This window comes from Papaver somniferum, chromosome 1 (assembly GCF_003573695.1).
Source record: "Papaver somniferum cultivar HN1 chromosome 1, ASM357369v1, whole genome shotgun sequence".
Taxonomy (NCBI): Eukaryota; Viridiplantae; Streptophyta; class Magnoliopsida; order Ranunculales; family Papaveraceae; genus Papaver; species Papaver somniferum.
In genome coordinates, this window is record NC_039358.1 from 190880682 (window position 1) to 190952770 (window position 72089).

The window sequence follows — 72089 nt, forward strand, 5'->3', positions numbered from 1 at the left end:
TGCTGCTTTTAAGACGCTCAATCCGTGACTGATTCGATCGAGCTCAAAAACAGTGATACTTCAACACATCGATTACTTTCAGCTGCTTATTCGAAAGCGATGCTTTACGTACATCGATTATAAGCAATGCTTTATAAATATCGGTTTCACAAATAATTTATTATTATTTAACCTGAAAGCACTATGTGCTGATTTTAGCGGCAAGTCACATGACTTGACCCATTCATTCGAGACATCAAACATGTCACAAACTGGGGGATAGTCACTGGGGTATTGGTCTGGCGGTTTACAGCGTGCGGCGTGCAACGCGCTCATTATGAGAAAGTGTCAGGAAAGACGGACAATTAATGAGAGTAGTGGGTGAACGTGTGATCAGTCTTCCCTCATAACGGAAACACGATGATCACTACTTTCCGCACAAATCCACTTCTCCACTACTTAACTTCCTCCACTTCCTAAGAGATCAGGGTGCGCACAATGACTTGTATAAATAGGTTTTCAATCTATTTCGAAGACAGAACACAAGTGTTATCAACACAAGTATCCAGAAACCATTTTCTGATACACAAGTCATAAACAACCACACCTTCATAATTCAACATTATGATCTCAAACACCTTCTTCGCTTCCCTCCCTAAGATCAACCCTTCTCCTTCACTTTGTGACTGAATTGAATCTGGAACGATCATTTCTTGGTTTAGGCTAGAGTCTTACAGATTGATCTCTTGAACCTAAAAGTACTCCCGTGCAGTGCATTTTTTTAGGCTTTGAATTCGTGTCTCATCAACACACCCAAATTTACCAAAAACAACAGAATCAGTTTTTACCCCAAAACAACTGGCGACCACAGTGGGAGATTAATCTCTCGGTTGCAAGATCAATTTTCATTTTCATTACAATTTTCTCAAATTCAAGATGGTTGGTCTTAGGATCGATTAAACTCCGAACTCCGAGCGAGATCTTTCGAATGGTAATGCTCTTCCTTTCAACGCTCTATTTGATCGCACATCCACTAGAGAAATTCCGACCCTGATAGAATTGGCTCGAGTACAGGAAATACACACGAAGAACATGGACGTGATGAAGAGACGATAAAGAACATACTCAACTTCCTCGTCAATCTCACATCATATTTAAGCGGCTTTCCCGCTCCGGAGATCCCAACTATGAGGATTAGATCTTCAACCGATGACCGTCCTCAAATCAATAGCTTCACCAACAACCAACGACTAGTGGACCAAGAGGTGGCTTCTCTAGTGGAAAATTTGTGTGAGCTTCTACATCTCTCAAAGGATCAACGAGCGGAAATGTTTGTTGCAATCAATCAGATATCTCTAGACGCACGTTTGGCCCCTTTGCGCAATCAAGCCTTGAAAACATCAGAGGTGTTCAAAATAATGTCACGTTTACTGAAGATGACATGATGGCGGAGGAAGGTCACAACATATCCTTGCATGTTACTGCACGCATCAAGGGTTCGGAATTCAAAAGGGCTCTTATTAACACGGGAGCATCCTCGAATGTCATTACTCTTAAAACTCTCAGGACAGCCAGGGTTCGACCAGACAAAGTCATACGTCAGCCTACCACGATGATGGACTTCGAAGGAAACCAAACCAATACATACGGGTATGTTAATTTGAATATATCAGTATGACCTGTCCGATCGAAAGTAAAATTCGAAGTGATAGAGAAGGAGCTAGACTACTATATGATACTAGGGAGACCATGGCTTCATGATAATAAGATCGTCCCCTCGACGTATCACCAATGCCTGAAAACCATGCTGAATGAAGAAGTTGTTCGCATACTTGTGTCATTGTCTCCTTATGCAGAGAATCCACAAGGATCATCAAGCAAGGTTTACTGCACTCCACTCCCCATGTGGACGTCGATCGAGGAGGAATACCGTCTCACATCACTGAACAGGGAGACTAAGTCTTGCGGCACGCCTCCGCCAAAAAACACACTAACTCTTCTTCATCTAGAGAAGGCTCAGCTCATCTCCATACTAAGAGGGAACGGACCTTTATGGAAAGTCGGGACCAGAAAGGGAAAACTATATATCGTCGTCGATGTTAGCAATTAGCAGGGGAGGCTATCACTCAGTCTCTCCGCCCAATAGAATGCAACCACAGAGACAGGGTGCAAGAAGAAATATTGGATGCTCCGCGACAGCTACAGGACGGCACCGACTCCACAACCGATGAACTCGAAGTCATCAACATCGTGGATGAAGGATCTCCAAGACCTATCTCTATCAGTTCGACTCTATGTGCGGACGAACACACTAAGCTCGTGAATCTTCTCAAGGAGTATCAAGAAATATTTGCATGCACGTATGAGGAAATGCCCGGCTTAGATGAAAAAATGGTCACTCATCATCTACATATAATACCTGGATCCAAACCGATCAAACAATTTTCCAGGCAGTTCAGGCACGATGTGGAGGAACAGATCAAGACAGAGATTCAGAAGCTGCTAACTGCTGGCTTCATCAAGCCCATTCAGCATCCTACCTTGTTAGCCAACGTAGTTCCAGTAAAGAAGAAAAGCGTCCAAATTAGATGTTGTGTTGTTTTCAGAGATCTGAACAAATTCTTCCCTAAAGACGATTTTCCCCTTCCCAACATCGACATGCTAGTAGACGTTACCATCGGACATGGCGTGTTCTCTTTCATGGATGGGTACAGTGGATACAACCAGATAAAGATGTACGAACACGACACAAGTAAGACAGTTTTTTGAACTCCCCTCGGAAACTTTTACTATATTGTGATGCCTTTCGTTTTAAAGAATGCTGGTGCTACCTATCAACGCGCCATGACTGCAATTTTTCATGATATGATGCACAAGCAAGTCGAAGATTACGTAGATGATATAGTGGTCAAATCAAAGACTCGAGCAGCCCATACAGACGTCCAACGGCAAGTGTTTGAAAGGTGTCGCGAGTACTAATTGAAGATGAACCCTCTAAAATGCGCTTTCGGAGTCTCTTCCGGCAAATTTTTGGGATTCCAAGTCACCTCTGAAGGAATCAAGGTTGATCCAACCAAAACCCAAGCTATTCTCACGATGCCTCCTCCACAAACCGTGAAAGAACTCCAGAGCTTCATGAGCAAGGTAAACTATATCCGACGTTTTATACCTGGTTTGGCCCAGCTTGTCGCTTCATTCACTCCCCTGCTGAAGAAGGTAGCAAGTTTCATTTGGAGCACCAAGAAATAAGAGGAATTTCGAAAGATCCATCGAATATTGTCATCACCCGCTGTTATGAAATCTCCCATGCAAGGAAGACCGATATGCCTCTACACTTCCTCTAGTAACGCTGTTGTCGGGGCCCTCCTTGCCCAGGAAGATGATGAGGGGATTGAACACCCTATATACTACTTCAGTCGTACTTTGAGGGATGCTGAACTCTGATACCCCAAAGCAGAAATTCAGACATTATTTACTGTCGAACAAAGTGGTGTTAATATCCAGAGCTGACCCTATCAAGTTCTTACTTTCAAAACCGGCCTTGATAGGCAGACCGGCCAAATGGCTGCTCCAAACGTCAGAGTTTGATATAACGTGCACTCCTCCAAAAGCTATCAAAGGGCAAGCGGTGGAAGATCTGCTAGCAGCATTCCCGGGAGAAGGAACTACCGCACTGCATGAAGACCTTCCTGGGGAATTTCCATAAATCTCTTTTATCAAAGAGGAAGCGTGGCTATTATATTTCGACGGTTCTGCTACTCCTAGTAATAATACTAGAAGAGCGGGTATAGTTCTAGTGTCTCCAATGGGCGAAACTTTTCACATTCTTTCAAGTTGGACTTTCAGTGCATCAACAATTCGGCAGAATAGAAGCTTTCCTCATAGGATTGTCACTAGCCAAACAAGAAGGAGCCACACACCTAGAAGTAAGAGGCGACTCTAAGTTGCTGGTCAATCAGATGAATGGGGTTTACTCACTCAAGGAAGTAACACTAGCCCCCTATAGATCCGAGACGCAAAATCTATTGAACTACTTTGCTGATGCGACCATAACCCATATTGGACGCAATAACAACAAACACGCCGATTGCCTAGCCACATTGGTCTCAAAGCTGCAATTCAAAGGCTCGGAAGAACCTTTAACCGTAAGGAGGCGGACTGTGGAATCGACATGGCTCTCACAATCTAAAGATGCTGAAACCGATGACTGGAGAACTCCAATTGTTAGAGAGATAAACAGTTCGATCTCTCAAGGAAAGGTCAGTCTCAAAACCCTGCAAAGCTTTTTCATGCTTCATGGAGTGTTATACCATTGGAATCCAGATGGGTCTTTGTCAAGGTGTCTTGGAGACGAAGAAGCACAACTGCAACTTAACCGTTTTCACAGTGAGATATGCGTACAAACGTTGGTAGTAACACTTTACCGGCGTCTTCAACGCCTTGGCTACTACTGGCCAGACATGGAGACCCAATCCCGATTGCTCCAAGGTTCTTGCTCTAGTTGTCAGTCGCCACCACGTCAATTGGAGGTTTTTAATGTCGGCTATGCTGGGGACTGGCGAGAACCATACATCAACTATATTCGCGATGGTGTGTTGCCTGCCAACAAAAGGGATGCAGCCAAGTTGAAACAAAAATCCAAAAGATTCGTGTTTCATGAAGAAATCCTATACCGCAAAAGTTTTGGAGGCAATCTACTACGATGTTTGGAAAAATACGAAATCCCAATTGTATTAAAGGAAACGCACGAAGGCGAACACCAAGGAAAGAAGAAGATGTTCCTCCAAGTACATGAAAGGTATTACTGGCCAACTATGGAGGATGATGCGGCGGCGTTTGTCCAGAGATGCCGTGAATGCCAGACTCAAGGGAACCTTATACACGTGCCTTGCACCCCGCTTCACTCAATGAGTAGTACATGGCCTTTCTACAGCTGGAGACTTGTTATTATTGGGAAAATCAATCCAGCATCTTCAAAGCAGCATGAGTATATCATAACTGCAACAGAATACTTTACCAAATGGGTTGAAGTCATTCCTCTTCAAGGAACTATTGGAGCGACAATTGCAGTATTTATTAAGGAATACATCATTTGTCGGTTTGGCGTACCTAAGCACATCATTACTGATAATGGTACCCCCTTCGCCAACAAGCAAGTACAAGAGCTGCTCGAAGAATATGGAGTTAAACAGATTTTCTCTACTCCTTACTACCCTCAAGGGAATGGACAATCCGAAAGCACTAACAAGACTCTGATCTGAATCCTCAGTCGAACGGTGTAGGATAATCCTACGACATGGCACGAAAAACTGCCAATGGCGCTATGGGCGTATCAAGCGGCGCCTAGGAGATCTACAGACGTCTCTCCTTATTCACTAGTCTATGGCGCGGACGCCATCCTCCCAGCAGATATCAAAATCCCGTCAGCTAGAATTGCATAAGCAAGTGGAGTTCAATGGAATGAGGTCGGAGCATCGAGATACAGAATTGCGTAATTGGATACTTTGGACTCCAGGAAAGTTAAAGCAGAAGAACATGCTTGAGAATACATGAGCAGGATCTCGAGAGCCTACGATAAAGCTGTAAAGCCACGAGTTTTTAAGGTAGGAGATCTGGTGTTGAAGACTGCTAAACCCATTCAGCAAGATATGTCCGCACCAAAGTTTTCTCCAAAATGGGAAGGTCCCTACGTGATCACCAAGGCTTATAACAGTGGTTACTACAAGATTGTCAAAGAGGATGGATATAAATTAGAAGCAGTCATCAACGGAAAATGTCTCAAGGCATACTATGCCTGATCATCGTTCCGCCTCACGACGCAACAATCAGGCATTTTCATTTTTCTCACGTCTCAGTTATTAAATTCTCCATTAGTAAAAACATGTTAATGTAAACTCCACTCACTTAACAAAATCCAATGCAATTCATTTTCCAAAGCAAGGTTCAAAACCCAAAAAAAAAGGGGAGAAACGATCAAAACGTCATAGTGCCTACTTAAAACAATAAATACGGCTCAGAAAAGGCCATCCAACAAGTTGTAGTTCCTTGAAAGCATCATTTTCAATCTCTCCTGATACCTTTCAGTCCTACTCTTCAAATTTTGGATCGCCTGTTCCACCTTCTCAGATGCCGCATCCAGGGCCTTCTCCTCTTCCAAGATAGCTTTTGCACCAGGAACGACATTGCCGATGATACCAGCTCGATCAACTTTGATAATATTAAGGCGCTGCCGCAACCATTCCACGTTGAACTCCATGGATTCACAGGTAGATATCATATCTTCTCATTTTTCAGTAGTTGATTCAGCAACATCACGGATGGATGTGCCTTCCATCTCGAAAATCATGGGTAGGAGTTCACCGTGGTAACTAAAGCAGACGAGCAGTGCCGCACCACGTTCCTAGTTGTAATATGGTTGTACCTTCTCCATATTTTTGCATACAGAGGCATGAACTCCTTCCTCACTAGAAAACCGCCAACAGCCCGGTAACTAGAAGATAAGCATCTCATGTGAATATCGAAGCACAAGCCCGCATTGGGGTAGTCGAAGGAGGAGATACCCAAATCAGCGTCTTCCAGGTCAGCAACAGGTGAGTTTGAGCCTGAAGGGGGAGGAGTGGCTAAGTCATCGTCAACAACTGTTGCACATGTTCCAGAAGGGTACCTCTGCAAAAAAAAAAAAAAAAAAAAAAAAAAAAAAAAAAAAAAAGGAGAAGATCTCGTCACCTACCGACCATGACAGACAAATACATATTCACCAGTGAAAAATATACCGGTATGATCTTCTTGACTCGAAGGATTCAGACAGGAGAATCATCACAAGGCTCAGGGATCCGGCCACTCTAAAAGAAAAAGATGATTGAACGTCAAAGAAAAAGAAGAATTAACACTTCAAAATCAGAAAATATTTAGAATCATACTCTGGATACAAGCCGCTTGCGCTTAGCAGAAGAATCTGGGTGAGTCGAAGAAGATGATTCACTTCTATCTGACATGATGAAAGCAGAGAATTTCAGCAAGAGAATCTTTATCTCAGCACGATAAGGGTGTCACTGTATATATATGTACACGACAGAAAGCCTAAAAGGAGACTGAAAAGTTGTTACATGATTCATCCGATAAACGAGGATTCAACGCCAAACAAGTCATGCTTCTTGTTGAAACCCTAATTAAGAACCAGGAAGGGACCGTTGGATGGTCAAAGAAAGAATGCGTTCAAACCAACTCCGAGTCCTAGTCAGCATATCTGGGGATGCGAGGTCGTTGTTTCAAATTCAAACCAGCGGCCACTTCCATGCTACAATAATGGGGGAGATCAACACAGAATACCAACTGTCGCAAGCAAATACACGGGCGGACGAGCGAATAATAAAGAGGAAGGACGACCCCCTTTTATATGCACGGCGTTTTTGGAGTTCTAGTGTAAAAGGGTTTTCTTTTGTACCATGCACGAAGGAGGGCATCTACCCGTGAGCTCCAATGCTCCATGGCTGGACTAACAGTGCATCACTGCTTGTACTTATTACAAGAGTCGATCGAGTGTTTCCTGGTAATCCTTCCATGCCTTGTCTTTTCAATTTGTTCTTGTCTGTCACCATCTATTGCTTACCCCGCAACAATGTCACTGTTACGTACTAAGCAGAGGACTTAATGTTGATGGTGGTTTTTAGTTCAGGGTCAAAATTGTAAAACCCTGTATTTAATGCGCTGTCATCTTGCAAAGGAACAAAAGCCATTTGAAAGTGATGAGTATTCAAACCTCTTTACTTATATATGTATTGAGCAATTCGACATATTTATGAAATTTATCAGAATTGTGCATCAATCCCATATATTCTATAAATTTCAACCTATCGCATTAGTTACTAATGAATTGACCTGCCTGATATTTTTTTATGCTATGTTCCCAGCCGAACTCCCAATATTGACATGACATGAAGATTAGAGTAGTGTGAATCTCCCAAAGTGTCAGTATTGAGAAGCTGCATGAAAATACTTACACGGGCTGCAACACTCTCTGACAAAGAGAATATGGTATCGACGCACTTTAAGGAAAATCTAGACTGCAAATATCAGTCTCAGAAACAATCACCTCCACACAATTTGGCCGCACGATCCAACAAGCATAGCCTACTCCTAGCAAAACTAGGCAATCACTATAGTGACCACCGACGATCCCACTAGTGCCCTAGTCGATCGATTAGTCTTCTGCTCATTCACAAGCGCTTCAAACGCCGACCCAAACGTGAGTGTTCGCGCTCTTTAAAGAGAAAGCTCAAGCGAGCTAGACCGACCATGACGGTCTTAAAATCATCACATCCGTCTAACTTAGACGGCCAAGTTGTACGGCTTAGATCGAGTTTTGGGCAATCAAAAAGGCGCCGACGTGATCACCGGCCACCCAACTCAATCCCTGGTCGATCGACCTGTCCACGACACGCCAAGAGCGCATGGAATCGCTCACTCAAAAAAGGGTGATCGCGCTCTAGAAGGAGAAGTTCAACGAACTAAGACTAACCGTAACAGTCTCAAAACGCATCGCATCCATCCAACTTAGCCGGCCTAGTTGGACGGCGTAGATCGCATCTCGAACGAGCGGAAAAGTACCAAAGTGTTCATTGGCGGCCCAACTCCTCCCTTGGTCGATCGACCTACCCGCGACAAGTCCTTAATGCATCAAGTCGTTCGATCGAACTAGGGTGGACGTGGCCTTTTTGAAACCCTAATTGGTGTTTGCGGCAATATGTTATCGCCGCAAATCGATCAGAGCATCCATCTTCGCCATCCAAATTGAGTGGCTTAGATCTTATTTTAGGTGGCCCAAGAGATGACAACATGCTCACCGGCAACCCACCTTTGTACATGGTCGATCGACCTGGTCGAACGAACATTCAATGCTTCGAATTGCTCACCCAAAAGGGGATGGTCGCACAGCCCCTAAACCCTAAGTTGTGTCAGCAGCAATTTGAAACTGCCGCAAATCGATCACGACCATCCAACTTCGCCAGCCTAGTTGGATGGTGTAGATTTATTTTTAGAAAACTAGCAAAGCAGCATTGTGAACACCGGCCATCTCTCCTCCACATGGAGCGATCGACCGAGTGACAACTCGACCGTAAGGTGGACCGAGTGACAGCTCGACCGTAAGGTCCTCGAACGATTACCCAAAGGTGGCCGGTAGTGCTGCTTTTAAGACGGTCAATCCGTGACTGATTCGATCGAGATCAAAAACAGCGATGCATCTAACACATCGATTACTTTCAGCTGCTTATTCGGAAGCGATGCTTTACGTACATCGATTATAAGCAGTGCTTTATAAATATCGGTTTCACAAACAATTTATTATTATTTAACCTGAAATCACTATGTGCTGATTTTAGTGGCAAGTCACATGACTTGACCCATTCATTCGAGACATCAAACATGTCACAAACTGGGGGATACTCACTGGGGTACTGATCTGGCGGTTTACAGCGTGCGGCGTGCAACGCGACCATTATGAGAAAGTGTTAGGAAAGACAGACAGTTAATGAGAGTAGTGGGTGAACGTGTGATCAGTCTTCCCTCATAACGGAAACACGATGATCACTACTTTCCGCACAAATCCACTTCTCCACTACTTAACTTCCTCCACTTCCTAAGAGATCAGGGTGCGCTCAATGACTTGTATAAATAGATTTTCAATCTATTTCGAAGACAGAACACAAGTGTTGTCAACACAAGTAACCAGAAACCATTTCCTGATACACAAGTCATAAACAACCACACCTTCATAATTCAACATTCTGATCTCAAACACCTTCTTCGCTCCCCTCCTTAAGATCAACCCTTCTTCTTCACTTTGTGACAAAATTGAATCTGGAATGGCCATTTCTTGGTTTAGGCCAGAGTCTTACAGATTGATCTCTCGAGCCTAAAAGTACTCCCGCGCAGTGCATTTGTTTAGGTTTTGAATTCGTTTCTCATCAACACACCCAAATTTACCAAAAACAGCAGAATCAGTTTTTACCCCAAAACACTAACGGTTTAAGTGTTTTGTCAAATTGTTTTGCCAAAACATTTTGTTACAGGATCATGACCCTCTAAAAAGAAAACCAAAACCCTACACCTAGCCGTCACTATCTTTTCTCTTTCCTTCTTTTTGCTTTTAGCACAAAATCCAAAACCTAGCCGTCACTTTCAATTCATCCTCTCTTTGTTTTCTACTTTTGCTTCACAAACAACAAAAGTGAAAAGAACACAAATTCAATTCATTCTCTCTTTGTTTTCTACTTTTCCTTCACAAACAACAAAAGAGAAAAAAACACAAAAGTTAGCCATCACTTTCACCTCTTTCTCCTTCTCTTTCTCTTTTAATTTTTCTTTTTAAATAACAAAAAAAAACTAAACCTCATTTTACCCATCACTTTCAGTACCTTCTTCTCATAGTTTAATCTACACAGGAAAATAAAATAAAAGTATAAGATTTATTATTTTTGGAAAAAGGTATTCTACTTGCATCAAGATTTTTGGAAAGCTATTTGAGGTAGGGGGTTTCTACCTAATATCAAAACCAAAACCTATTTTAGCATTAAAATCACATTGATTTATTTTAAACTAATAATCATGATTTTTTTTTTCAATTTATTATGTTGTTTTTGTGTGAATTGATTTATTTATGAAATATTATATATTAATTACTAATTATTATTCGTTTATTTACTATTTTAGATTTTTATTTTAACATTTGATGTAGGTAGTATTTTGTTTCTCTATTATTATAAAAGTATATTAATGCATAATTATTGAGTTGTATTTTGTGAAAGTCACTTTGGTGCATTATATTAGTGAATGAAATTGATTTTAGGTTTGTGAAAGTGAGTAATGTATTAGTGAATGGATGTTACTTCGATTAAGTCTTTGGGATTCTAAACATGGTTTGGTGCGTGTAAGATTAAATACACTGATTTGAAATGAGTTATAGAAAAATATGTATCCGTCTCCTGCTGAAACGTCAGGCCTTTATGGCATCCCACCATTGGTGGCTACCCTGGGAAGACTGTTCGGGGAACAATAATGGTTTGTTACCGAAATAACTGTGACAACTAGATTAAGAATCATTTGAAGAAAGAAAAAGAAGACTGTTCGGGGAATAATAGTGGTTTGTTTACCGGAATAACTCTGAGAACTTGATTAAGGATCAAGATTTAAGGTTGAAGATTTGATTAAGAAAGTATCAAATATTTATGGTTAAAATGGCGTAAGTATTATTGAGAATTTTTATGCATGGTTTTAATTATAGTATCAGTTGCATGTGTTTGATTTACGATGCACTCTATTATTTTCGGAAACTTCCTACTGGGTCGTGGTTTGCTCACCCCTTTTCCTACCTTTTCCACAGAGAATGAAGAAACACTAACCGTAAAAGAAATCATTATTTATCATGGGGATTTTAGATTTGCTGTGCATTTTGAATTAAACCAGAGTGTTGGTTTGTTTTAATATACTCTGATTTTGTAATTATTATGTTACAGTTTTGTAATTTTAAAAGTAATATTATATTTCGTTTAATAAATTTCATTTGAGTTGAGTTTTGTATTTTATTAAAATCTTTTGGAACAAAAAATCTGGTCCTACACGAGTGGCGATACGGAAATTTGGACTTGCTAGCCGGATCGGACCTGACCCACAAGGTCGAATCTGTATCCACTGGAAGTCCGAAAATCCGGACTGTCACACATTGGATGAACACAAAAACCGATGGTGTAAGCAGCTACATAATACATTATGGGCATAAAGAACCACCAGGCGGTCAATAACAGGTAAATCTCTATTCTTGATCACTTACGGAGTAGAAGCGGTCATACCAACGGAGATAATCTTGGCAACAACGAAGACAAAGGCTTGGGAGAAGAATCTCACGACTGACATGATGCTAAAAAGGTTAGATGATATTAAAGAAAGAAGAGAAACCGCCCTTCAAAGGATGGAAAATTATCAATGGATATTAGCAAAGGAATACAACAAAAAAGTCAAACTTCAGAATTTCATAGAAGGGCAGTACTAAGAACCTTCTCCCGTAACAAAATTCCTATTATGCATGTTACTAAGATTTCTATAATAACCCAAAAAATCGAAAAAGAGTAGGAAGAACTTACAACCGATATCACCTGTTGGGTTTCGAATATCCTTCTTTGAAGAGATTTGGAAGAAATCAATGAGTACCCTTTGCTTCTTGATTGAAATAGAGTCAAGATTTGATGTTGAGAAGAAAAGATGATCAAAAGTGCGATCGAACTCAGATTTTGTGGGAGAGTTTTCTTTCTCTTTCAAGCGGTTTGCAACAGAAAGAATATGAAACGAAATTCTATTATTTGTTTTTATCACCGAGTTTTGCTTCTGTTCTGGACGCGATTGATCTAAATCGGTTCTGGATATAGTTCATGGATTCGGAGCCCATTCTTGAAGTGGAGTAGTTGTTACACAATTTAAATATGTATAGTATGGAATGATACCATATTTAAAATCCAGTTGACCCTTTTTGGAATGAGTCAAAAATGATGAATATACAGGATATTCTGAGAATATACTAAGTAATTTATGATCACCAGATTCAGTCAGTTTGTTTTCTCTATTCACCTTTTTTTTTGGTAAGTCCAAAATTGTATTAATAGATAACAGAATTTACAAAAGGTTTACAAGAAAAGAGGTCAAAGACCCCAAAAACTTATAAACTAACTGAATCTATAATAAGCAACATCCGGAAATTCTACAGAGGTTAAAAAAATAGATTTGCCATCGTAATGCATCCCTTCTACATTTGGAAGAAAACACCCCCTCTTAGCCATAGAGTCAGCTGCGAAGTTCGTTTCCCTAAAAGTATGTTGAAACCGAATGCTATCATAATGTCTACTCACTTGTAACCACCGTATAATAGCAAACCACGGTAAAGAAGAGTTATTAAAAGCCCGCACCACACTAGAAGAATCAGATCTCTATTCACCATTTCTGTATTGAACAAGTTATTGTTTTTACAGAAGGTTGTACCTATATGAGAGTTGATATCTTCTGAGGGAGAATCAGATATACTATACTCAAAAACTATGTTCTGAGAGATAAATTCATGCAATAATCATGAAGAAACTGACTTCTTTCAGATGTTGGTTTTTTAGGAGCTTGTTTGATTTGATTAATTTTCATAAGAAATTTATCCACTTCATCTTCTAACTGTTGACTGTCAGTAAGAACCTTACAAGTCTTTTTCAGAGACTCTTCTTCCTTTAGTTCGTACAGTTCAAGTTCTAGAGTCAAATCACAGATTTATTTTCCAAGATCAACAAACTCAGCAATTTTGCGACTTATTTTGATTGTAGGATATTCAGTAAGTCTGAGATGTAGCTGGCAATCATCAACAGTCCAAATTTCTTTGGATTGTAGAGACTCAACAATATCATTATCTGTTTTTATTTATGTTAGAGCATTACTCTGTCGAAATCACAAGTGTTTCTATCTCAAGATTGTTGTCAAATTTGGTTGTCAAAACTATATCTTGATTTCTAGTCTACAATTAGTTAAGTCTCGGACTAGGATAGAAATGTAGTTGATAAACAGTGGATCACGGCAGTCATAATTGCGTTCTAGCGTTTGAAGGAGAAGATCAACCGAAGCTTTTGGAGAACTTCAATAACAAAAGGTAAGTGAAGACTGAACCACCTATTTCTCAAGTTATATTCACTTTTCTATCATTGAGACGATGTCGCATAACTAATTAGACTATTATGCATATACAAGAATTTCGAGTCAATTTTATCTTGATAATTAGTTCTCGAAATATAATGACTAAGCTTAATGAACATTTGTTCATACTTGATGAATTTCGGTGAAGGACAATTTATTGTTCGAAATCAAAATCATGACTCAAGTTTTATCGTTTGAAAATAACCTGGAACAGTGATATGTGTCATTGATGTTATTCGGTAATGTTTCGAATCGATTTAGAGAGAAGTACAAAACTACTATAGATTCATATACAAGATAATGTTACCAGTCTTACAAATTGGGAAAACTCTTATAAGTCTGAAGTCGTATTACATGTACTCGTACACGTAGTGGAGTATCTATATATTGACTTGCAGATTTGTGGTACGTGTATTCTTATGCACACCATGTAAAAATCAGCTCAAATTGTGAACTTGATCGGTACGCATACTCGTATGCAATCCATTTAGGAACTATGGTCACGAAACCGGGTTAGTATCAAAATCGGTACACATACCAAAATAGTTATGTGTTCCCGAACTTGGTTGTGTATCCAAACCGGTACACGTACCAAAATAGTTCTGTGGACTCCGGAACCGGTCATAGTCTTAAGGTATCCATACCGGTACGCATACCTAAATAGTTTTGTGAACTCCGGAACTTGGTTAGGCTCGTTAGTTTACAAAGCGATACACATACTGTGACTGAATCAACTCACGGACGGCTATAGGATTTGTACTTTGTACACCTACTAACCATGTCGATTATTTTGAAGTGCGAATACATTATTTATAGGAGATAATTAGCATTTAATGAATTTTCTAAAAACACTAGATTTATTTGATCACATGATTGTGACTCAATGTTAATATCATAAGTGTTCATGAAAATGATTATTAAGCTTTTAAGTTCAAATCGGCTAGTTTTGGCTAACCACCTTGAGCAATTCTTTGTACACGATTTTGTTACGGTTTCACCTAACTAGAGTGTATATCTTATTTATATAAATCAGATTTAAAGATTAATCTAGCGACGGGTATTGATTGCTTGGTTCCAAAGCTATCTTAGCTTAAACCTAAAGCAACCTATGCTTTGAATGCCTATAAAGGGAACTTCAAGCAACTGGGATTTTTGAATCCCGACACTACGTTTTGGTATGTCCTAGTTGTAATTAGAGTCGTCCTCTTCCTAACCCTTTTAGGGTTTAGCGACTACAAAGACTTCATAGGGATTCGTGAAGCCATGTCCAGTTATCTTTTATTGATAACTCGAGTATCCTGATCTTGATCGATTGTTGAGTTGTTCACTCGATCAAGATAGATAGAAATCATCAAAGTTCTTTTCGTCTCAAACTTTGTTGATTCCACAAGTTTTATACTTGTGAGGTGAATAATAATCTAGGCTGCACTTCGGGTTGCATAAGTCCAGATTTTGAGGTTAGCTAGACTTAGTCTATTGCTATCAATTTCCATCACCTTTGATCAAACTTTTTGATTGTAAAAAGAAGTCATATATAGGCTTAATCCGTTGGAGGAATATTTGGTTTAAAGTCTTCAATTGAGTTGAAGCAACTCTTAGGTGGTGTGACGTCAGCTAAGGGAATCAATTGCGCGGAGTCCTGCTGGGATTCAAGAGGCATAATGAGTGTGACTGTACCTTAATCAGTGGGAGACTCGATTAGGGCTCAACTACATTCTAGTACGAAGTTAGTTGATAGTAGGCTAGTGTCTGTAGCGGCATCATACAGTTTGGTGTTCAATCTGGACTAGGTCCAGGGGTTTTTCTGCATTTGTCGTTTTCTCGTTAACAAAACTTCTGTTGTATGTGTTATTTCTTTTTCCGCGTTATATTGTTTATCTTTATAATTAAAATATCACAGTTTGTGCATTAATCAATCGTAGTGGGTACATCCAACCTAGTTTGTTGGATACGACTTGATTGATTCTTGGACATTGGTCTTTGGTACCGTCCAAGTAATCTATTTGTAATTAGGTTTACGGATTTGATTCTGTAAACGTTATAATTGCAGGAGAGGGAAATATAACTCGAGATACTATTCCTTGATTGAGTTTAACTCTCGAAGTTGTATTGAGTTTGTCCATACATATTGCCTAAGAAAAGGTTGGTGATGTATCTTGGTACCCCGCGATTTCAAGGGTACATTAATTATATACCCCTAATTTTGACACCCTACAAATATACCCTTTCACAAAACAATTATACCCCTCCCATATATATTTAAGAAATCCTGAAATATTAGATTACTAAAAAAAAATATTTTACATAAGAATGCTCCACCCACACGTTTGTTTTTCAGACGCGATCTCCTCACACACACACGGTCTCTCTCTCTTTTGAACTGAAAAATCCAGGAAACCAGATCTAAAAATTTCATCAAATCGTAAATGATTTAGGAGAAAATATTATCGTAACACTCTAATAATATCAGGAACTTCAAATAAATACAGAAATCAAAGATGAAATGAAGTTTTTTCTTCAGAAAACAAGGGTTTCAAATTGATTTTGAAGGTTCGACTGTTGTCATCATAAACAACGAAAAAATGGAAGGTAAAACCATGAGATTTAGTTAAATTAATCTCAATTTGGTATTGAATTTAGATTTATTTTCGATTTGGAACTGATTTTGTTTCTCATTTTTAATAATGTTTTGTTTCACTTTTACGGACGCATGTAATCGTCGCTCAAAAGAGAAGATGATTCTACTTTTCTATGTTGCTTCCCCGAGTTAGAGAAGACATCCTGAAAAATTAAGAGACACCGTTTTGATCTCTATGGAGCTCTTAAAAAGTGGGTTTAAAAATCACAAGTATTTCCTTGGTATCCACTGTTTTGTTATGAGCTTGCTAATTAACTAGATTTTGTTATAATTATGAAACCTTTACTCAAGGTGATCAATAATGGTTTGTGGTAGACAATCAACTTGCACGTACAAACAGAAACCAAAAGTCATTGAGAATAGTTAATGTAAATCTTAAATGTTTAATTTACTCAAATATATCTTGATATGGCAACAGTTATGTGTTCGAAAAGCATTTTTGTTCTGCATTTTTGTTTGTTTTTATTTTTTCAACAGTAATGCTTTTAGTTAGTTGTTGTTAACAACAGACAACATTAACCGGCCACTCCTTTTGAATGTACATTTCAGAGTCAATTAGTATCGTGTCCATTAAAAGTTCAGTATTGGAGCAAAGCTATGATATGATATGTGTGTACATATTTCATCATCGGCCACGTGTCTATGGCGTGGAAGACATACAATCCGGGGCATCAAGGTGTGATGCCACGCGCATACAGCCAAGAGACGTGTCTCCTCAGGGCAAGGCCCTCATCCAACAGATCCAATGGAGAAGAATCGAGGAGTACCGAAATATAATGCCATTGCAAAGCACTGAACAACATCCAAAGACTTACTTTATCCCATCTCAAGAAATATCCAAGATTAGCGGCTGGGGTTAATCCGATTGACACGGATATGACAGGAGCAGAGGACGTCTGTCTGGCGCATACAGACGACCCAACCACCCGCATTAAAAGTCCTGAGCAGTATACGTGTCGACCAACCTATGGAATACACGATGACAACTCTTCGTCATCAGGCATGGAACGCTAGGGGCATCGTAGAAGACGAAGATATCTGCGATATTGACACAAAGCACAAGACGATAAGATTATAATGGCCTTCGGAAATGGACCCCACGTTGTAACCCTATAAATACCCCTCTCCACTAAGAGAGAAGGGGTCGACCAATCCACAGCAATTAGAGGAGAACATAGGAGAGAGAAATAAGAAGAGTAAGTAAATCCCTTATTTCCGCTGACCTATGTACACTTTAAAGTCATTCAACTATCTTTGTAACCACTCAATACATAGTGAAACACCAACCCCGTGGATGTAGGCCTTAGTGCCGAACCACTTAAATCTTTATCTTATTTACATTTCAGCACTTTACATTCAGCGTTTTACATCATGCACTTTACATTTATACTTCGATCTCTATTGACTCTATTATATGAGCAGTATAAGTGATAATATACGACTAGACAATGACGATTCCGAAGGCTCTGAGTCGATGAATCGATATAATTACCTCCCCTTACGCATACAACGCATAATTTATGATATAAAGTGTATGCGAACATTGTTTGTGAACACGTGAATTTATCGTGATTTGTGTGTTCAAAATATGATTTTGGGGCAATGAGTCGTGGTTTAGTTGGTGGACCACCATAAAGCATGTTTTTGCAATTGGGGTTATCTCGAGCATTACAATTTCTGAACAACAGACATAAACCATGAGTCTGATTCTAATTTTGTGCGTGCCTAAACTAGCTTAATTTATAAAAGATATGTCAAGTCCGGTTAGGACAATCAAGGCTTATCCAAGTTGTGGATAACCAACATTTTGAGTAGAAATTAGATTGGAGCTTGTTTCTGCTGGCTCATTACTGTCAGTTCAATTTTAGCATGTGTATCTTTAGAATTTCATGGCCACCATGATTTATTTTCTGGCATATACGTCGGCCAATTAAGTACATTTGTATGGGATTAAAAAATACTTTAGCTCGAAATATGAACCAATAAGTTTGTCTAATTGTGCTATTATTAATTAAGTTCATCCATTTACTCATGTTCGAATATCCAATATAATATTTTAAGTATCTTGCAGGTACTTCTGTTTCAGGGGAACTTCTCTGCCAGAGATTATTAAATCGGAAAGGCACTGCTTGTCGGTGAATTCTTGAGCTTGGTCAATTTTCTTGTATATATGTACATCATGGGAAGTTTGTAAATTATTAGCAGTAAGTTTAAAAGACGGATCACTTTTGAGTTATATGAAATGAATGTGGTTGTACAAAATACTCTATTGTTGTAAATGAAATGTTGCTACAGAATGTGCTACAAGTATAAAGCTTATGGAAAATGGCTTAAAGATGCAAACGAATCTATGTGATTTTTTAAAAATTGTGTCAATAAGCTCAGTTGATGTGAAATCCAGGAATCTCCAAACATATTATAGCTCCAAATTTTGAAGTCAATAACCCAAGTTGGCATCTAAAAATGAAGTGATCAACAACCAAAATTGATCCACAAATTGTATCAACAACAAAAGTTGATCCCAAAAATCATCCTTTTTTGGTATCCATAACCCAAGACACCAAGAAGGTTTTATACAATATGAGATCTCTATTGATATCCCAAAAATTGATGTCCACAATCGAAGTTGACACTTCAGTCTAAGTTTCAGGAACATCTAACTGAAGTTATCAACAACCAATGCTGACGTCAGTAACTCGTGTCAACAACATAAGTTGATCCACAAATTGATGCCAATAACAGAAATTGATCCCAAAAATTGATGCCAACAATCGAATTTGACACTTAGTCTGAAATTCAGAAACATTTGTTTCCAGAGTATCGTGTCAACAACGAAAGTTGATCACAGCCAAATTTAACAACAAAATATCTAGTGTCAACAATGAAAGTTGATACCTCATATTAATATCAACAATCGACGTTGGTGGAATCTGGGAACATCCTTTTTCCAGAGTATCGTGTCCACAACCATAAAAACATGCAAAGAGGATGTTGAGAAAATAACATCATAAGTTCATAAAAATAATTCAAAACTACATTCTCCGTAATAAGTTATACAATATAGGCTGCTCCTGAAAATGTTGGTGCACAAGGATTCATTGGAGCTGAGGTTGCAAAACAAAGACAACATAAAAACCACTTTTAGCCTGCAAAAACAAAAAGGGGAGGTTAAAAAAATGTACATTACAGTAATAGAGTGCATAACAGATGTCAACAAGCAAAGTTGACGCCAAATTCAGAATCCAAAAGATGTAATGCTTACTGATTATAGCGTCAACAACCAACGTTGACCCCAAATACTGATGTCAACAACCAACGTTGACCCCAACTATGCAATAAAGAAACATGCTGGTTACGTGTTATGGTCTCAAGAAGCCAATTTAAATGAGAGCACCACGAAAAAGAACTAGTGACGCACTTCACGAGCTCGTGAGAGATTTATTCACTGTGGAATCTGAAAAAACAGAACCGGAGCTACAAAATAGAATTGTTGTATGAAAACAACATAACAAAAATGACTGTATAGTGTGAAGCTAAAAATAATAGGATCGTTATAAAGTAATGGAATGCATATAAAATGTTCCATAACTCGAGACAAAAGAAAAGATGATTCCTATACTATCATATGATCAGTCTCCGTGGATTTTCTTTTTTGAGGTGGGAACCCCCTAGTTGGAGGGGGACCATTTTATTAAACCATTACGATAACCTTGTTTTTACGATGCGGGTGAATTTTACCCCGTTTCTATCATCGAGTACAATATTAGAAATAAAGGTAGAGCAAGTGTTGTCCCAAATTCTTGTTGCCGATGTAGTTTTGTTTTGTTGTTGATGTTCGACCGCCTCGTTTGCTAGCTTGTCTGCCACCGGGTTCGCTTCTCGATAGTCGTGTGTGAGCTTTACCTGTGGTATTTCCTCCATCGTTGTTCGTATTTCCGCTAACATACTTTGTAAGTACCAAGGTTCTTCATCGCTCCTAGTTTGAATCAGCTGTATTAGATCCTATATCCTTGCAGCTAGTAGTATCCCCCAGGTTTTTGCTAGCATTGTTGTTGTGATTCCTAAAGGTGCTGCTAGTGCCATTAGTACTTCGTCTGTGTGTGATCTGCATACGCATCCCGCTCTGCCGTTCCTAATTTTCCTTTAGCTGCTCCATCTAAATTGATCTTGATCCAGTGTTCCGGCGGTGCTTTCCATCCTACTAAAATGGTGTTACCTCGAAACATTTGCCTGTGTATTGGTTGCGCCTGTAAGTCGGGACTTATTGGTACTATATGTTGTTGGCCCATTCATATTCCGCTACCATTGTGAAGACAATATCCCTGAGTTGTGATGTTGATTGCGTTTTCCGTCGGTATACTTGTGCATTTCTTGCAAGCCATATGTGCCAAAGAGTGAATCGGTAGATTTCTTGTATTCTAGATGGTATCTTCTTGTCTAGTAGTTGTTGTAGGTTATTTGGTTTATGGGTTATGGGAGCTATATTTGGACTTCTAGGGAGTTGTGTGATGACAAGATTCCACAATTGTGAAGCTTGTTGGCATTCGAAAAAAAGGTGATGCTCGGTTTCTCTATGATTGGTGCAAACTGGACATAGGTTTGTAGGGGTAATGTTGATGTGGTGAAGTTTGTCGAAGGTTGGTAATCCTTTTAGAGCAACTTTCCAAAAGAAAAACCTTATTTTTGGTGGACATTGGAGTTTCCAGATACGTATGTAGTCCACGGTGGTGGTAGTGTTGTGTGTGGTGGAATGGGTTGGTTGTTGATGGTTTGATGGATTTGGGTTTGAAATGGTTGCATATCCAGATTTTGCTGTGTATATTCTTCCTTTATCGAAAGGCCAAATGAATTTATCTTGAACTGGTTGACTAGGCAGGTGTATATTGATGATGTTTTGGGCTGTGATGATGTCAAACGAGTCAAAGATAACTTGGTTGTTCCAAGTGTTAGAATCAAAATTGATGAGTGAAGCTACCTAAGTGTTTTGTGGGAGGCTGGTGATGATAGGTGTTGATTGTTGTGGAATCCATTTGGAAAATATGGTTGTTTGGCCATTCCCAATCTGTTTGATACATTTTTCGTGCAAAAAAACAGCTATGTTACTTAAATGTTTCCGGTATGGGCTTGCAGCTGGTTTCACGGTTATGCCATTTTGGTGTTCCAAGATTGGATGGTTGAGTAGGTATTTATCATCACACATTTTTTTCCAGATTGAATGCTGATTATGTTGCAGATGCCAAACTCTCTTGAGTAGTAGAGCCTGATTGTGTTCTTTGCTCTTCCTGGTTCCTAGACCTCCCTCCTTGCGAGTTCTTGTGAGCTTCTCCCATCCAATTGGGTGCATTTTCCTTGTTTGGTTGTCATGGTCCCAAAAAAAAATTCTTACAATTTGGTCCATTTTTTTGTGCATGTGTGCTGGGAGTAGCAGTGTTTGCATCACATGATTTGTTGTTGGCGTGAGAGAAGTGTTGATGAGTACAACTCTTTCTACTTGATTTATACATTTTGAAATCCAACCTTGGGCTTTCCTCTGGATTCGGTTTAGTAGATCCACATAAATATGTGCTGAGTTCCTACCCCGCTTGAAAGTTATTCCCAAATATTTTGGCGGATCTGCAGTAGCGCTGATCTGGAAAGTATTTTCAAGATCTAAGATTTTATGTTGCCAAAGCTTTGGGTGGTGTATGACTGTAGATTTGGCTTTGTTAATTTCTTGACCTGCTGACGCCGAATACTTCTGGAGAATGAGAAGTAAAGTGATATGGGTATCCAGCTTGGCTTTGCAAGTGATTAACAAATCATCTGCATACATCAAGTGAAGAATTGCTGGGCCTCTTTTTGACATTTTCAGTCCCTCCAATTTGCCTTGCATTTCTAATTTCCCGAGATTAGTAGAAAGGATCTCTGCACAGATGATGAAAATATATGGTGAGAGTGGATCACCTTGCCTCAAGCCTCTTGTAGTTTTGATGTTGCCTGTCGTTGTGCCATTGATGTTGATCCCATATGTGACAGTAGTTATACATGTCATGATGTACCTTATAAACTGTTTCGGGAATCCTAGTTTCATTAGGGAAACTTCAATGAACCCCCAGTCCAAATTGTCAAAAGCCTTTTTGATATCCAATTTGAGCGCAATTTTTGGGTGAATGGTGGGTGCGGCAGTTCTAATATGGTGAAAAAGTTCTGCCGCGATTGAGATATTATCATGTATGGCTCTATTGGGTACGAAAGCACTTTGATATGGGCTGATGATGAATTGCAGGATGGGCCGTAATCGGTTCACCAAGATTTTCGCGATGATCCACCGTGTATTGGGTATAAATTTAGTTCATTGTTCATGAATCAGCACAATAAAATTTAACCATTCTATGACATTTAAAAGTAAACTCAAAACACTCTCTCCGGAATGACTCCACTGCATTAAAAATACAAACAAATTGATATAAGAAAGAATCACCAAGAAGTAGGAAGTTAGCATTTTAGGTTCTCATACTGAAAGTAGCAAGAAATTAGGCTGATCTTTCTTAACAAGCATAATTTAGACTACAAACATTACTATACTAATCCAGAGAAATGTTGTCAACAACAGGAGTTGATCCCATAAATTGGATCAACAACAGGAGTTGATGGATCAACAACAGGAGTTGATCCCATAAATTGGATTAACAACATGAATTGATCCCATAAAAACTGAAATTCAGGGATCTTTTTCCCATAAATAAATAGTCGCAATATTTAATGATAAAAGTATATTCCATGCTCAATGTTCAGTCAAGGAAAGCCCTTAATAACTTAAACTACAAGCATGACTATACTAATTCAGGGAGATGCTGTCAACAACAGAAGTTGATTCCATTTATGGAATCAACAACAATAGTTGATCCAATAAAAATTAAAATCCAGGGATTTTTTCCCATAAACAAATAAAGTCGCAATATTCAAAGATAAAAGTATATTCCATGCTCAATATTCAATCAGGGAAAGCATGCTCCAGGCTCAATATCCAAAAAAATAAACACTAGACAACAAAATTTGAAATTTCATAAAATGTTTCCAAGACCAAGCAAGCCAAAATGGTCATGAAATTAATCAAAAAACATCCCATGAAAGCAATTATAAGCAAATCAGCTTCAAAAATGAAACGAAAAAAATATAAAGACTTACCACCCCAACTGTTAAAATTCCAACCACTTCCGGCAACCTTGGTGTTTTATCTTCCGTACTTGGTGCTTTGTTAAGAACAACAAACTACGCCCGAAACTAAAGAAAACAACTTGTCAATTGAGTGCATAAAATTAAACTTGGTGCTCCATATTAACAACTGAATGAACATATAAATGGTGAAACTGCACAGTTCTGTAGTGATTGCAATATATACTTATCATTGACAACTTGACTGTGCACTTGTTCATTTCATCTAGCGATTTAAGACACTCGAAAAGTCCATCCACGACTCATGGAAGTAGCTCTTTCTCCTCTCCAAGACATTTTATAATACCATTTCCATGGAAAAGGAGTAACCTCATTCTTAGTATCAATTTTAATCGATAAAACATATCAAATTAAACTGATATCCACAATAAGAATTTGATCACTTTACCTCCATGCTATGTCTTCCCTGCTCCTGTTTCCCAGTATAAAACTCATCAGTAGGACTTCATTGGATCAGTTTTTTACAAGACTATAGGAGTTACAGATGTATTCCTACAGGTAGATCTACAACTACAAGTTATGAACATAAGTATGTTCAATCAAAATACACTCAACAACAACAACAATTAGAAACACATGAACAGAGATAACACAAAATCTCCGTTTAAAAAATTGAGTTTCACCTATCCATAAATGATGATTGTTCTATTAATGGCATTAACGGCATCTATGGATAAAATTCAAACCGGAATGAGGAAGTGAACCAAACATACTAGGTATACAGAATCAAACCGACATCAAATAGAAAAACATTTAGAGGATATTTCGATTACTAAATCTTACCTTCCACAACGGGAAGAGCAAGAAATTCATATACGTCTAATTGTTTCGATTCTTTAAAAAACACTTTATCAGAACAGAAAGTGAATTCTCCTTCTCATCCTAATAATCAAATCACAGGAATTAAATCAAACACAATATCGGCACAAATCTAATACATAAATAAAGAAGCGGAAATCTATCGGGAACAAAATGAATCAACGATTCGAATCAAACAAACCTTGTGAACAAAATTTTCAGGATCTAGGTTTTGTATACAAGATCTTATCACCAATTTCTCGTTTCTGGAGTTTAATGGCCTAAATCGAGCGCAGATTGTACATTAGACATGTCTCTCATATACTCAATCTCCTATAAGAAAAAATGTATATATTTATAATGTATATATTTATAATGACCAAGATTAGGATTTGAAAACTAGGTTCTCGCAGATTCGTCACCATATTGAATTTTTGTAGATGGATAAATTGGAACTCAATTTAGGAGGTGGTGGTGCAGGTGGTGGGGATTCTTTGGTGATGATGGTGTTGGAGATATGGTGGTGGAGATAGCGGCGATAGATGTGGTGGTGGTGGTGGTAGTGGTTGCGGCGATGATGGCGGTATGGTTTAGTCATTTTCGATTTCGGAAATGAAGCAGGAACTATATGGGATCGAACCTGGTATAATATTTTAGTTGATAGGATGGGTAAATATGGAATAAAGAATGAAAAAGCGGGGTACAACAACCACACCCAACAATTCGATTAACAATCAGTATGGACAAATTCCAACATACTTTGTAGAGAATCAAAAAGACAGTCAGACTCAATCTAGATAAAACTATATCAAAGAGTTTATATCTCAATCTCTCGATTTGATCTTTACTCAAGCAAATAGAAATCTGCGAGTCTTTATCAAAGAGAGATAACTTGGATGGTACCAAAGACCAATATCCAAGTGTCAATCAATTTAAATCAACAATCAAAATGTCGGATATTCTAATTGATTGAACAATGCACAACCTGTGATATTTCAATTATATAACAAAATATAATGCGGAAAAGAAATAACACAGACACCAGAATTTTGTTAACGAGGAAACCGCAAATGCAGAAAAACCCCGGGACCTAGTCCAGATTGAACACACACTGTATTAAGCCGCTACAGACACTAGCCTACTCCAAATTAACTTCGGTCTGGACTGTAGTTGAACCATAATCAATCTCACATTGATCCAAGGTACAGTTATGCTCCTACGCCTCTGATCCTAGCAAGATGCTACGTACTTGATTCCCTTAGCTGATCTCACCCACAACTAAGAGTTGCTACGACCCAAAATCGAACACTTTAATAAACAAATCTGTATCACATAGAAAAGTTTACGGTAATAGATAAATCCGTCTCCCACGAATATACCTACGAGTTTTGTTCCGACTTTTGATAAATCAAGGTGAACAGGAACCAATCAATAAACCGGTCTTATATTCCCGAAGAACAACCTAGTATTATTGATCACCTCACAATAATCTTAATCGACGCAGCGAAAAAAGATATTGTGGAATCACAAACGATGAGACAAAGTGTTTGTGATTACTTTTCTATCTTGCCTATCGGAGATATAAAATCTCAAGCCAATTATTTCAATTGTACTCGTACGATAGAAACAACAAGATCAGATCACACAACTACAAGAAAAGTAGTATCAGTCTGGCTTCACAATCTCAATGAAGTCTTTAAGTCGTTAACCTGGTTTAGAAGAAGAAACCAAAGGTTAAAGGAGAATCGACTCTAGCTATGCAACTAGTATCACACGTAAGGTGTGGGGATTAGGTTTCCCAGTTGCTAGAGTTCTCCCTTATATAGTTTTCAAATCAGGGTTTGCAATCAATGTTAGCTTGGTAACAAAGCATTCAATATTCACCGTTAGATGAAAACCTGATTAGATTCAAGCTAATATTTCTCAACCGTTGGATCGAAAACTTAGCTTGTTACACACAAATGAAATGTCCAATTTTGGGTTTACGAACCGTTACCAAACATTAACATTTGTTGGTTCAACAATACTTAACTAAATGGTTAGCCATATGATTACTTTCATATCAACCATATTCTTCTTCACCATAACTAGTTCAAATGACTCAGATGAACTAGTTAGAGAGTTGTTCAATTGCTTAGATCTTATGTAACTACACAAGATACAATCGAAGCAAAAACGGTTTGATTCACTCGAATCGGTTCATAAACTTTATAGCCACGATTTGCAAAAGCATTCCTTAGTTTAAATAAACATGAGTTCAAGAACAACCGGTTTTAGATATAACCTTCTCAAGTTCGCGGACTGGGTTCGCGGTCTTAAGCTCATGGAAGGAGTTCACAAACTCCAGCAGAAATTCTCGGGTCGAGAACTTCCGCTAGTTCGCGGACTTAGTTCGCGTACTTGGCTCACGCCACTTCCATTTATCTTGATCAACAAAGTTCGCAAACTTTGGTTCAAGGAATAAGGACTTATACATATATGTGTTCCACAACAATGCTTATATCCTACCAATGGTTATGTAATCTAAACTCTCATTTCAATCATTGAAACATTCTCAGAGGACGGATATAGCCGTTATTCACAGACCATTTTTCGTCAAAGCAATTTTTAAAGTGATTGAAACATAACATGACTTTCGTCACTAGGTAAAGATGAATTCGTCTAAAGTGAAAGCTTACCAACACATAATTCGAGAAATAGATAGGCGAGATAAACTCGACTCGAAATAGCAAATGTGCATAATGAAAGTCTATATATCAAAACGAATTTTGTATCAAGAGTAGGAGATTGAATATATAGACTTTTGAGTGACAGATAAGTTCAAGTCTCCACATACCTTTTAGTCGATGAAGATCCACCAGTTCCTTGAGTAGTCCTTCGTCTTTTATGATGATTTCCATGGAGTTCTTGAGCTCAACTGTAGTTTCTATCCTAGTCCGAGACCTTTAGCTATGTAGGCTAGAAATCAAGACTTATAGTTTTGATCACTAACATTGACAAACATGCTTGAGATAGCAACGCATGCGAGTTCGACCGAGCAATGCTCTAACAGTCTCCCCCTTTGTCAATTTTAGTGGCAAAACTATTAATACATATGGAATACAAAAAATAAATAAATTAACTTTTGTAGCTCCTATTCCACATGCCTAATCTTCAACATTACTCGAAATCTTCGTCACTTCCAAGTACTCCAATGATCCCAAAGATTGTAAGTTTAGCATCATCGTTGTTGAAAATACGTAGCTATAACAACAAGAAAACAATAGTTCTCAATCATTGTTATACAGTGTCATAGTATCATTACACAACGTCAAAGTTCAATTGTATCACAACTTCAACAACAATACTATGGTGATATGTATCACTCCCCCTTAGTCAATACTCCATCTCACATGGAAACCACTCCCCCTTACATAATGATCCGAAAAACATATGTATTTGTAGTGTGAACTACATATTAATTCTCCCCCTTTTTGTCAATAAAATTGGCAAAGGTACAAGAACGGGATCCTAATGAAATTTTCGAAAGAGACATTTCTTGACCAAAAGAAAGCAAAAATATCAATTTGGTCTTTAGATGCAATCGTAAAGCCGAAGCTAAATGCATTCATCAAGGAGTTTATAAAGATACAAGATAACCCCTTTAATATTCACAGCCGCACTCCCCACAAAGCTATGGCAATTAAGCGCAAGTTCAAAAGATTTCTCCCCCATTAAATGTCATTCCCGAAAGAACAACAAGAGCGACCTTAATTTCGAAAGAAAATAAGGATTTCTTTGGACATAACAAATCACATATAAGTACGAATTTGAATCCAAAAAGTTCAATGAAATTAACCACAAGAGAACCCATGATTAATTTAATCGACAAATGCTCAAACATAAGTGAACTTATGGAGAATTAAAAAATACAATTAGATTAATAACAAGTGAACCCATAATTAATCTAATTGAAATACACAACCAAATTAATCACAAAAGTAATCAATTTAATTGGTCATGCTCGACATAAGAAAACTTACGGAACAACAACTAAATAACCAAAAAAGATGATTAACTTAGTTGAAAATGCTCGACATAAAGTACCTTACGGAACAACAACATAGCTAATCAATAATAATCAACTTGGTTGTTTATTGCTCAACAGAAGACACTTTACGAAGCCTCACAGTAATACATAAAATATGGATCAGGGAAGATCAATTACTGCGGAATACACAAGGATTCATTCTATTTTCCATCACTATTTGCATAATGACATACAATAGACATAATCCTTGCAAACAAAATATTTTTAACCTATCTTCCATCAAAGATTGACAATATAGGCTTAAGTTTTGTATTTGTCAAAAATCCATTCATTCTTTTATCAATACATGCATATCGACTTACGAAAGACTTTACTTTTGACAAGATATGAGACGATCAAGTTCACGGACGTAAACACACACATCCCATAACAATATTGCAATATATAAAACCATAAAGATTAATACTGCAAAAATCATCTTCCAAACAAATTTAGAATTTAAACCAATAAATCTAAAACACATGAAGATGAAAATGTTGGACATAGCTATATGTAATCACAATAATGGTTATTCCAAACTCTAGTTATTCTTCTAATCAAAAACAAGAAAATATAAGATTTACTTGGAAAATAGAACACAAATTACTCATCTTCATCCTCATCGGAGATACTCCAATATGCTTGAATTGTGTTCAATTCTTCCTTGAGCTCGGGAAACTTCGTTGCAACCGGAGACAATTGTTCTTTGACACACTTCACCCTTGAATCGACCTTACACACACCCTTATGAATTTTTTTGAAGAAGACTCAAAGTGGTAGGGTCACAATCGCTAAGTGAAGCATCTCTTTGTCTTTTGCACACATTTTCCCTTATGCGTCTAAAGGTACACGGACGAACCAGTTTGGGAACCCCGAGAGAGTTTCCAATCGAAACAAGACCACGATCATGGAAAACTTTTTCCAATCAAGCAAGGATAGCCTAACATTGTAGTTGCAGGAAATCCTACAACACACCCCTTGTAATAATTTGTAGATCTAAATATAAAAATGATGATAAGAATGCTAAAATTGTAAAGAGACACAAGTTTACGTGGTTCGATCAATTTGATCTACATCCACGAGGTTAGGTTTTACTATGATTATTTGTAATTACATCTTGATTACATAGAGACTCCATTAATGAGTATTTGGAGCTCTAGGTTCTTGAAGGAGGAAGAAGAAGGAGATAATAATAATAATACAACCAATTCTACTTTCTCTCTCTACAGAATGTATCCTATCCTAAAGTGTGTCTCCCTTTCTGATTATCTATATCCTTTCTCTCTCTTGCCTTTCTCTTTATATAGGTGTTTATATAGTGGATGACAGCTAATGTACAACTAACATTTCCCATAATTTCGGATCTGGCTTGCGATATTTTCGTAAGCTTACAAATGTAACATTCGCAACATTCCTAATTTTCGCAAGATCATCACACTTTTCTCATGTTTAAGTTGATGTCATCTGTTATGTCGTTTCTGAAATCATCCTGCGATGTCTTCACGATGTGTTGTTAATAATTTCGCAAGCATATTCTTCTGTGCGAGATTCTGATCCTACATCTTGCCTCTTTTTTCTTGAATATTGCTTGAAAAGCGATCTTTAAGAAAAAATCCACCTTGTTGTAGTTGTTGGAGGAACGAGCGAAAGAATATCGTACTTGAAAAGTACGTACTTGCCTCTATTCTCTTGTGAAGTTATGGAACGTTGCGAAGTAAATAAGAAGTATCAACCCTTGAAGTATGCGAAGTATGAAGTATCCTTGATGAAGTATAAAAAGTACTTAATCCTCGAAATATAAGAAGAACTCTGCGAAGTAAATAAGAAGTATATGTCCTTGAATAATAAGTATTGCCTCTATTCGTGCGAAATTATTACTCCATTTTTGGTGAGGATTCTTATTGTTCATTAGCGAAAGTCCACTTTGGGAATGATTCTTGCCGAGGAGATAAAGAACATAAAAATGTTTTCTTGGTAATCCATAGTTGCCTCTGTTCTTTATCTATGAGGGTAGAATCCTTGAGAAAATGTTGAATGTGCAAATTGTTTCCTTATTCTTATCTTTGCCGCTGTCTCATGTTTTGTGCTCATGCAATAGTATAATCTCTTCAAGTTGCTTATAATTGTGCGAAATAATTGAGCGAGATAATCACATCATTCGGAAGAATCATATTCTGCGAAATTCTGACACATTCTACGAAATTTTGAATCATTCTGCGAAATTCTGAATCATTCTGTGAAGTTCTGAATAATCTTGCGAAATTCTTGAATAATCCTGTGAAATCCTGAATAATTCTGCTAAATTCTGCAATATTATTGCGAAATTCTGCAATATTATTCCGTACAGTTTTGTAAAGTACTTATGCGAATATAATGATTATGTTATGAAATGTGTATGCGATGTTTATGCCATGAAATGCTTATGCAATGCTTTTATGATGCAAGTATGATGCTTGTATGATGAGAATGCTTATCTATTGCAATGCATAGTTAATATTTGTGTTACTTAGCTCATTTTGCCGCCTAAAATTGATGTAGCTCTAAATTGCTTCCATTCTTCATTTCTCTGCCTTTTTCTTTAGTGTATGCATTCTTCTTCGTGTAGTTATTGTTCTTCACAAGTTCTTACTTGTTTTTCATCTTCCCTCTTTCCTGCACTATTAGTATCTCATAACAGTATGATCATAATATCAAGTCTGCGGCATTTTCACTGCCTCAGTTTTATTTCCATGTACATATTCGCAAGATTGTTTGCTTACATATAATCATTCTAGCAAGATTACTTGCTTACTCATTTTCTTATGTGGTCTTATTTTTCCTTCCTAGTTAAAGGTCTTATTTTGCCACCTCTTGTCATTGCGACAAAATCGCAGGACGTCTTTGCACTTTCATGAAAAAACCCATTGATCTTGCCTTAACTTTTTCTTTTGTATTATTGCCTCTTCAGGATTGTTGCGACAATATGACAGGCCTAAATATTCTTGCGAAAATAAAGCCCCATCACATTGTCGTCTTGCGACGAAATCGCAGGACGTCTTCACACTTTCATGTAATGACCCATTGATCTCGTCTTATCTTTTTCTCTAGTATTATTGCCTCTTCAGGATTGTCGCACAAATATGACAATTCTTAATACCCTTGCGAGTAAAAGCCTCATGACATTTGCGTCTTAAGACACTTATCAGCTCCCTAATGGAGGGTGCCGCCCTTATCTCCCCCCTGGTTGTCCCTTCAAAGAGGCGTACTTCTACCATACAAGGTTAGCTCCTCCCATCCGGTCTTAACAACAACCAGTTGTTTTCGCAGCCTCTTGTCCCTTTTACCTATAGGGATTATGGTTACGAGACTGCACCCTAAGTGGGGTTTTCTTCAGGCCGAGTGCAGTATAAGCCAAGACTTGTCAAGAATGGCAAGGTACGCTCCAGACTCCCCTGGCACTCTTGACTCAACCGTGTACCTCGGCGCCTTGATCAGATTCTTCACTCCTTAGAAGAGACCCCAAGTCGTCCAACCTAAAGCAAAAGCTTAGATTGAAAATCCAAGGTACCTCTCCTGGATGAGCTTTATTGACCCCAAATCTCCATGACTCAGGTTCCAGGGGCGGTGTAACCTTTTCGCTGGGTCATGCAACAGGTCCCCCCTTCTATGACGTACTTTAGGTCTTACATTTGCCTCTTGCGAAATTTTATTCGCGAACTAGGGTGTACGCCATAAAGGTTCGCCTCTATCTGCGAAATGTTCGCGTCTCTTTGTTTCTGCGAAATTTTCGCGTTTCTTTATTCTCTCATTCATCTTTTCATTTCTTTCATCTCTTTCATTCATTCTTTCATTTCTGTCATCTCTTTCATTCATTCTTTCATTCTCATAATATTATATCATTTGAAGCAAAATAAATATTCAAGAGATATTCTAATACATTGTAATTATGAAATCTTTGTAGTTGTGAAATATTTGTAATACATTTCTTTTATCAAAAATTTTCATTTAATTGCAAGCTCAAATCGTTTTTCTTTGTTTTGATTTCCTTTGTATAACTTGTTTCGTCTCATCCGATAAACATCTTTCATGGAAATGATCCTAATGAGGTCTTATGCAGCCTGTTGATGGAAGGTCTTACTAGCCTGTTGATGGAAGGTCTTATTTTTCCTCCTACTACTCTCCATGTTAGATATCATTCTCATTTGAAACAAAGCAAATTTTCAAGAGAAATATATAAATTGATCTGTGCGAGATTTTTCTCGGTTTCTTTTGTAATTGTGGAATCTTTGTAATTCTGAAATTTCTGTAATTCTGCGATTATACCGCCTTTTGTAAATCAAATCAAAAATCTTTTATTTTCTGTAAAAGAAATATTCTAGAAATATATATAAATCGAATTTTTTCGGGTTTTTTTTTCTATAATTTTGAAATCTTAGTAATTTTTGTAATTTTTGAAATCTTGAAATTTTTGTTATCGTGCGATTGAATCGCTTTTTGTAAATCAAATCTAAAATCTTTTTATTCGTTCTTAGTATAAAGTAAAATGTTCAAGGAAGTGGTACTTATCTTTCATGTGAGTCGCTGTTGTTGTCAAAGAAGTGAATAAATGCCTTGAAATGTATGAATTTCGCGCAGAAAAAAGTAGTGTAAGAAGTGAGACTTGAACCCTTGACCTGCTTCTTGGATTTTCTCGCACCATCCAACTGTGCTAAGCCTCTCTTATGAAATAATCAAAGGTCTTGCGAAGTAATCAAATTCCAACTGTGTGAGACGCAATTCTGTATAAATTTCGTATAACAAAAATAAACATGTGAGAAGCAAGAATTGATCCCGCGACCTGCTGCTTGCATTCATGCCTCCTGACCAACTGTGCAAGCTTCTTCTTTGCGAAATATCTCTGCGAAATTATCATCAACTCTCTTCTGTGCGAAATAATCAAAGAAATATATGTGCGAAAAAATACGCATGTATTGGGACTTGATTACACGACCATGAACTCATTAACTTCGCATATGACCAATTGTGCTGCCTCTTGTTTGCGAAATAATGAAACAATATTGCGAAATTATTCATTTTTTCGCTATCTGTAAAAAAAAGAAAATTATGTTCGCAGGCAAATTCGAACTTGCGACCACAACACACATACTGCTCTCTGGACCAATTGTGCAAGAACCTCTCTGCGAAATTAGCGCATAAATTTTTCCCTTATTCTTTTATTCTCCCATGCAAATGAGAAGAAAATGAAAAATATGTGTCTCTGCGAATTCGAACCCGTGACCTATTTGTTGTTCGCTCAGCCTTGAACTATCTGTGCGAATTTTCTGTTTGTGACAGAAATTACAGCGCCTGCCTCTTATCTTCGTCTTTCCCTTGTTTCTTCTCCTGAACATGAAAATCTTCCACTGAAACTTCCATTTTTTCCTTAAATTTCACCATAACAACTAATTTTTTCTCTCACTATTTTCATTTTTTGAATTGTTGATGATGTTTATTCCCTGAAAGTGTGATTTCTTCCATGAAATTTACATTTTTGAACTTAAACTTTGTAGATCTAGAAAAATATGAACAGTAGCTAATCTTCATGGAAACTTCTTGAAACAACAAGATAAAAGAGGGATAAATCCTTTACTCCTCCCTGTTTCTAGCGCCAAAAATGTAGTTGCAGGAAATCCTACAACATATCCCTTGTAATAATTTGTAGATCTAAATATAAAAATGATGATAAGAATGCTAAAATTGTAAAGAGACACAATGTTTACGTGGTTCGATCAATTTGATCTACATCCACGGGGTTAGGTTTTACTATGATTATTTATAATTACATCTTGATTACATGGAGACTCCATTAATGAGTATTTGGAGCTCTAGGTTCTTGAAGGAGGAAGAAGAAGGAGATAATAATAATAATACAACCAATTCTACTTTCTCTCTCTACAGAATGTATCCTCTCCTAAAGTGTGTCTCTCTTTCTAATTATCTATATCCTTTCTCTCTCTTGCCTTCTCTGTATATAGGTGTTTATATAGTGGATGACATCTAATATACAACTAACATTTCCCCTAATTTCGGATCTGGCTTGCGGTATTTTCGCAAGCTTACAAATGTAACATTCGCAACATTCCTAATTTTCGCAAGATCATCACACTTTTCTCATGTTTAAGTTGATGTCATCTGTTATGTCGTTTCTGAAATCATCCTGCGATGTCTTCGTGATGTGTTGTTAATAATTTCGCAAGCATATTCTTCTGTGCGAGATTCTGATCCTACAAACATTTTGACGGGTGAAGTCATCGAAATCATTTGATAAATAATAAAACCACAAATATGGACACTTTGAATACCCGATTCAAGGAAATAAACTAATTCCGCAAACTCATGATTCCACCAAGAATTCTCAATTGTGGAGGGACAAAGATTTGGGATACCAAGTTTCCCAGATGCCAACAACGGGATACTAAGATCATTAGTAGGAAACTTCCCTTGATTCCAAATTACCTTCTTGCCACAAAGCCCAAGAGAGATTTCATCACATGATGGACGTTCTTCAGTTGGTCTAGGAAGATACACATTTCCCAATGGAATGTGGGTAATCTTTGAAAATTATTGGCATAGAAAATTATTGTGAGAGAATCAAAACCTTGACCATTTCCATCAAAGATATTTCCAAGCTTGAATTTTTTGAAGCAAGCTAAATCCTCTTCATGCCCACTAGAGAAATCCAATTTCTTTTCTAGGATAAAACCTTTAGATGAAATCTTTTAAAAAATTCTAGCACAAGAATCATCCACAAACCTAATCCGAAGAGAGTTTTGGTCACAAGGAACATCCATGCTAGAAATATTTGAGTTTTTGGAGCTTCTTTTTGAGCCCTTAGAATTCATCATGAGATCTAAGAAATTGAAAGGGACAAGAGGAATTTACTTACTTGGAGTGAAACTTGAACACCCTTTCTTTCAATTTCTCAAAGATGGCTTCAATGGAGAAAAACACACAAAACCCTAGAGGTTCACGTACGCGGACAGGTGATGAGAAGAGGGTGCGCGAACTTCTTCTCTATAAGACCAAAGATGGGCTTGGACCCGTTTGTGAACCGTGACCCACACAAGGAAAGTGGGATTTTCTTAGCCATTTGCACATCAAATGTTATGCATCACGTGACAACACACTTTTGAGAGAGAAGATGGATGCAGTATAAAGCTTTATTTGGTATTCTAAAAGAGAATACTAAAATTTTACACAACTCAAACATTTCTTGCCCCATTTCAAAATATATACAAATGGGGTGGTGCCAGGCTTGTTACCAAGAGGCATAATGTGCAGAGGAATTCTCATGCAACATTTCTGGTTGATATGTGTAAACAGTCCCCGTGACATAATCAATGTAATGATGATAATCCGGGCAGTCAGGGATTTCTATCCTTCGTTTAATCTGGCTAGACGGAAATTTTTTCTGAATTCTAGGTTGTAATATATTATTCGATGGTTTATCATGTACATAACCCTTTCAGAAGGATTCTTAGACTTAACAGAATTAAGTTTTTCTAAGAGATTAAAAACGCCTTCGAACGCTCTAAATAGATCTTTATCAATTGATCCATTATGATAGTATTGCTCAAAGAGATCAAGAGTTAATCTAGTGAGAGTCCATATCCTTGAGCGTGACGAACGTTTCCTCAATCTTTCCTTCTTTTTATTTTTTCCTTTAGATTGGATCTCATCATCTAAATTTTCCTTTTTAGATGAAATGATATTATCATGTAAACCCGGAGGTTTTAACAATAATAATCCTTGAGCAATCTTTAAGGACTTTTGGCGTGCGTTAAAGATGCCACGAGCAAGTTTTCCAAAGAAATTTCCCATGGGAAAATTTATAAGGAACGAACAAACAAAAACTTATTAATCTTAGGGTGTTTGCCTGCTCTAATACCAAATGAAAAAGCGGGGGTACAACAACCACACCCAACAATTCGATTAGCAATCTGTGTGGACAAACTCCAATATACTTTCTAGAGAATCAACTAGACAGTCAGACTCAATCTAGATAAAAGTATATCAAAGAGTTTATATCTCAATCTCTCGATTTGATCTTTACTCAAGCAAATAGAAATCTGCGAGTCTTTATCAAAGAGGGATAACTTGGATGGTACCAAAGACCAATATCCAAATGTCAATCAATTTAAATCAACAACCAAAAGTTCGGATATTCTAATTGATTGAACAACGCACAACCTGTGATATTTCAATTATATAACAAAATATAATTCGGAAAATAAATAACACAGACACCAAAATTTTGTTAACGAGGAAACCGCAAACGCAGAAAAATCCCGGGACCTAGTCCAGATTGAACACACACTGTATTAAGCCGCTACAGACACTAGCCTACTCCAAATTAACTCCAGCATGGACTGTAGTTGAACCCCAATCAATCTCACATTGATCCAAGGTACATTTATGCTCATACGCCTCTGATCCCAGCAGGATGCTACGTACTTGATTCCCTTAGCTGATCTCACCCACAACTAAGAGTTCCTACGACCCAAAGTCAAAGACTTTAATAAACAAATCTGTGTCACACAGAAAAGTCTACGGTAATAAATATATCCGTCTCCCACGAATATACTTACGAGTTTTGTTCCGTCTTTTGATAAATCAAGGTGAACAAGAACCAATTAATAAATCGGTCTTTTATTCCCCAAGAACAACCTAGTATTATTGATCACCTCACAATAATCTTAATTGACGCAGCGAAAAAAGATATTGTGGAATCACAAACGATGAGACGAAGTGTTTGTGATTACTTTTCTATCTTTCCTATCAGAGATATAAAATCTCAATCCAATTATTTCAATTGTACTCGTACGATAGAAACAGCAAGATCAGATCACACAACTACAAGAAAAGTAGTATCGGTCTGGCTTCACAATCCCAATGAAGTCTTTAAGTCGTTAACCTGGTTTAGAAGAAGAAACCAAAGGTTAAAGGAGAATTGACTCTAGCTATGCAACTAGTATCACAGGTAAGGTGTGGGGATTAGATTTCGCAGTTGCTAGAGTTCTCCCTTATATAGTTTTCAAATCAGGGTTTGCAATCAATGTTAGCTTGGTAACAAAGCATTCAATATTCACCGTTAGATGAAAACCTGATTAGATTCAAGCTAATATTTCTCAACCGTTGGATCCAAAACTTAGATTGTTACACACAAATGAAATGTCCAATTATGGGTTTACGAACCGTTCCCAAACATTAACATTTGTTGGTTCAACAATACTTAACTAAATGGTTAGCCATATGATTACTTTCATATCAACCATATTCTTCTTCACCATAACTAGTTCAAATGACTAAGATGAACTAGTTAGAGAGTTGTTCAACTGCTTAGATCATATGTAACTACACAAGATACAATCGAAGCAAAAACGGTTTGATTCACTCGAATCGGTTCATAAACTTTATAGACACGGTTTGCAAAAGCATTCCTTAGTTTAAATAAACATGAGTTAAAGAAAAACCGGTTTTAGATATAACCTGCTCAAGTTCGCGGACTGGGTTCGCGGACTTAAGCTCATGGAAGGAGTTCACAAACTCCAGCAGAATTTCTCGGGTCGAGAACTTCCGCTAGTTCGCGGACTTAGTTCGCGTACTTGGCTCACGCCACTTCCATTTCTCTTGATCAATAAAGTTCGCAAACTTTGGTTCAAGGAATAAGGACTTATACATATATGTGTTCCACAACAATGCTTATATCCTACCAATGGTTATGTAATCTAAACTCTCATTTCAATCATTGAAACATTCTCAGAGGACGGATATAGCCGTTATTCACAGACCATTTTTCGTCAGAGAAATTTTTAAAGTGATTGAAACATAACATGACTTTCCTCACTAGGTAAAGATGAATTTGGCTAAAGTGAAAGCTTACCAACACATATTTCGAGAAATAGATAGGCGAGATAAACTCGGCTCGAAATAGCAAATGTGAATAATGAAAGTCTATATATCAAAACGAATTTTGTATCAAGAGTAGGAGATTGAACATATAGACTTTTGAGTGATAGATAAGTTCAAGTCTCCACATACCTTTTAGTCGATGAAGATCCACCAGTTCCTTAAGTAGTCCTTCGTCTTTTATGATGATTGCCATGGAGTTCTTGAGCTCAACTGCACTTTCTATCCTAGTCCGAGACCTTTAGCTATGTAGGCTATAAATCAAGACTTATAGTTTTGATCACTAACATTGACAAACATGCTTGAGATAACAACGCATGCGAGTTCGACCGAGCAATGCTCTAACAAAGAAAAATTGCTAGTGGACTCAAGTGGGCTTATAGATGGAAAGGGGTATATTTATTGTGTGATCAGGGTATTTATGAATCCCATCTAAAGAAGGGACATTTATATAATCACCACCGTTTTCAATTGGTATCAGCGCATGCAAACACGTTAAGACCTAAAAAGCTTGTGTTTGAAGCAGTCTGACTATATGGACAAGAGTGCATTCTCGATAAACGTACCGCCAGCATTTGATGGTACAAATTACTTATGTTGGAAAATTACTATGCGTTCCTTTTTACAATCCCGTGATTTTCATACATGAAAACTTGTAGTTATTGGATACGATGCGCCGACAGTTATTAGAGACGGAAATACTATTGCGAATCCATTATGAAAATATAGTGAAACCGAGATAAGTGTTGCAAAACCTAATTCTGACGGGTTAAACGGTATTAACCACGCCATAAGCCCAGATTTTCAGCACCATGTGACATCGTGCACTAAGTCTAAAGATGCTTGGGATATCTTAGAGACTGTATTTGAAGGAGATACCTCAGAAAAACAAGCTAGGCCTCAAAACCTAAATTCTATCTGGGAAAATTTTCGCATGGCTCATTTGATGAATTTCATTAAAAAGTGTTTGGGATTGTTAATGAATGTTTTTCGTTAGAGGAGACTATTCCCCAAAAGAACATTGTGATGAAAATTCTCTGATCTTTACCAGCAGGATATGAGTCTAAGAAACATGCCATCATGGAAGGGAATAACCTTGAAACTCTTTCCAGAAATAATCTTGTTGGAAAGTTGAAAATCTTTGATTTTGAACTCAATAAAAGAGATAGTCATGAAATTTCGAAAAGAAATACTAAGGAAAAATCTCTAAGTCCTGAACAGATTGATGAAAAAGATGAGAATATCCTAAATTGTATCCTGTCACTGTTCACATACCAGATGAAGAAAACTCTTAGACAGAGAAAAAGGAAAAATCGTAAAAAATCATCAATTAAGAATAAGGATAAAAAGGTTCAGATAGGCAAAGACTTTCAAATATATTCCAAATGTTTTGGTCATGGTCATCATACGTCCTTGTGTCCTAACAAGGATTATTGTGAAAAACTAAAGCTTGGATAGCAACCATAGACTATTGTCCCGAGGATGAATCACCCAATGCAGTTTTTCTCACATATATTGATAATGAACATGTTCATGTTTCAAATAATTCTAGCCATTCCACATTAAAAATTATGTCTTCCTCAAAAGAAAAAATTAGCCTTTCGAGTGAAGAATTTCGCTCAATAAAAGTTGAATTTCAACCGAAAAAGAACATGTGGGCTAAAAGGATTGAGAGCCTGGAACATGAACTAGATAAGTTGAAACAGGATTGAAAAGAGACACGTACTTCGCAAGATCCTCATGTTCATAAAAATAAGAAACAAACTTTTCCGAGAAATTTATTGTAAGAACAATCAACACATCTCTTGTTGCTTTAAAGTCTTGAACAACTCTTCCAAACAAGAGAATTCTCAGACTTATAACAAAGGTAAAAAAAGGATCATGCGAAGGATAAAAGTGACACTAAATCTAACCCTTCTACAAATATTGTGTGTCATAAACTAGAGAATGCTCGAAGAAGGGAAGAGACATAACTCTCAAGAGAATTGAACAAAATGATTCATCAATTGCGGAGATCAATCAACAATTTCAATAAAAACTTGCGGAATTTAAGGGTAACTGACTCATCTTTTATTTCTCCAACTTTTGATTCTGTAAATAGAAGATATGTTCCTAAAATGCCACTGGATCCTCTATAATGGGGATGGAATCATCATATGCAGTAACCTTCAATTGGTTGTTATCTCTCCCTTGGATGAGAATAACAACTCGAAAAGGGGGACTATTGTTAAGATCATTATGTCATCTGTGTGCTTAGTATTTAATTGTAAAAGGGTTTAGCCATGCTCCCTAAATACAATTCATGACATAACTTATCTGATACTTCTTGTGCTCTGAATTTATTTATTGAGATAAAAGGACAGCTTATGAAAAATACTTATACACCACATGATCATGTGATTTTGACACGACATATGTGAAATATAACACTTCTAGGGTAAAGGTTAAAACATGAATTACTGGTTCTTCTAATATATCTGATTTCTAGGGTTCATAATCGATTTCTCAAAAGTTTTCTTCTTCATAATTACAAACTAGGGTACGGTAACCATGTCTTCTCTAAGTTTTTCAAGCAAGGAGGATGAAGGCTGGACTGTGCAATCTCTCACAAGGAATAATAGGTTTGAATCATCAGAGAGTGATTCATGTCAAGATAAGTGTGAAACAATTCCTTGTGGCAGTCAATCTGGTTCTCAATTTGATGAGTTGTCTCTGAAATTGAATCTTGCTTAAGAACAAGTTCGAACACTAAGCTCTGAACTACAAACCTCTATAAAAAGGCTTGAGGAGAAAATAGATCTTGTTGAATCCATATTGGACCTTATCGAAGAAGAACTTGATGACTACATAAACTATGAAAATAGTCTGGGAATATCAGAGTAAAACTCTCTTAGATCATTTCTTTTCAAGGAAACTTCTTGTGAGAATTTATTCTTACCTTTATGAAGGATAACTAGGGTTTGGTATAACAAAAATTGTGATTACACAAGCTATTTCCAACGATTTTCGTCTTGCATGTTTTTAAATTTATTTATTTAAATTCTAGAGTTGTTGGAAGATGAACTTGTATCATGTAATCATTATTGGTTTAATTATTGCAAAAGTCTTATGAAATATTTTTACCTTTACGTTTTTCGTGAATCGAGCTAATATTTCATATATGCTCAGAAGTTAAATCTATTATGTTTTTTATAAACGAAAAATAAAACCAACTCTTTGAGAATTTTCTCGCAGTATTGATCTACTACTAGTGATCACACTTCTATGTTTTTACTGATTAACACACTCCGTAATATTTTCTAATGTTGAGTCATACCGATTAAAATTATCTTTTGTCCGTAACTGGCGTAAAGATTTTTTTAATTTGATTTTCGGATACAAATCTGTGTGATTTGTTAATGTCTAACAAAATCCTTCTTTTGCATGAAGCAAGGTCACTCATGTTGTTCTCTTGGGAATGACATCAAATGGGGAAGAGTTCTTAAATGAACTGGTGCTTAATTTCTATATCTTTGTGGGGAGTGTGGCTGTGGAATTTAGAGGGGATGCTTGTATCTTAAATCTCCTAGATGAGCGCTAAGTATTTTCTTACTATATGATATCATCTAAAAAAATTGATATGAGGAGTCGCATTTTAACTATGTTATAATGTAGAATCTTAACTTCCTTAAACTTGATATATCTTTTGGTTGTATTCATTACGATCCCAAGATTTTCGTACCTTTGCCAATTTTATTGACAAAAGGGGGAGAATTATTTAGAAGTTCCACACTACATACATATAGTTTACGGATCATTCTGTAAAGGGGAGTGAATCAATAATCTATAGGTTTCACCTATTATGCAAAAGATGTAAGTATTTATTAAGGGGGAGAAACATATCATCGTAGTATTATTTCAGAGTTGGAATACAATTGAACTCTGGAGAAGTTAATAATACTATATTTCTGTATAACGACGTTTCATAATATTTTGTTTCAATGTTTTTATCGTTACAGATCTTCAACAACAACGATGCTGAGTTGAACACGTTCAAAATCATTGCAACTTGAAATTACGAAGAGTTCAAGGAGTTGAAAAACCAAGGAAATCAAGCATAATGGATTTGGGGAGTTTTCAAAGCTTTATTTTTTATTCATATGTATTGATAGTTTTGTCACTAAAATTGACAAAATGGGAGATTGTTAGAACATTGCTCGGTCGAACTCACAAGTGTTGCTATCTCAAGCTTGTTATCAAATTTAATTGTTGTAGATGGTGGATTTTCAGCAAAGGACAAAATCATAAAATCATGATACTGCATGTTTCTGACACGGCTTTCAGGCATGTGATGATTCATATTTTATGATCCATGGTGAATTTGTTTTCGAAAGGCCTCCACTATATGAGCGTTCGACACCTCGCATTTCATCATGCCCTCTATGTAGAATAACATAACTGGGCGGTTCTCCGTAAGATTGAGAGCATTAACGCCTTTAGGACGTCAGTGATACTCATTGTTCCCGGACTACATGAGAGAGACCCCCCTCTACATAGAAGAACGATTGGGCGGTTCTCCGTAAGATTGAGAGCAATAACGCCTTCAGGACTTCGACAACACTCGTTGTTTTCTGACTATGCACCTTTCAGAACGGGTATGACGCTTTAATTGGCTAATATCCCTTCTGTAATAGATTAATTCTACCGTGACATTCTCCACTGAATTCCTAGAAGATAATTTATTTCATCTCATTACTCTGATTTCATGATCGAATCCACTGCTGATCTCATGGAATGGTAATGGATAATATTATTACTCCGATTTCATGATCGAATCCACGACTGATCTCATGAAATGGTAATAATCTTATTACTCTGATTCTATGGTCGAATCCACGATCCCATGGAATGGTAGTGCTCTTTTTATTATTCCGAATTCATGGTCGAATCCACGGCTGATCCTATGTATTGATAATAAACAACTACTCACTTTTATTACTCAGTTTCATGAATCATTCTCCACTGAATTTCATAAATTAGTAATAAATACTCAACAATCGGGCATATGGACTACCACTGAGTAAGCCCCATAAAATGGTGCAAGTGTACTCGACAATGATGCACGAACGAGCACCCAAATGCACGAGCGAGCATGCGAAAATATGGACAAATGAGGAATCCTGCATAAAATAGGAGAGAGAAAATAATAACATTAAAATAATGGGGAGCGCCCATAGGCCGGGCCCACCGACCGGCCGACCGTGCCTTAACCGTGGCCGGTCCCATGCTTCCTCCATTATTTTTCCTTATTTTGTTATTTTCATGTTTAAGCAAAACTCATGGTTTCTCCATATTTTCGTGGTTTCCTGAAAAATAATAATATAAAATAGGGAAAGGTGTTGCGGGATCGGGCAACTTAGCCGGACGGCCATGCCCTAGCCGTGGCTGGTCCCACACCTTGAAATCCCTAATCTTTCATAAATTTTTATTTCTCTCATCTCATGAAACTTCCCTGTTTCAGCATAAATCATGGTTTCCCCATATTTTATCAAATATTGTGCAAACCATGAAAAGGCCAAAAGTCAACATGGTCACATGACCGACTAGGCTACTCACGAAAATATATTAAAATATTAGAATTTTAATATTCACGAAATTTTAATCAAGCGGGCAAGGTTCTACTTGCTCATTCGAGCAAAATCGAGAATTTCAGTCAAAGATCGAACTCTTCTGAAAATCCAAGATATTGCTCAAACGCACATCAAAAAATGCCGAAACTCTCAGGACTGAGACACGGGCATTATGGTGACACGAGCATGCTACCTTAACCGACCAAGGGCGGATCTAAGGCTTGCAACGAGCTGGTCCCCCACATTTTCACAATTTTGACCTAATTTGCGCAATTGCTCATATTGGGTCCAAACTCTTCCCAACCAACTTGGAGTTTGCTCGAATGCCCACCAGCTGTCTCACGACCACCAAGGGCCGGTCTCATGCCATCTTGGTCAGTTCCTCACTTTTCCATAATTAGGTTTTACCACCTAATGCTCAATCGAGCACTATTTTAACAAATGATGAAACCGGCATTTAATCGTAATTCCTTCACCAACCGGTCAACTCAGGACCCTGGTGTACGCTCACTCGAGCAATTTGGCATCACATGGACGTCCGTAGTCCCATGTGGTCGGTCCCTCCTTCGCTCATGACCTATTTTCAGCAATTCGTCAATTAATGAGCAATTGATCAAAAATTAGGGTTTCGAATAAACGCTTAACAAAACATCATTCTGAGCAAGTTCAAACACTAAATAAATTTATGTTGATCCAGAAAAAAACACATGGATCCACATACATAATATTCGGTAATCTACCAATGTTTTAATTAATATTTGATTGGGTCACGTCACCAATAAATAAGTAATTCGTCGAATTGAGTAATACTTGCTCAATTGCTCGAATATTGATTCAACTATCAATATTCAGTAATCTATCAGTAATTCGTCGAATTGAGCAATACTTTCTCAATTGCTTAATTGCTCGAATATTGATCCAACTATCAATATTAAGTAATTTATCAGTAATTCGTCGAATTGAGCAATACTTGCTCAATTGCTCAATTGCTCGAATATTGATCCAACTATCAATATTCAGTAATTTATCGAATTGAGCAATACTTGCTCAATCGCCCAACTATCAATATTCAGTAATTCGCAATACTTGCTCAATTGCTCGAATACTGATCCAACCATCGATATCCAGTAATTTGTCGAGCAATACTTGCTCAGTTACTCGAATGTTCTACTGAGCAATTTGTCATTCATGCTCAATTCAACAAAACCTAGACTCATTGTCTAATCAGTCAACGTGTCTAATCAAATACACGTCTGTCATGAAGACTCCACGATTCGTGAGACATCAATCACGTCACATTGGGGATATCAATTAGGGTTTTGGTATGGCGGCCTACGGAACGTGGATTCATCCACGATGAGAACGTGAGTAAGTCGTGCAACAGTTGAAGGAGTTAGCAAAGTAGTGGGTGGTTAACCAAGTCTCCGCACGAACTGGAACTGGTTTCACAACGATCTTCCACTTTCCCACTCTTTCACTCAAGAAACCGTCACACTTACAGGGATTGGGGTGTTCATCATTCTTGCAATATAAATAAGTCCAAATCGAGGACAACCGATCATTATCATCATTCGTCAACAACTCGATTAGAACTTATTCACAGAACTCAACTTCAGCAGTTCATCAATTTGCAGAAACCTTCAACACATCCATAATCCTTGATCATCATTGATCCCACATAATTCCCAGCTTTCCTCCTACAGATCAACCCATCTCCCTATTTTTGACCGAATTGACTCTGGAACGTCCATTGACTTGGTTTAGGCCGGAGTCCTACAGATTGATCTCTCGAATCTAAGCACTCCCTTTGTAGTGCATCTGTGTGATGTTCAGCAGTTTGCTCGGTTGAGGAGTCTTGTCCACACGCTCGATTCTTCACTTCCAAAAAAACCAGCAAACTGTTTTTCCCCATCCACAAATTAGCGACCATAGTGGGAGATTAATCTCTCGGTTGCAATCTCTCGTTTTCACAAAATGGTTGATCTTAGGTCAGGTTCAGTTACCAATCCTAACCCAAACAATGGTAGCACTAGCAACAGCGGTGGTACTCAAGAAACCGTTCCTACTTCCAACGATGGTGGTAATACTACTCCTCCAAAAACCAATATCGGAATTAATCCTCTCTTTGGTCGGTCTCTCGAAGAAATTAGAGAAAATCCACCCACTATTGTCGATCTCATGAAAGTCCAGGAAGTTCTCGCCAAGAATCAAACTGATATGGCTAGTACTCAGAAGGAGCTATGTAACTACCTCAAAACTCTCACTGATAAGATATCAGATAAAACTCAGGAGAAGGGAAAAGACAAGGAAACATCTCCAACTACAGATCCCGAAGTTATTCCATTCCCTGACGATGATGAAGCCCCCAAAGCTGCAGAACCTGAACCTGCCGGTTTCATCACCCGTGAAGACCTGGAACGTTTTATGGAGAATCGGGAAAAGGGCCATACACCGTCCATACACCGTCATCAACCTCCAAATCCCGCTGCCACGCAAATAATCCCTCTTCCAAAGGGCTACACTTCTCCAATGTTCACCCTATACAATGGAACGGGGAATGCTCGAGAATACGTTTCTCGATTCTTGTGAGCATTAGGAGTGCATGAGCACAACCATGTGGTCCGTTTGAAGGAATTCTCAAAATCTCTGACGGGTCGAGCATATACTTGGTACAACAACATTGCACCAGGAAGCATAGCCAATTGGGGAGAGATGATTAATGCTTTCTATAGGAAATACTTTTTTGTTTCTGAGCAGATTACTCTTTCTGACTTAGGCATGATGGCTTAGAAAGCTACTGAAAATCCGAATGACTATGTGAAGAGGTTCAGGATTCAAGCTTTGGATTGTCATGATCCTAATGTTACTGAGCAAAAACTGGTGGACTTGTATATCAACGGAATGATTCCAGTCTATAAAGCCTTGTTGGAAAATCCCCGATTTCAAACCTGTTCAGAACTTCATGAAGCGGCCAAGAGATCAGCAACCACTGCTCCAGCTTTGTTAGAAAGAACCAAAATTGTTAAAGTCGAGGAACCGCTCGAAGCAGCACCAACAGGCGTTTAATCAACAAGCAGTACAATGTTGAAGCTTCCATGAATGTTGCTGAAGGGAGCAAGAGAAAAGATGAGGCACAACAACACAAGAATGCTCATCCGACGTCTCACCTTCCAAAAGCACCAAGGAAGGACAACCAGACTAGAAACGCGCAACCACCAGTTCAACATCAACAAAACGATCAGGAAGCGCTTGACTTCCCTTTTTCCATTGAAGAAGTGATCGAACTATTAGAAGTCTGGATTCAAGATGGTGCAATCAAGTTACCTCCTGTCAAAAAGGAACCAACTGAGGAACAAATGGAAAATGCACGCTACTGCCATTTCCATAAGTATGTCAGTCATCCAACAAGTGATTGCAGAACTTTGAAGCGCATATTCAAAGAAAAGGCCAACTCAGGGGAACTGGGGACTGAAGGAGTGCACATAAATCCTCTCCCGATCAGAACGTTTGCACTCTCCGAGAAACCGGTCAAGAAAGCAGTTCAATCCTTAATTGAGCATGTCTGCGAGTTGTTGTACTTGTCAAAGCCCCAAAGAGACGACATGTTTGATGCACTGAACCACATTGTCTCAGGGAAACGATTAACAATTCAGGAGACACTCCCTGAACCTCCAGCAACAGACAAAGAGATGTATGACTGGGGACTTCCCACTACAGTCCATCTCAAAGGACATGAATTCAAGTTAGTGTTGGTCGACGTTGGCACTGTTGTTAACATCATCCCCTGGAAAACCCTCAGAGCTGCTGGCATCACTCGACAAGAAACAACTCATGCTCCTATCTCAGTCAGATACCATGAAGGAATCTCCCGGGATGCTTACGGTTACATCATTCTCAAGATAAGAAATGATCCAATCTGGACAGAAACTAAATTCTTCATAATTAAAGAGGATCCGAGATATGACATGGTTCTTGGGCGAGCATGGATTCATGATGAAAATTTTGCTGCGATATTTTCATCTTCTATTGCACATTTCTCCGTTGAAGAAAGCTCTGACTCGGAGGATGATCAACCATTCGAACATCTAGGAAAATTCGAAGCCTTGATGAAACTCACACAAAAACCTGAGGAAAGCGCACATGAATTTGTCAGAAGGTTCCGTACTCAGGCAAGTCTTATTTCCCCTGATGCATACATTTTACCAACTTTCAAATATGCTACCCTAATCCGGGGACTCGGTTCTGCTCAGAACCTAGATATCACCAAACGTTATGAATGGTTAATCTTGCCTCAGCAGTATTACACTAAATGGTTGGAGTCTTTCCAAACTGAGCACCCCATTGAAAGGTTTATCGCTGAAGACATGGCTCAGTTCCACAAGCAATACTCAACATACTCTCCCTTGTGTGAGTGTCCACATGTGTCACAGAATTGGAAAGTTCCACCAACATGGAATCCTACTGTACGATGAATTCCGAACCAATAGAGGATATTCAGGGAACGAGCAACCAAACCTAACAAGTTTCATGAAGGATATTTGGTTCTTAAGGCAACTAAATGTAATCTGCATTCCACAAAGAGTTCTAACTGGGAAGGACCTTTTATGATTGCTATGTCAGTAGCTGGAGGATACTACAAATTGGATGACATCAAGGGCAAGACAAGTATACCAGTGATTCATGAGAATTGGCTCAAGATTTTTGACACATGAAGCATTCAACATTGGGTGTTTTATGTCCAAGACAAACGCTCAATGCATCTGGCGTTTGCATCTTAGGATTTTCTTTTACCTGTATTCTCCAAAATGTGTGCAATACTTGCATCCAGTATTTGAATTCAGCAATTTATCAAAAGTTCTTTTGTTTAAGAAGAATCTCTATCAAATCCAAAATCCAGAAGAAAATCCCCAGTCACTCATAAATTCAAAACCAATCAAGAAATTCAAAAACAAAATAAAATCTCACATCTCTCAGAAGTTCAAAGTTCAAGAGATTATGGAAAGAAGACTAAAGAAAGCCATCAAAGTACGATTTCTTTTTCTCAGCATTCTCCAAGACTTGCAAAGCCGCTTTCTCCAACTCCAGCTTTTGAGTCAATTCAGCAATCTTGGCCATTTTATCCACCACAACATCACTAATAAAAGGTATATTCTTCACTACTGCATCCTTGATGGTGTTGATCTTCTGACGAAGCCACTTCAAGTTAAATCCAAGTCTGTCAGAATTCTCTAAGTTGTACTCCCAATCAAAGAGTACATCTCGAGTGACGGTACTTCTGGGCCTGGTACGAATATCATCTATGACACGCAATATGTTTCCTAATTGCGTTGTCAAGAAGTAGCTACGTTCAGGATCTCTTGTAACGATGATAGACACATTTATGTGTCTATTTTTTTCTCAATTTTTTGTATTGCTAGACTCGATTAAGTACTTATTGTGTTATTTTGTATTTTTGTAGGAAATTTTAGAGAAATAAGCCCTTGCGGCGAAATGGGCTCAAAAAGCAGTGTTTTACACCCCGGAGAAAATTACTAAAGGCACCCCAGAAATGTCCCTGAGGAACCAAAAAAAATTACTATTTCCACCCCAATTGCTAAAGGGACACCCGTACAGGATTAGGGGGAGGACATTTTCTTCTCAAAATTCAAATTCTGTTTTTGGCGGGAAAGTTTCTTCACACTCTGGTAGATTTTCCAATCAATTTTTGAAGGTGTTAGACAGAGATTAAATGGCTGAAACTTTGTGGAAAGTTGTGATATGTCATAACATAGCTGTCATGGGTGTTTTGATCGATCAAATTTGGCTGGAAAACGTGTTTTAATCCACGAGTTGAAAACAAGTTGAAACACGCGTCAACGGGATTTGGAGAAGATTTTTAGCGTGTACTGAACGTGCTTAGATGACTCAATCGATTATATGGAGCGTGAAGAAGGTTTATAAGGAAAGAAATACAGCTGCATGCGTGTGGAAGATCAAAAAATGAAAATTTTGGCCGTGGAGAATATTTTTAATAAATGAAGATTATTTGGGAGATATGGATGGATTAAATGAGGATTAAGAGTATAAATAGATGGCTATTGGTACAAGGGAGGGGGTCGAGAGTCTGGGGGGCTGACGAGAGCCAGAGAAGAAGAAATTCGAGTTTTGCCAAACTCGGTTTCTGCTGCTGCTGTTGTTGATGAATATGAAGAACACGAAGAACGGACCTGCATCAGCAGTCGTTTTTCAACAGTGAAATAGACTCACATTCGTGGGTCGTAGGTGTAGGTCTTAGAGATACAGTAACAATAGCACTTCTTCTGTGTCGTTCATTTTGGACGCTTTCTGTGGGTCACACATTCACTATTTTATTATTTTATCTCCATTTTCATCCTTGTAAACACCCTTTGAGCAATAAATAAATACTTTGAGCGTGTTTTATCATGATGAGCTAAACCCAAAACTGGGACGACGGAGGAGGTCGAATTTCATCCATGTGGTAATTTCATTAATTCTTTTATTTACTTTTTGCACTAATTTTAATTGAATTAATATTTTAAATTAATTACTTGTGATTTCATTTGATGGAGTATGCTTAGTCCTAGGGATTTTTGATATGCCATGCTTAAGAAATACAAGTAATATTTTATAAAATCTATCTTGGAAATAAACTAGAGTTAATATTTGTTTTGTTTTTGAACTATAATTGCTAGAATTAATTTCTGAACCATTTGAAGAAAAAACGGTCGAATCTTTAGTCCCAGTTTCTCGCACCAGTGTTAATATTTTTATTGTATATATTTATCTTTTTTATTAAGTTTAAAAAATTATCCTTCACAAGTCCGAGAGTTTTAACCTCATTACAACAACCCCGAAAAATCTTTAATCATTTTGGCGCCGCCGACGCGGAATTGTGTTTAGGTAGAATTTTTTTTTTTTAGATTTTTTTTTCTTTGTTCTTTTTTACGTTCTTTGGGTATTTGTCTATGTGATATAGGTTTTGAGGATTGGATTGAGAAGAAGAAGAAGTTGTCAAAGATTTTTGGCGATTTCATAAAGACTAGGAGCAAAGCTTAAAGCAAAAAGAACGGAAAGAAGACGAAGGACTTTTTTATTATTATTATTTTTTAGATATTTTTTTTTATTAATTTTTTTTAGAAACTGTAATTAAAGTTTTTATTTTTGTAATCTTTTATTTTTGGACATTATTTTTTTTCCGGACATTGAACATTGGACATTATTTTTAAAACCCTACGGAAGGGTTATAAATTAAAAAATAAAACTAAATACAAACTGTTTGCAGGGAAGGACGACGATTACTATGTCGTCTCGGCCCCTCGGGTTCGCACACTGACACCGGAGTCAGTGGCCCGAGTCGACTACAACGGTTCTTCGCCCGTCTGGTACGGGAGGTAAACTTCTAAACATCCGCGAATCTCCTGCAAGCGGGTTTACTGTTTGCCTTAAGGTGAATATATGCTGAGGACTTGAATACGGCTGTTTTGAATTCCTAGTAAAGGGAAAGGCCTGGCCAATACAAGATAAGGGTTCGGATTTCATCACCGTTCTCTTCTTTCCCGCCTTAGGAAAACGAAACCAAACGCGATCCTAAGCCTAAAATTTTGACTAGAACGAGACCTATAGGGTAACGAGCTTAATAGGAAACTCGTTCGAAAAATATTGGTTGCTCTTTAAGCACACTTCAAAGTTCATGATGGTTTCTGTGAGTTGAATGCGTGACTGCGCCGCCTTCTAATGCGGTGAGGCCTTGGGTATCAAAGCTCTACTAAGCTTCCCTCGTCTCTATTCAACTTACTTTGACTCGGATTGATTCCAGAGGGGTTTGCTCAAATTGCAACGAATTCCCTTTCGAAAGATAGAAGCTGGTCTAGAAACAATCTAAGTGGAGCCATCATGCTTTTTGTTTGCTAGAATTTATAGGTTTGATTTGGTCGAGTCAGCCTTGTTTGTGATTGTGTATAATTCCTCTGTAGTTTGTGTTTCCTCGGTGATAAATCCTTTTCAGGAGACGCCACCTGAGATGACGTTACGAGAATATATGTCTAGAAATTCTCGTTATCAAGAGACGTCTTCGGAAATGACTCTTGGTGAATATATGCGTGGGCAGCGATATATGGATACTCCAACTTTTATTGAGGAATCACCTCTAACGATCTATGAGAAATATTATAAACATAGACCATGTAGTTGGGAACAAAGCTTGAGAATTCGTGAATATCAAAAATTATATTGTGATGATGATGAGGAGGAGGATGGTGATGATGATTATAATGATATTTCTAGTTCAAATCCAAATAATTTTAATAATTATTTACCTATTCAAAAGGACGAGGATTTTACTAGAAATACCCCCGTTTTAGACGATGATTACGAAACCGGTGATGGTTTAGAGGAACCAGTTTATCTTGAGAGTACTGTTTTCGAGTCAAACGATTTAGAAACAATAGTCTTAGATGAACTCGTAGAGATTAGCGGGGATGAACCTGACTTAGAAAAATCAATCGCCCACTTTCAGGAATCTGATGACCTAGAAATTAGGGAGATTATGACCAGTCTACCTAGAGACGCCGAAAACTCTAAGTTTGGGGGTGATTATCATTCTCCATGTTCTTTAACTCTTACAAAAATCCCTCACGTGGGACTTGACATCAATGCCTCAACTATCTTACAAGACTATCTTCGTACTCATTTTCCCAAACTTAATAATATTCAACACGAGTCTCAACTGTTAGAAACCCATCCTCTGGTTGATGAGGTTAGCCCAGGCAATAATACCAAGATTGACTTTGTTTTCCCACCAAAAACTTTTCTACCAATTATGGGAACATATAAATTTCAGATGTGTCAATTATTAAGTTTTGAGACTAAACCTAATTACTTTAGGAGATTAGGGTTGACACATCTGTTTAAGGAAGACCACCACTCTCTTTGTGGTCAGCTGTGTAAGTCAAATCTGATTGATTTTAAGAATCCCCAGTTATTCAGGTTGTTATTATTTTTAATTGAGTTTTTCCAGACTTTTAAACCTGAACTGTTGGATCTTAGCTATGAGGAAGTGCATCTAATGAAAATATTCTATCAAGATCCTTTCATAGAACCTGAACCTGAACTACAATGGGACATAGGTATATTAATCAGGAAACTAGATAAGGGTATGCATTACATGTTCATTTTCTTGGCTTGTTGCAGATTCCTTTTACTTGTGATAGCTCTATTTGGTTTCGATAACCCACAATTATTTCGGCTATTGCTATATGATTCGAGGTGATTAAACATTTCTTAGTATGGCTGAAGACTATAAACTTAGCACTTCTTGGGAGGTAACCCAATCTCATGCAACCCGGTAATATCCTTCCTTCACTCTTTTGCTTCAAATAGTAACTGTCTCTCCTTGTTCATGCTTTTAATTTCATCTTTAGAACATTGAGGACAATGTTAATTTTAAGTTTGGGGGTATGGGAGAAACTTTTTAGTTGCAATAAATAAACTCCAGAGCCTAGAAATTTATGTCTATTAAGGATAGCACTAACCAATCTAAGTGGATGGAAACATTTTTGTTTTAGGAGTTGAGGAACCAATCTGACTAGATGGAAACATCTATAGAGTCTATTCATAAAAGCACAGAGCTCAGGTGTTAGAATTAACATGATAGTTTCGCCATATCTCGTCGAGTCCTTTTTCACTTTCTATTTTTAGTTTTCTTTTATTTCAAGTGATTTGGTGGGGCACACGATTCAAGTTGTTACCTTTGCTAGGGTGAAATAGAGTGACTGAGTTACCTTTTCAAAAAAAATAAAAATAAAATAGACCAGACCAGTAGACCAATCGGAATAAATGCTAGCACTTGGATAGCAATATGTGTGTGTTCTCCCTGTCTCCGTAGCCTAAACAAGCGTGGAATGCAGGATCCACGGGAATCACCATGTAATCTGCTGACAAGAAACATGCGCTTCGGTCCACAAGGTCCAATCATTTTGTTAGTTCTTAAATAAATGTGTGTTTAATAAAGTCGACCACTGGTACCCTTGTATATGCCAGTTGTGTTGACCTAGAGTTAGGATTATTAACCACTGGTTCCCTTGTATATGCCAGTGTGTTAATATTAGTCAGACCGGTATCTCAGTCATTTAGGTTAGGTTCATCTTGGCAGAGGCCTTCAGACAGATATGGGAAACACCGTTCGCTTTTCAACCATCTACATTTTTCTTTTTCCATCTTCTTAATCTTTTCATGTGATTAGTCTGACTCCGAGTATGATGTACATCGTGAAACTATCTTAGTAGAGCTCTGTCACTTACATGAATTTTAGTATGCTTAAGTGCAAACTCGTGTACAACAATTGGAATTTCGCATCAGGGTTCTTCCTCTTAGAGTCAATAATTGTATGCCAACCAAGGAGGTTCTTTAGTGCTTTCCAAGGTTTTGCGCAGATAGCTAGGGTATGGAGTAAAGGTTTGGGGGTGTTGATAGACGCATTTATGTGTCTAATATGTCTCTATTGTATGTATTGCTAGTGCTCAATTTTGTATTTATTGTGTTCTTTTATGTCCTTGTAGGAATTTTTAGAGAAATAAGCCCTTGCGGCGAAATGGGCTCAAAAAGCAGTGTTTTACACCCCGGAGAAATGTATCGTAGGCACCCCAGAAATGCACCAGAAGCATCCCAGAAATGTCCCAGAGGAACCCATAAAAATTACTATTTCCACCCAATTGCTATTCGCACCCAAGCTCTGGTTAAGAGTCATCCATCTTCTCTTTAAATTCAAAAACAACTTTTTGGCGGGAAAAATATATTCAAAACTGGCAGATTTTTGATCGAGAAAATGAAGGTGTTTTAGTGCGATTCAATCGCTGAAATTTGGTGGGAAGTTGTGATATGGGATAGGGAACACATTGTGGGCATCAGATTCGATCGGAATTGGCTGGAAATCCTGGTTTGAGTCACGAGCTCAAAACAGAGCAATGTGTCCTGTAACACGAGTTTGATTGTGTGTTTGCCATGCATGGAGTGTTTTGGAGGAGTTCGATGACTTCGGAGGCGTGGGGAAGGTTAACTAGAGCGTGCAGGATCAAAGTTTACGTGTGTAGAAGCCAAAAATGGAAATTATTGTTAAATATGGGCAGCGATCAATGACGGGATTAATGGGAGATTATACGGTGTTATGGTTGGATATTTTTGTTCTAAAACACTATAAATACAAGGCTAAAGAGTTTAGAAGAGTTGGGGAGAGTCTTTGGGATAGTTTAGGAGCCGAGAAGAATCGAAAGAAAGTCACGCAGGAGAAAAGATTGCTGCTGGTGCAAGGAAGAACACGAAGAACATAATACCCTCAGGGACAGTCGTTGATTAGTGTCGCTTAATTGCGACAATACTCAATTCCTTTCCCCGACTTCGGAACAACAACACCTCTGTTGTATCGTTCTTTTTGAACGCTCTATATGTGTCGCAAACACTGTTGTAAACCGTTTTTCTCCATTTTCTCTTGATTGTAAACAACTTTTGAGTATCAATGAATCAATTTGAGAGGTTTTTCAGCATGAGTAGCTAAACCCAATCCCAGGGGTGACGGAGGAAGACATTCTTCCAAAAGTTATGTGGTAAAATTTATTTAAATTTATTTATGCAACTCTTTTATGATTAATTGCACAGAATAAAAATGGAGTAAATGATTTTTATTGATCAATTGTGTTTTCTCTTGATGGAGTATGCTTAGTAAATTGCTTTTGATACTTCATGCTCGCGATTAACAGTGGATGTTTTCAAAATCTAATTTAGGCAATGATTAGAATCACAATTTCCTTTGATTGGAGTTATATTGTCTAGAATTGCATGATAAGAATTGTTACTGAATCACATAAATTTTGGTGAATGATGGAATCCTGATCCCCGGTAAAAATTCTCTCCCATATTTTGTTAATATCGTGCATATAAAATTATTTATTTATTTTTATTAAGTCTAAAAAAAAATTATCCTTCACAAATCCGAGAGTTTGAACCTTCACTATTACAACCACGAAAAATCTCATAATCAAACGACGATATGGCCATACATCTTCCAGAACTTCTCATACATGCTGGCATACCCAGTGGGAACGCTGAATCCACCAACAAATACATGATACGTGAGTGAAGAACCAAATGGAGGCCCACAAATAATCCCTGCATTGGGATATTCGTGTATTAATATACGATTCTCAACTACTGGAGCATCCTCTATTGTCATTGCAACATCTTCTTCTGGGACAGTCTCTTCTGTTCTTGGCTCGGTTTCAACAGCAACTGGAGTCTCAGTTTCCTCCACGGCTTCGGCAGCGATATTCTCATAACCCGGAGGTGCAGAGCTGGTGAGGCCACTACTTTGGTTCACCATATTTCTCGAATCATCAACATTGGTTATGTTATTCTCAACTTCAATATCCGGCGCCTAATACGAATATTACATGAGATTAGAAGGATTCAAGCATAAGGACCAAAGGAAATCATAAAGTACAGCATGTAAGTGAAATAATACTATCTAAGTTCTTTATTATGCATCCAATACATGAGAAAATGGTGTGGAAGTCATGAAAACACATTTTTCAGTAAGTCCGACTGAAGAGATTTTATACTTCCTTGTATGAGATGATGAACTGGGAGCAATGAGTAAAGAATCTAAGGTTGAGTAATATACCGTTCTCTTTGTATGGATGTTTTCTATATCATATCAAAATTTCATAGTAATCGGATAAACGAGTAAGTATTTCTAGCCAAAACATTGGACTACATGCCAGCTGAAAAATTCCTGAAAGTCTCCTGGAAGTTTACTGTTTCGCTGATTTCGTCCCCTAAGAGAGTCCATAGTGGTGCGAGCATAACTAAAGACCAAAGACTAAAAAAAAAGATCAAATTTGGGTTTAGTCCGTCCTGTGGCGTAGCGGGTGACGAGTAAATTTGGTCGCGCGTTGATATAAAGTCCGCTTCATCGTCCAGCGTAGATAAAGATTACGCCTGGCATGGGGCGTTGATAAAGATAACGCCTGGTATGGGGCGTTGATAAAGATAACGCCTGTATGGGGCGTGAACTATAGCAACGCCTGGTGTGTGGGACGGAGATTATACGTTCGCCCGGGTTCAAAAAAAAAAAAAAAAAATGGGGCGTTGATAAAGACAACGCCCCAAGCAAAGTTTTCAAAACTTTGTGAACAACAGTATATGACTATATCAACGCCTGGGTGTCCGGCGGACATTATACCAACGCCCCATCCAGGCGGACATTATACCAACGCCCCATCCAGGCGGACATTATACCAACGCCCCATTCAGGCGGACATTATACCAACGCCCCATCCAGGCGGACATTATACCAACGCCCTGCATCAGGCGTTAACTTTACGAACGCGCGGCTACAGGCGGACATTATACCAACGCCCATCGGGTAGGCGGACATTATATAAACGCCCGACTATATTTGGATTTGGTCTTAATCGCCGACCAAATTTGGTCCGAGTTTTACTCTTTGATCAAATTTTGATCGATGGTCCGTCCCGCCAGCCCACTCGACACCAAATTTTGGTTTAGTCGTCCACTGCAGTTGCTCTAAACATGCTCAAAACTCTAAAAGCTTCTTTTAAAAAGATTGGAAATTTCGTGGGCATAAGGATACATGGGCAGATCGCGAAAATCTGACATCGTATGAAGGTTTTATGGCGTTTTTGCTAAAAGGCTGAGTTCTGAATTTTCTGGTGACGTATGTTACTAAAGTTTCTTCATTCATTCGTATGGATTCTCACTTATTCAAACCCAAATAAGAAATATTATACTTCTATGAAGATAATACAAAATGGAAACTTACTTGAGGAGTCTCCAAGTCATTCGAAGGGTTAACAGGGTCGGCATCAGCATTGGGAGCATCATTACCTCCATTCGGTTCCAACTCTTGAAGGTTCTCGTTCTCACCATTATTTGAAGACGAATGAGCAATATGTCTGTGTCGGATTTCCATAACAATCTCCTCCTGGATGCATCAACAATAATCATCATTATTTCATTCGAAGAAATGTCGAAATCACTTACACGAAAGGATACTCACATCAACCTCTCCATCGATGCTGGATTCCTGGATTGTTCGTATGGAGGAAAGATGAAGACCGTCAATAATCGATGGAGCAAAATTCTGAAACAAATTAACAACATTCTTTTGGGATCCTAATTACATGGACAAGAAAATCGCAACGATAAGGAAAGTGCTAACTACTCACCAAAGAAGAAGCTGGGGACTGCATATTATTCGTTGTCATTCTGTAATTCACCCTGCTCCTGCTTTCTCCACCCTGGGGACTGTCTTGCCATTCAGAGAAGTCTACAAGAATTCGAGGTCTCACAACACGACCATCCTAAAATGAATTAATCGAAACAATTAAAGGTGCGATTACTATGCTTTTACCAAAAATCATAAGAAAATATTTACTTGTGAAGATTCTTGAGATGTTTTTCTTTTATCACCACTAGAAAGAGGTTTGAACTGTGGGCGATCCAAGAGTATTCCAGCAGAAGGAAACACTCGTGTCGGAGATTTGACATCCATCACAAACTTATACAAGCGTTCGAGTTGTTGATTCCAGAATTCTGCATAACCTGGAGTTACGTAAATATCCCGGTCGGTAAAAGAAGACACATAATCGCTCCCTTCCACATGTGTATTATCTAAATGAGCCTTCAAATACTCAACCGATGGTTTATTCATTCGATGACTTGGAGCACACTGATCGAGACCCATTTGTCGAGCTGCTCTGTCAATATTATATTCTTCCACCTAAAATTCTCCTTGCATCACCGACACTATGTAACCAGGAGTGCAACTCATCATAAAAGACTTCTCTCCATCACTCAACTCAGTGCCAGACTTCAAGGTGATGATCTCTTTATTATCATTGAAAGTAATCAATTGCGAGAAGAAAGGAGGAACTGTCGTCCAAGGACGAAAGTTGAACTCAGACTCATTGTCTAAAATGTTGGTGAGGCGTGTCTTTGGTCGTGGTCGCTTTGTAGACCAAATCCTAGCACTATTTTTCTCAAAGATAGCATAGCGACAATCAGCATTGGGTCCTTGCAAGACTTTACGAGGATTTGGAGCATATTTCTCAAGGTGCTCCCACATTAAAGCTTGAAGAAACATGGTATTAGCATATGTTTCAATCTTCGTGAAACCATCAGAGACACTGGAGTCTACAACTAGGGAATCTAAATTGGCAAATAGCGAACCCAAAAATAGACTACCAATGGGAAGTTTCTCACCTTTAGCCATCTTTATAGCGAAGGGAATCACAAATGGCTTCAACAAATGTCCATTATCTTCAAGAATGTCTCTGGAGAGCCACAAACATAAGAAAGCAGCAATAGTTAAAGTACTATCAACAGGTTCTTCATGAACTCCATCTCTCGGCCACCAGTACCTCAACCATTCAGCATAACAAGTTTTGGATGACTCGTTGAGTTTGCGCATTTTAGCTTCCAACACGTTAGATATCGCATCCTCCTCTGCTGAGAGATTTTCAGGGAAATTGCCAGTAATTGGAAGATGCAACAGAGCGACTACATCTTCCAAGGTAACAGTGAATTCTCCCCATCTGCATATGAATGTGTGAGTAGGAATGCACCAATGAGCAAGCAGAGCCACCATACCTGGTATGTCGTGATTGATCACTAAATCCCCAGTCGCATGAATAGCTCGTGTCACTTGTACACGATCCAACATAGTTCTTACATGGCTATAGCCCAACATATGACGTGCCCATCCGGAGAAATGTGTCAGGTATTTTCGAGAAAGTTTGAGGTCCACATGAGAACCCAAATAGTGCTTCCCACTCAAACATAATCTAATTATCGCCAGAGGACTTACCAACTTGTTCTGAGTAGTGCTTTTGGGATTTATGAGCAACCGAAATGCAGAACCTGAAGGACGCTTTTCGGGTTTGTACTGAAACACAAAGAATTCGTCATCAACATTTGGGATGTTCTTGGTCTTGTCCTCTTTTCTCCTAGAAGTCCTAGAATCATCATTTCTTGAAGATACATCAGCAGAAGCCTCCTCTCCGGAAGAATCCTCTCCAGAATCATCATCTCTAGAAGAATCATCATTTCTGGAAGATGCGTCTGTAGAAACATCTTCTCTGGGAGTTCCCTCTCTAGAAACATCATCTTCAGAAGCGCTACTACGGGGATCAGTCATTTTTTGGAAAGTTGTTGTGACGTTCATACACGAATTTCATTAACAAAATGGAATTAAAGCAACATAATAATTATGATGCTCATATCAACGTCTACAAAAATGGTAATCCTTAACTCTTACCTGTTTACGGTTTCACGAACTTAGTAATAATAGCGTAAAACTTTGAAAACTTGCTCACTTCTTCAAACCTGCGAAGACGAGCAAAATCTATTATTCAAGAGTCGCCACTGACTTTTCACGGAACCATGAATGATTCATATAACCTTCCATATGAACATCCGTTATTTTTTTACGTGTACATACACTATAAAATCACCAAACTCATACATACACTACGAATTCATCAACTCATGGAAATATTGTTTACTTTCAAAAAATTTCCATAAATCGAAGTTTGATTTTTATTTTTAAAACAAAAACGTGAACAGGTCACATAATTAAAAAAAAAAATCGTGAGTTAGTAACTCACGTGAACTTTAGATAAATGCTCATACGAGGATCCGTCTATAAAACGAGGATCTTTACTATTTTTGTAAAGTCTACATGTTCCAAACAAAGTTTTTAATGTTCACAAATAAATTTTATCATGAACTACAGGTCTTTTCAAAATTCCTTTAACTCTAAATATTATTATTTATTGCTTCTACTACGAACGAACCTACGTTCCTAAAAGTATTTGTGAAAGTTCATGCTTTGAAAATAAATTTGGGTTTCCATGAAACCTCATAAACAAAATTTTCTCTACTGCAACTAGACCATGTCTACTCAGTAATATATCTATCTCTTTCATGTTAGGGATTTTTGCTCGTTTCTTAAAATATTGAACGAACAGACATACGTGTTTTCACAAACAACAAATTTCACAAAACCTATGCATGCATGCAACTATGAGATTTTTGTGTTTATGAACAAATCATAAAAACACAAAACTCACAGCGAAAAAAATTAAAAAAATTCACGCACCTGGTCGGTGCCGGCCGGAAACTGGCCGGATGGTCGTCGATCGCCGACGACTGAAAATTCCGGCGTGATTTTTTCTTCCTCCTCCTGCTGCTCAGGTATGAGGGTGATGAGAGATGGTCGGTCAGCTTAGGAATTTTTTTTTAAGGTTTCTTCCCTTTTATATTAATTTTATTTCCAAAACCTAACAAAACATGGGTTTCCTTTTTTGGGCTTGGGTCCATAAATCCTAAATCGACCAAAACTAGAGTTTTGGACGGCCAAATCAGCGATGTTTCGTCTCTCCGTGTTCACGAAATCACACTCTATCACACTATCAGGGTCCTCATCCGAAAATTTGCTCGTACATGACACCATTGGAGCAAATCAAGGATTCTGAAAATACCTTTGTACGACTGAGTTCAACCGCTGATCTCATCGATTGAAAATCACCATTTAATGCTTACTGCGGAACATGACTGTCCCTCACTAAGCAGGGGACTTAATGTAGATGGTGGATTTTCAACAAAGGAAAAAATCGTAAAATCATGATACTGCATGTTTCTGACACGGCTTTCAGGTATGTGATGATTTATATTTTACGATCCATGGTGAATTTTTTTCGAAAGGCCTCCACTAGCTGAGCGTTCTACACCTCGCATTTCATCATGCCCTCTATGTAGAATAACATAACTGGGCGGTTCTCCGTAAGATTGAGAACGTTAACGCCTTCAGGACGTCGGTGATACTCACTGTTCCTTGACTACATGAGAGAGACCCCCCTCGACACAGAAGAACGATTGGGCGGTTCTCCGTAAGATTGAGAGAAATAACGCCTTCAGGACGTCGGTGACACTCACTGTTCCCTGACTATGTAGAGAGACCGTGTATAGATCCAGGCGGTTTTCCGTAAGATTGAGAGCAATAATGCCTTCAGGACTTCGGCAACACTCGCTGTTTTCTGACTATGTACCTTTCAGAACGGGTATGACGCTTTAATTGGCTAATATCCCTTATGTAATATATTAATTCTATCGTGACATTCACCATTGAATTCCTAGAAGATAATCTATTTCATCTCATTACTCCGATTTCATGATCGAATCCACGGCTGATCTCATGGAATGGTAATAATCTTATTACTCTGATTCTATGGTCGAATCCACGATCCCATGGAATGGTAATGCTCGTTTTATTATTCCGAAGTCATGGTCGAATTCACGACTGATCCTATGGATTGATAATAAACAACTACTCACTTTTATTACTCAGTTTCATGAATCATTCTCCACTGAATTTCATAAATTAGTAATAAATACTCAACAATCGGGCATCTGGACTACCACTGAGTAAGCCCCATAAAATGGTGCAAGTGTACTCGACAATGATGCACGAACGAGCACCCAAATGCACGAACGAGCATGCGAAAATATGGACAAATGAGGAATCCTGCATAAAATAGGAAAGAGAAAATAATAACATTAAAATAATGGGGAGCGCCCATGGGCCGAGCCCACCGACCGGTCTCATGCTTCCTCCATTATTTGTTTTGTTATTTTCATGAACTCATGAAGACTCCTCCATTCTAACAACTTTCCTTGTTTGAGCAAAACTCATGGTTTCTCCATATTTTCATGGTTACTCCATATTTTCGTGGTTTCCTGAAAAATAATAATATAAAATAGAAAAAGGTGTTGCGGGACCGGGCAACTTAGCCGGACGGCCATGCCCTAGACGTGGCTGGTCCCACACCTTGCAATCCTCAATCTTTCATAAATTGTTATTTCTCTCATCTCATGAAACTTCCCTGTTTCAGCAAAAATCATGGTTTCCCCATATTTTATCAAATATTGCGCAAACCATGAATATGCCAAAAGTCAACATGGTCACATGACCGACTAGGCTACTCACGAAAATATATTAAAATATTATTATTTTAATATTCACGAAATTTTAATCAAGCGGGCAAGGTTCTACTTGCTCATTCGAGCAAAATCGAGAATTTCAGTGAAAGATCGAACTCTTCTGAAAATCCAAGATATTGCTCAAACGCACATCAAAAAATGCCGAAACTCTCAGGACTAATATACGGGCATTATGGTGACACGAGCATGCTCCCTTGACCGACCAAGGGAGTCTCTAAGGCTTGCAACGAGCCGGTCCCACACGTTTTCACAATTTTGACCTAATTTGCGCAATTGCTCATATTGGGTCCAAACTCTTCCCAACCAACTTGGAGTTTGCTCGAACGCCCACCAGTTGTCTCACGACCACCAAGGGCCGGTCTCATGCCATCTTGGTCGGTTCCTCACTTTTCCATAATTAGGTTTTACCACCTAATACTCAATCGAGCACTATTTCAACAAATGATGAAACCGACATTTAATAGTCATTCCTTCACCAACCGGTCAACTCAGGACCCTGGTGTACGCTCACTCGAGAAATTGGGCATCACATGGACGTCCGTAGTCCCATGTGGTCGGTCTCTCCTTCGCTCTTGACCTATTTTCAGCAATACGTCAATTAATGAGCAATTGGTCAAAAATTAGGGTTTCGAACAAACGCTTAACAAATCATCATTCTGAGCAAGTTCAAACACTAAATAAATTTATGTTGATCCAGCAAACAACACACGAATCCACATATATAGTATTCGGTTATTTACCAATATTTTAATTAATATTTCATTGGGTCACGTCACCAATATATAAGTAATTCGTCGAATTAAGTAATACTCGCTCAATTGCTCGAATATTGATCCAACTTTCAATAATCAGTAATCTATCAATAATTCGTCGAATTGAGCAATACTTGATCAATTGCTTAATTGCTCGAATATTGATCCAACTATCAATATTCAATAATTTATCAGTAATTCGACGAATTGAGCAATACTTGCTCAATTGCTCGAATATTGATCCAACTATCAATATTCAGTAATTTGTCTAATTGATCAATACTTGCTCAATCGCCCAACTATCAATATTCAGTAATTCACAATACTTGATCAATTGCTCAAATACTGATCCAACCATCGATATCCAGTAATTCGTCGAGCAATACTTGCTCAGTTACTCGAATGTTCTACTGAGAAATTCGTCATTCATACTCAATTCAAAAAAACCTAGACTCATTGTCTAATCAGTCAACATGACTAATCAAATACACGTCTGTCATGCAGACTCCACGATTCGTGAGACATCAATCACGTCACATGGGGGATATCAATTAGGGTTTTGGTCTGGCGGCCTATGGCACGTGGATTCATCCACGATGAGAATGTGAGTAAGTCGTGCACCGGTTGAAGGAGTTAGCAAAGTAGTGGGTGGTCGGTTAACCAAGTCTCCGCACGACCTGGAACTAGTTTCACCACGATCTTCCACTTTCCCACTCTTTCACTCAAGAAACCGTCACACTTACAAGGATCAGGGTGTTCATCATTCTTGCAATATAAATAAGTCCAAATCGAGGACAACCGATCATTATCATCATTCGTCAAAAACTCGATTAGAACTTATTCACAGAACTCAACTTCAGCAGTTCATCAATTTTGCAGAAACCTTCAACACATCCACAATCCTTGATCATCATTGATCCCACACAATTCTCAGCTTCCCTCCTACAGATCAACCCATCTCCCTATTTTTGACCGAATTGACACTGGAACGGCCATTGATTTGGTTTAGTCCGGAGTCCTACATATTGATCTCTCGAATCTAAGCACTCCCTTTGCAGTGCATCTGTGTGAGGTTCAGCAGTTTGCTCGGTTAAGGAGTATTGTCCACACGCTCGATTCTTCACTTTCCTAAAAAACCAGCAAACTGTTTTTCCCCATCCACAGTTGTCAAAAAAATATCTTGATTTCTAATATACAATTAGTTAAGTCTCGGACTAGGATATAAATGTAGTTGAGAAACAGTGGATCACAGAAGCCATTTGCGTTCTACCGTTCGAAGGCGTAGATCAACTGAAGCTTTTGGAGAACTTCATCAACAAAAGGTAAGTGAAGACTGAACCACCTATTTCTCAAGTTATATTCACATTTATATCATTGAGACGATGTCGCACAACTAATTATACTATTATGCACGTACAAGAATTTCGATTCAAGTTTATCTTGATAATTAGTTCTTGAAATATAATGACTAAGCTTAATGAACATTTATTCATACTTGATGAATTTTGGTTAAGAACAATTTATTGTTCGGAATCAAAATCATGATTCAAATTTATCATTTGAAAATAGCCTGGAACAGTGATATGTGTCATTGATGTTATTCGAGAATGTTTCAAATCGATTTAGAGAGAAACATAGAACTATTATAGATTCAGATACAAGACAGTGTTATCAGTCTTACAAACTGGGAAAACTGTTATAAGTATGTGGTCGTATTACATGTACCCGTACACATAACGGAGTAGCTATATATCGACTTGTAGATTTGTGATACGCATATTCTTATGCACATCATGTAAAAATATGTTCAACTCATGAATCGGATCGGTATGCATACTCATATGCAAACCATTTAGGAACCGTGGTCAAGGAACCAGGTTAGTATACAAACAAGTATACGTACCAAAATAGTTCTGTGTTCCCGAACTCGGTTGTGTATCCAAGCAGGTACACGTACCAAAATAGTTCTGTGGACTCCGGAATTGGTCATAGTCTTTAGGTATCCAGACCGGTACGCATACCTAAATAGATTTGTTAACTCTGAAACTTGGTTAGGCTCGTTAGCTTACAAACCGATACACGTATTGTGACTGAACCGACTCACGAACGGCTATGGTATTTGTACTTTGGTTCCAAAGCTATTTTAGCTTAAACCTAAAGCAACCTATGCTTTCAATGTCTATAAAAGGGGAACTTCAAGAAACTGGGATCTTTGAATCCCTACACTACTTTTCGGTGTGTCCTAGTTGTAACTAGAGTCGTCCTTTTCCTAACCCTTTTAGGGTTTAGCTACTACAAAGACTTCATAGGGATTCGTGGACCCAGGTGCAGTTATTTTTCCTTGATAACTCGAGTATCCTAATATTGATTGATTGTTGAGCTGTTCACTTGATCAAGTTAGATAGAAATCATCAAAGTTCTCTTCGACTCAAACTTTGTTAATTCCAAAAGCTTTATACTTGTGAGGTGAATTTCGCTATTGGCACGCAACAGTTAAAACCAATTTAATGTTTCTCTGGTAAAGGCTGCTCTTGTTGTTGTTCTTTTGTTCTGGCGAGAGGATGACAACAAATAGGGGGAGAGTTCTTATTGAACTTAAGCTTAAATGATATATCTTTCTGGGGAGAAGTGGCTGTGGAAATTGAGGTAACTATTTTTATTTGTTAGTTAATCCTTTTTCCTGTTTAAGAAAAGCTTGATTTTATTGCATACATTCTTCTTTTGCTTAACAAAATTAAGGTACAATTGATATTTTCCATTATTTTGTATGGATTGATTATTGTGATTCAATTGTTTTCGGTTAAGAAAAATTAGGTCAATTTTTTTGACTTATTGATTTGATATCTTCTTAATTGTTTGGTATTAATTGTTTTTGCTTAACGAAATTCGGTGCAATTGTTGTGTTTCCATTGAATTATACTTGTTTCAATTGCTTCCGGTTGAGAAAAACTATGACAATTCAATGATTTAATTTGTATCTATTGTTTTTGCTTAACAAAACTACATGATCATTTGTTTAGTCCATTTTGATTCCGGATGTGAAAAACTAAGTTAATTCTGATATTAGTTTAGACTTATCAAGTGTTGGATTCGGTTATTCATGTTAATCGAAGTCCTTGACAAGAAAAACTAGTTAACTAACCTAGTGTTTGTATTGTCTAAAGGAAGTTCTAAATTATTTGATGAAAAATTAAAACCTGATAAATTATATTGAGTTAATTCTGATCTATATTTATGTCTTATCTAAACAAGCGATTGTACATACACAATCGGTTCGGTTAAGAATTAAGTTATCTTAGTTGATTTATCGGACTAAGGGAAAATTGCTTCGGGTAATTGTTTCCTTGATAACATACTAAAACAAGATTACTTTTGTAGTTTAGGTTTTAGTATTGGTTATCTAAAATGATATATGAAACCTTCGTGCTTAACTCTTATTGGTTGTACAAGTCTTATGGATTTGTAAGATCCTTTCGATTTGCTCTTTTGTTTGTTCGTTTTTTTGTCATTTTTTTGACAAAAAAGGGGAGAAATATATGGAGTAAACAAGTGATTTATGGTAATTAGGAAAATGTATATGTGCATAAACGTTATATCTAATTACGAAAGAGTAATGCATAGACTAAGGGGGAGAAACATATCATCTTGATGTGTAGTATTTCATACTACAAAAGGAGAATAACAAAGATGTTTTTGGTAAGTACGAAATTGTATTAATAAATAACAATATTTACAAATAGATTACAAGAAAAGAGGTTCATAGACCCCAAAAACTTACAAACTATTTAAATCGAAAAAATATGAACCTGACGTGAATCGGGGAATAACAAAGATGTTCGGATTGAATATTTACCTAGCTTTCCTTTAAGCAGGGTAAAGCTTTTGTTATTCAAATGTCAACAACAACATTTATTTTTTCGAATATATGCTGGATAGTGTGTTTTTAAAACTTGGAATCAAGCGTATGAAGAATGAGTTATTTTGTAATTCGTTTATCTCCATATGTAATAGAGTTTTGTCACTAAAATTGACAAAACCGTATATTGTTAAAGCATGGCTTGGTTGAAACCACCAAGCATTGGTATGTCAAGTTTGGTTGTCATATTTTAGTCTCAAAGCTCATCTAGAGTCGCTTGATTAATTACTAGAGTCAATTTCGTTTAGGTTAGACTAGAAAGTCTAGGAGTGTTGAGACGTACAAGTATTACTCTGAAGACCTGAAGAATGTGAAGAAATAACGACTGCAACGAAGACACTTGAGGTTAATAATACTGGTTTGACTTGTTTACATTCCTTACGTATCTTTCAAGTCGCTTTATATTGAAAACATAACATGCGAAGTTATATTTATGACACTCTAGTAATTAGACTTGGTCATAGCATTATGATCAAAGTATCAAGGAATTATATTACGAAGTATAACGCTTATCTTTTGAACTTCGTAAATATGGCATCAACATAATCTATGTATTTAGTTACTTGATTATTTGTAATATAGGTGTGATTTCATCCTTGGAAACTATGTATTATTACATTGGTTTAAGGAAGCAGATGTATGAAATTGTTTCATAATCGAAAGGGAAATCACAAGTGTGTTGGTCCTATTCTTTATTGAATATATTTGGATGACCAATACAAGATGACAAGGTAGATACTATCTTGACTTATGTTGAGAATCAAGGTATAACAGGTCATAGCCTATAGTTTGTAGCAAGTTGTAACCGGTCACAAGCTAATTTGGAAAGTAAGGTGTAATCAGTCACAAGCTACATTGGGAAGTAAGTTGTAACCGGTCACAAGATAAATTGGGAGGCAAGGTGTAACCGACCACAAGCTACTTTGGAAAGTAAGGTGTAACCGATCACAAGCTACATTGGGAAGCATGGTGTAACCGATCGCAACCTACATTGGGAGGATGGTATAACCCGTCATAACCTATATTGGGAGTGATGGTATAACCAGTCCCAAGAGAAAAACCGAGTTTCCAAAGTTCACGCATTTCTTCATGTTGTGTGTGAATTAGGAATTAGGGTTTGCTAAGATGAGAAACTTATAGATGTCGAAATTATATGAACATGTGTACGACTCTTATCATTTATTTTCCAAAGATACTTCTTGGTGCTCAAGGTGATCCCATACCGAAATATTGAAAAACATTTAATTATGATTTTCAAGTATATATGTTTTGATTACCAGCAATTAAAGCATATCCTCAGGAAAAGGTTTATTAGTTAATGTGCTAAACTAATAATAGAAATTTTCTAAGAGAGATTTCGGAAATATTGTTTGATATTTAATTGGAAATAGGAAAACCGAAATTAGGTACTTTAATGAAAATCTTGAGAATATTTTCGGTTTTGGAATTTCCTTGTTGTCGAAACAACCTTGGTCTACAAATACTTGAGTTTGCATTTCTTGCAAACTATCCTAAAAGCCAGACAAACTTTATTCATGTTGTTTTTGGTGGATCCGTCTATCCGGAGAGGACAATTCCCTAATTAGGAGAAATCTCTTACGACCACTCGTTTAAAGACTTCTGTGGGATCAAGAAGCTCTACGAGTACCGTTGGTGGGAAACTAGACAATTGTATTGTGTTGATGGTGGTTTTTAGCTTATGGTGAAAACCGTAAAATTAGTAGTAATACTTCGGTATCCAAAATTCTATGCTTTGGCGTATCTTCATTCCGTAAGGAATTTAAGATATATATATATATATATATATATCAGAAATATAGGGAGAGCCTATGCCTCTCTTCTTGTATAGCTACGTTTATGAGGCTTCGCCTGGATGAACTCAAAATATATGTATATGTATAACAACATTCACTGCGTAATGCAGTACCCACAAATTATCAGAACAATACTGGCGCATGTTGTAATAATCCCATGTATTCTAATATTTTATCATGAAAACTCAAGCTCCTAGATGCATTTGTCACTAGTATAGAGTCAATTGAGTATTTATTTAATGTTATGTTCTTAGATGAACTCTTAATACTGGCTTGACGTTCATGTTCATTCTTAGCTGAGTAACATGGATTCATGTCTAAATTAAGATATGCATGAAAGGCACTGCAAGTCGTGCCAATAAGATTAGGTGCGCTACATGTAAGGTTATCCAAAAAATTAATAATTTTGTTAACGTGCAAAATTCATCTAATTTACTCAATTTTGTGCCGATACACAAAATTTAATTATTTGACCTAATTTTGCGTCAACTTGCAAAATTTAGAATATCTTAATTCCTATTGGTCGAAACTAAACCTAAGAAAGTTAGGAATTAATAAAACATGCGGCCGGTGGGATAAAACCCTAACACGATTTAGAAAACTAAATTAAAGAGGAGTCGTGACCGACCAGGTCAGTCACGAAATGAGACTGACTGTGCCACTTGGCCGGAAAATCTAACCCACCTCGAGCCTCTTACGCCCGACCGTCCTTGCGCCCCTCTTTCTTATCGGCCAATCACATCGCTTCTAGCCTATAAGCTATTGTTAGCCAAAGGAGGCTGGTTGAGCTTATTAATTTCTTAAGAAATAAATCTTGGCCGCCCAAGCCCGTCACAAAATGATCACGACCATCCAACTTGGCTGGCTGAATTGACTAGCCTAATCCCTTAAAGTCTCAGTAAACAAGGTGTCGTCGTGACTACCAGTCACCCACCTATTTCCTCGACCAATCACATCACTCCTAGCCTATAAGCTCCGCTCTAAATGGTCGACCAAAGTAGGCTAGTCGATCTGTCTATTTATATTTAAATTTATATCTTGGGTGTCCAAGTCAGTCGAAGAATGATCACGACCACACAACTTGGTCAGTCGATTTAACAAGCTTGGCTCCTTCCTGGCATGACCGAGCAAGCTCCATGGTGACTACCAGTCACCCACCTATTGCCTCGACCAATCACTTCGCCCCTAGCCTACAAGCTCCGCTCTAAATCGCTGACTAAAGTAGGCTAGTCGAGCTTTCTATTTATATTCAAATTTAAATCTTGGTCGTCCAAGTCAGTCGCAGAATGATCACGACCACACAACTTGGTCGGTAGATTTACAAGCTTGGCTCCTTCCTGACATGACCGAGAAAGCTTCACGGTGACTATTTGTCGCCCTTCTATTATTTCAATCAATCAGAGCACTCCTAGCCTACATGCTCCGCTCTAAACCGTCGACCAAAATATGCTAGTCGAGATACCTATAAGAGTCTTAATTAGGTCAACGACGACCCATAACTGCCACAATTCATCTCAGCCGTCCGACTTGGCTAGATGGTTTGGCCAGCCTAGATTCAATCTTAGGTGACCAATGAGGTACTATGATTGCAAATTTCCATCATTCTTCTTAATGGAACGATCACGTCGTTAGTAGCCTACGTGTGCATCCACCAATGTCCGGACAAAGAGGGTGGTCACGTTACTTTTGTAACTATGAAATTTACGATTAATTCGGGCAGGCTATATACATGCATCGAATATTTTGAGTTCCTTGCTTGAAAACGATACTTCACATGCATCACTTACAAACGATGTTTTTAGAGTATCGATTATATAATTCAATTATTTAACCTAAAGCACCATGTGCTAATTTTTGAGTACTACTCACGACAAGTCCCATTCTTACGACTTGACTTGTCACTTATGACCGCCTGCTGCTTGCGGTGATTGGTTGAAATATTTATCTACTTGTAGGTTTTACATACAACGCCCACAATACATGTTAGTTGCTGGAATAGTCACTTATTCATTCTTATACTCTCGATGACCACTTCTCACATGTCATGATGGTGGGACCACTCAACAACTATCACGCTTCACGTTACTAGTCGTGATACAATCTGCTCTGTGTCATATGGACCTTACCATGGAGGTATACCTAGGTATGCAGGTATGCCTAGTGTTTCAGTTATGAGTTTCTCTAGATTTCAGAGTAGTTATTTATTTTTACCTCTTTGGTTTATGTGGGTAGGGGTCCTTGTGCCTCCTGCTTGTAATTCTTGTAATTACGTTTTTTTGCTTAATAAACTATTGGACTTAGCAAAAAAAAAGGTTTAGCCTTATAGGCACACGACTTAGTCATGGAAATCACGACTAAGAGCCACTCTCTACCAAAAATACTCGAGACATCAAACATGTCGCAATTGGGGGATGTTCATCAGGGTATTGGTCTGGCGGTTTGCAACATACCTGTTACGAGAAAGTGTCAGAAAAGGCGGACAGTTGACAAGAGTAAAGGAGTAATGGACGTGAAATCGTCTAGTCTTTCCTCCATGATAGGGACACGGTTTCATCACTTTCACACGATATCCACCTTCTTACTCC

The 72089-nt window shown here is 37.9% G+C and overlaps 1 long non-coding RNA gene across 1 annotated transcript; it reads left to right on the top strand.

The window, feature by feature from the left end:
• Positions 1 to 16041: 16041 nt before the first annotated feature.
• Positions 16042 to 17611, top strand: LOC113334651. The gene is made up of 3 exons (XR_003352880.1): positions 16042 to 16284; positions 16426 to 16524; positions 16883 to 17611. It is a non-coding gene; the product is annotated as an uncharacterized LOC113334651 (long non-coding RNA).
• The last annotated feature ends 54478 nt before the right edge of the window (positions 17612 to 72089 follow it).